This window comes from Neofelis nebulosa, chromosome 3 (genome assembly GCF_028018385.1).
Source record: "Neofelis nebulosa isolate mNeoNeb1 chromosome 3, mNeoNeb1.pri, whole genome shotgun sequence".
Taxonomy (NCBI): Eukaryota; Metazoa; Chordata; class Mammalia; order Carnivora; family Felidae; genus Neofelis; species Neofelis nebulosa.
The window spans coordinates 165,950,434-166,022,253 of NC_080784.1; the positions used below are offsets into that span (position 1 = coordinate 165,950,434).

The following is a 71,820-nucleotide window of genomic DNA, read 5'->3' on the forward strand; positions in this document are numbered from 1 at the left end:
ATGCACAGTAGGATTTGGGGTTTTTGTCTAACAAGCTTTATCATATGAGGTGCAGTTTGCTGATACAAGTTCTGACTGGAGATGCCAATCTTTCCAGAGTCAACGTGCAAAGTAGACAGGCTTGGTTGCTTAGGCAACCAACAAGTCGAGACCGATTAAGTTATAAATTCAACTTGTTGCTAACTTTCAGTCACGAAAGTCTTTTGAATCTTTGTTCCAAGACAACTCATTTGAATGTGCTTTAAATGCTCAGGAAATAGCCCTGAAAAACCTTTATTCAAGGCAGGTAAACAAACACTGTTTCCATGGTATTATTAAAATACCATAGATACTGGGGTGCCTGGGTGGCTCGGTAGGTTAAGCGTCCGACTTCACCTCAGGTCATGATCTCACGGTCTGTGAGTTCGAGCCCCGCGTCGGGCTCTATGCTGACAGCTCGGAGCCTGGAGCCTGTTTCAGATTCTGTGTCTCCCTCTCTCTCTGCCCCTCCCCTGTTCATGCTCTGTCTCTCTCTGTCTCAAAAATAAATAAACATTAAAAAAAATTAAAATAAAATAAAATAAAATACCATAGATACTTTTTAAGATGTTTCCTGCATTCCTCTACTCACCAAATATTCCATGTGCCTACTTTTGCCAGGACCAAGGACACGTTGCAGGTATTCACCAAGGTTCAAAAAAAAGCCTTGTGTCTCAAATAAAGTTAGGTTTGTTCCAAGCCCTCATCCACTCAGGATATTGAATTTCGTGAAATTGGTCAGTACAGGATGAGAAGGTAATTCTTCCCCTGGGGTCGGGAGAGGGGATCTGGGGATCTGGCACAGTCCAGAGCATTTTAGAAGGCTCTCCGATCCCCTCTGGCCACCGTCAAAACGTTCAGTGTCGAAATCCTCATGGTGCCTTGAAAGTAATATTCTGGATGTCTGTTTCATGCTTTATTTATGAACTCTCCTTTTATTTCTGTAACACAAAAGACATGAACAATCCTGAAGGTAAGCCCCCCCACCCCCACCCTTGGTGACTTTCTTGGAACAAGGAAGGGAGAATACCTACTATTTGTTGAGGCTGCTGAATGAGTACAAAACATAAATTAATATCTCAAGATGTCTGTCCAGCCATAAACGTGAAGGTAAGAAAGCAGCCCCTGTCTTCAGGGATCTTACATCTTACAATAGAGGCAAATAAAGAGGTCATTGAAATATAGCACATAGGAGGGATCCCTGCACCAGAGGCTTGCACTGGGGGGGGGGGGGGGGGGGCGGTGCACACTATGCATGACTTGGGGCAAGGGGGATATGGAAAATCTCTGTACCTTCTACTCAATTTTACTATGAATCTACAACTACTCTAAAAAAATAAAGCCTATTTTTGTAAGTAAGTCTTACCCAACCTTTATCAATTAGATTTTCAAGCCTCTCTTCTAGAACAGAATCATGCCCCGCAAGGAGATAATCTGTGTTTGGATTAACACCCTGTTGTGAATACTTTTCACCATAAAATCAGATTGCTTTTCTCCCACCCTGACTCTAGCCAGGTGGGAGGATGCCCTAGGGAGAGGCTTGGGGAAGACACAGGACACAGAGATGACAACACACTTTTGGAATGAGATCAAGTATCTGCCACAAAGGGGGCACCTGGGTGGCTTAGTCGGTTGAGTGTCGGACTTCAGCCCAGGTCATGATCTCACCGTGTAGAGTTCGAGCCCTGCATCAGGCTCTGTGCTGACAGCTCAGAGCCTGGAGCTTGTTTCAGATTCTGTGACTCCCTCTCTCTCTGCCCCTCACCCCCACACACTCTGTCTCTCTCTCTCAAAAATAAACAAACTTGAAAAAAAATTTATACACACACACACACACACACACACACACACACACACACACATATAACTGCCACAAAGTATTACTGGCTTCTGCTCGACCACATAGTCTCTCTGCTATACCAGGAGCATTCTGGCTTTTTGCACTCAAAGGGCTTTGCATGTCATAGGCTATGGAAAGCAGTTCTGGAATATTCAAGCACTACATTTACTTGCAGGATGTCTGTTAGCAGCATTTGTGAGTGAAAGAAAGGATGAGCCAGTCTCAAGGAAGACTGGAGACACAACCAAATCAATGTGCACTCATCTTCATATTTCAGGTTTTCTCCGTTTGGGGAAAATCGTGATCTCCAGGGACGCTCTTGCTCTTGCTGAGTCTGGCAGTCTCAACATCAAATGCAGATGAACCTAACGCGGCCAGGACTCTGGGTTGATGGCCCAAAAGCTCAAGCAGAGACCTTGGTGACATGCCTCTCCTGACAGGAGTGTCAGCTCATAAAGGGAAGCAGAACCCGTGCTCAATCTTTGTGTGACACCTCATAGAAACCCGACCGTTCTGTGCTTTTGTAAGACTTGACGTTATTTATTCCTCAGAGAACGAATGAGTGACTCACAGGATCTTGTGATTCACAGAGCCTCTCACAGAACTAGGCAGATGGCAAGTGGAGGGCTGGGGCAGGAAAAAAGATGACAGGCAGATGAGGGCTGCTCTGGTGCCTCTGATGTCATCCAACATGCCCCTCCCCCAAACCCCCTACACACACATACACACACACACACACACACACACACACACACACACACACACACACACACCAGGAAACTTCCCCACCAGGAAGCCAGCCACAGCCCCTTTTACCCAGCAGGGAAGAAGAGGTGGTTGTGAATGAGCCCGGACCTCCCTGTGGGGCTGATCTAGAGTCCCGCCTGCATTAAAATCTATCCCCACCCCTCCCACCCTCAGGAGGGCCAGCCACATGGCATTGTGCTTTCTCCCACCTGCTGTCTGCTTGCTGGGTCCCTCCCCCACCCCCCCCCCAGCTCCTGCCCAAGCTTCTGTCTGTAACTATCTCCTGTTCTGTATCAGTTTATGCATCTCTTCTGCCCAGTGAGGCTACTGGGGACATAGATAATTACAAAGGTTAAGAGCATGAGTCTGGAGCTAAGCCACTAAAGGTCTGAACCCTGGATGTACCAATTCCCAGCTATGACCCTGGCCATGTTAGTTACCTTCTCTGGGCCGGATTTTTCTTGCATGTAAAGTCAGAATGAGAATACCTATTTCTCAGGTTGTTTAAAAGGCCCTGCAGGAATCTCACATTTTATGTGAATCTGATTACACATGTCATCAAATTTTATTTCCTCCTATTAACTAACTAATTAATTAACTTAAAGGCCCTGCAGCCATTTTGTGAAGGAAGAAAGGAAAAAAGGAGAAAAAGAATTGTGGGCCCCTTGAAATAAAGGAGCAGGTATTACTCATTTTTTTCATTCTGTGCCCCAATGAAATCATTTATTTGTTCCCGAGTCCACACAATGTCCCAGTTACTGAACAAAATCAGTCCCTGCCCTCAAGTAGCCCATAGTCAAGAGGTGGCAATGAATGACATCAGTAGTTGTAACACAGTGTGATGACAGTTGAGGGACAGCGGGGTGGCATCGCTCTGAAAGCACATGGTTCTAGAGCCGGGGTTCAGATTCTGGTGCTCTCACTTCCTGGCTATGTGACTGAGTATGTTCCTAGCACCTCTCTTGCCTAAGGACAGTGCAGGGCTATGGAAAGAGTTCAAGCTGGAACCTGCTGTGAACATTTTGGCACTTTCTAAATCAGCCCCATTTTTCACAGCATTAGCCAACAATAATCATCTTTGTGGTCATGATCCTGAAGTTCTGTAGGATGCTGAAGCAAAGCCTAAAAAAGGACTCTGTTCAATGTTATATTCTTCTAGGGCCAAAACGATTTTATTTTATTCTAATTTTTCGGGAAATGACAAATTCTTTGTGGGAAGGATCCACATCTTTTCTCTTTTGTCTCTGAAAGTGTCTAAAACAATATGTGGGCACACCAGATTTGTCCAACAAATACTAAGTGAGGAATTTCTATAATTCCTGCACATTGCATATAGGTAATTTCTAGTTATTTAAAGCAATTAACTGAATGTTCTGATGGAGAGTAGAAATGAAGATTGGGACATGGACATTATTTTAGCAAGATGCTAAAAGCCCCTAGGGTATTTGTTGGATGTTAGACTTTGGTGTAATGGGAGGCTGTTCGGGTTTTTTGTTGTTGTTTGTTTTTTTGTTTTTTGTTTTTTGTTTTTTTTTTAACAAAATCAGTTAGAAAGCTGTTCCTTTCAGATCAGAAAATGGCAGAGGGTTATTTCTGACTTCTGGTACTACAATGTAAAAGTAACAATAGAATGCTATGCCCTTGGGGTGCCTGGCTAGTTCAGTTGGTAGAGCAGGTGACTCTTGATCCCAGGGTTGTGGGTTCAAGCCCTGTGTTGGATGTAGAGATTACTTAATAAAGTCTTAAAAAAAAAAAAAAAGAATGATATCCCCTTCCATCTGGAAAGGAAAAAAGGAATGGAAAGAAACTGGTAAATTGCAAAGAGTAATGTGGTCTGGGGGAATTCTACTAGGGAGCACTGATCCTTCAAAACAACAGCATCTTGACAGACAGCCTTTGAACCCAGGCTCCTTCATTCATTCACTCGACAGCCATTTCTGAGCCCCTTCGATATCTGAGGTGCTAAATATCCAACAATGAACAAAACAGATATCATCTTCTTCGGTAGCTCGTGAAGATTACACTGAGGCAGAGCAAACAGGTTTTTTTTTTTTAAAAAAGAAGCTCACTGGTAAGTATATAATAACAGAGGTGCCTGGGTAGCTTAGCTGGTTAAGTGACCGACTCAATTTCAGCTCAAGTCGTGATGTCACAGTCATGAGATCAAGTCCCGTGGTAGGTTCTTTCTGGAAGTGAGGAGACTGCTTGAAATTCTCTCTCTGTCTCTCTCTGTCTCTCCCCCACTCTCTCTCTCTCTCAGAATAAATAAATACACTTTTTAAAAAGTATATAATAACAATTCATGATAAGCGCTATGGAAGAAAACAACGGGGCATCCCGCTTTGAAAGAGAAGGGAGACCTACTTTTGTCTGATGGGGGGTCAAGTCAGGCTTTCTGAGGAAAAGTCAGAGAAGGATGAGCATGAACGAACCAGGACAGGATTGATGGAGTGGGGACTCCAGTTAGGGAGAGGCTCCATGCCAGGCCTCAGGTGGGCAGAGCTGCGTCAACTTGAAGAAAGAAGAATAGAAAGCAGGCAGGGGTGGCTGATAGAGGAGCTAGAGAGGGGGTGAGGACTGTGGAGAGCCAGAGGCATTAGAGACCAATCAGGATGGTAGGAAACAGTGAGAAATGATGGGGGCCTTCTACTTGACTTACAACCTGACTTCTAAGTCAACACACTCTCTGAGCCCCAGTGCTGGGCATCCCAGGGGAAGATGCTCAGCTTACAAGGATGAGGAGGTTGGGGTGAGTGATAAAGATGACAAAGGCACCTGGTAGCTTTCCCTCAGTGTCAGTGTCAGCCGTTGGGAGTGGCAGGCAGCCAGAGCACAGGGACAGAGAATAATAGAAAGAGAAGGCTTGGGAGCCAGGCTGACCTGGCTTTGACTCCAAAGTCCCAGGCCTTTCACGACACCCGCCTACTCTATACAATGAAGATGACAGTACTCGCTCTAAAGGTGGTAAAAAGGATTCCACCTGGATGGGTGAAATGAGCGAAAGGGGTCAAAAAGTACAAACTTCAGTTATAAAATAAGTAAATCATGGGCGTGTAATGTACAGCACGGTGACTACAGTTAATAATACTGCATTGCCTATTTGAAAGTTGCCGAGAGAGTAGACCTTAAAAGTTTTCATCCCAAGGGGGAAAAATGAATTGGTTTTGGTTACTGTATAGTGAGCCACGTCAACTAGACTTAGTGTGATCATTTCACAATGTACGCAAATATCTAATCATGAGGTTTTACATCTGAAATATAATGGTATATGTCAATTATATCCCCCCCCCCCAAAAAAAAAAAAGGAAGGAAGGAAGGAAGGCTCGCCTGTAAGTGCATATGAACACCTGGCCTAGGGAGAGTGTTCGGTAGATGGTACTTGCAGTTCTTGTTGGGATGAAAGAAGTTCTCTGAACGTCGAGGAGGTAGAACCTACCAGGTGTCCAGACTCGGGAGGGGGTGGGAGCCTCCGAGAGCAGCGTTTCAGCCCGAGCACTGGCGAGCGGGCGCTGACGTCACCGCGGAGAGAGGCGGGGGTTGGATGCACTCGCCGTGCGAGCCGAGGGGCGGAGCAAGAGGAGGAAGGAGCGGCGCGGGCTGCTCGGGGAGGAGGCGGGGGCCCGGCGGCGGGGAGGCGGCCGAGGCGCGGGGACGGCGCCGGGAGGCGGGAGCAGTCCCGCTGCAGCTGCGACCGCGGAAGGAGGCGGTCTGGGCTCGGCTCCGCGGGCCCCCAGGCGCGGCCAGCGACGGGTCCCTACCTACGCAGGTGAGCCCGCCCCGGGTGACCGCGGGCGACAGCGGGAGGGACTGCGAGGAGCGGGAAGGGGTGGGGGGGCGCTCCTCTGCCGCTTTACCGCCGGGGTCCTCAGGGGTGGGACATCTAGAGTCGCCCCTTCCAGCCCCTCCTCTCCTGGCTCGGGCTCCGGCCGACATCGGGCAAACGTAGGACGCTTGGGGTTGTGCAGGTGGCCTCAGGGTGTAGATCGAGGCAGAGTCCTGCGGGCTGTTTCCGGCTTCCCTCCCCCGTCGCCAGAAAGTGCGGCGACCCCCTCCGCTGTCCGTCTGAGCTAGCACCCCTCCTCGTGCTGCTGCGGGCCTCTCTCCCACTGCCCAGCTGCCAGCACCCCTGCAACCCCAAGCACTGGGGAAGCAGAGGGACCCCAAACCAGCCCCGGGCACGGTGGCGGGAGCTGCACCTGGAAGGCAGCACGCTCCCGGGAGGTTTGCTCAGATGTGGACTGATGATTCACTGGGTTTGAGGCGACCCCCAAAGCTGAGATGTGGTGTCCTTGCTTCCGGATTTGAGGCAGCGGCCCAATGCCTAAGCAAAGACTATCTAATTTGGCCTTAGGTCAGCAAAGGCTTCCTGAAGATCCTCAAGAAATAGAGTGCCCAGGGCCACTCTGACAGCTTGCCCTTTACTGCTCATCCGCCCGCGGTGGGCAGGGTCCTGAGCTGGGGTTTATGGACTCATCCCTCGTCTTCCTTCCTTATCCTTGCAATAGCCCCTCAAGCCCCTTGCTGTATCCATCACCCCCATGTAACAGGTGAGAATGCTGAGGCACAGACACATTCAATCACTTGCCTCAAAGCACAAGGCTAGTGAGGAGTAGAGTCGGGATCTGAACTCAGGTCTCTGATTTCAAGACTTTTCACTGTAGGGTATCATCATGCTGCCTCTATAATAACATTAGATATCTGAGGTGAAGCCTGGTACAACTAAGGGTCCCCTTGGCTCATATGCCTGGCATTTTAGTAGGAAACTGAAATGTGTATGATATTTACTTTGCAGGGAAATAGAATCCAGGGCTATTGAGTGTAGTGGCCATTGTTGGGGTGAGGAGTGGGGTGGGGTCCCCCTGGACTATGCCCAACATTGCCAAATCACTTTTCTGAGCCATGTGATACTGATAATTCATTCTCTCCTTTAGAAATTCCTACCCCTCTGTGTCAACTATTCCTTCTCAGTCATTTCCTTGGCCGGTTTTGTTTTGTTTTTCTTCTCTTGTTGGTATTCCCTTGGCCTCAAAGCTCACATCTTCCAATACTCTTTGTAGGTCATTTTATTCATGTTTCTTGCTTTACCTATCATCTTTACGATGACACCTCCCAAATTCATCTTTTCAGCCTATGCCTAATCTGTAACTCCAGACCCAAATTATCAAATATTCTAATTCCTGCTGGCTAGTTCCAATGTATGCACCCACAGGCACCCATATCCAACATTTCCAAACTCAGATTTATCATCTCTGTCCTTCCATGTGGTCTTGGTTCAGGTCTTTTCAGTTCCTTGGCTGGACAATATATTACCTTCCAAACTGGTCTTCCTGCCTCTGGAGCCCATCCACCCCTTGAAAGCTCAAAAATCTTAGCCTTTGGTGTCTTCAGAACTGACTGGAGAGAATAGACCTTTCTTTCTCCTTCCTTAGCACCCTGTACGTACCTGTAACGGAGCCCTTTGCCTATTGTGTAACTGCTGACTTGTCTTTCTTCGCCTTTAGACCCGGAGCTCCTTCAACACTGATTTGTCTTATCCATCTTTGTATTCCCTGGTCTGGCACATAGTAGGCACTCCATAAATATTTGTCGTACCTAGTGACCTTGTAATGAATTGAAACTTTTTTTAGGACACAATTTCTAAAAAAATTTTTTTTTTTAACGTTTATTTATTTTTGAGACAGAGAGAGACAGAGCATGAACAGGGGAGGGTCAGCGAGAGGGAGACACAGAATCTGAAACAGGCTCCAGGCTCTGAGCTGTCAGCACAGAGCCCAATGCGGGGCTTGAACTCACGGACCGCGAGATCATGACCTGAGCCGAAGTCGGCTGCTTAACTGACTGAGCCACCCAGGCGCCCCTAGGACACAATTTCTAAGTAGTAGCACTGTGCATAGTGCCATTTCACTACATTCTAAATCTAATCTGTCACTAGGTGAGTTAATTTGTGTGCGTTGGTGGGGAAGAAGCATTAGAATGTGAGTTTCGCAGGTGGCTGGAGATGAAGACTAATGATAAAATGAAAATAAGTTTTCCAAATTGGTGAGTTGATACTAAGGGTGTTTTTAAGGTTGATTTAAACATTCAGCCACGGCATAGTGACTCCCTTCTACTTTCCTTAGACTTCGCGTCAACGAATAAGCTGAGTACGCTCACCTAGAAGAGAAGCAGAGACAAAGTCATCATGGCTTCAGTGTCTACTCATGGAAATCAAGATAAAGGCCCCCATTTGCCACCACCAAGCAAGCAGGTATATTTTTTAATTTGGACGTCTGCCAACTGAAGAGGAACATCATCCAGAACCTTCCTTAGACCTCATCCTTGGCCAGTCATCTTTTTGCAGTCTGGCACTTTGTTGGATGGGCGCAGAGACAATGGAGTGGGGCAGGAAACTATTTTTCTAGCTTCCTTGAAAAGGAGCCTTTTCAGTTTTTACTTATAAAATCCTTTCTTTATTCTTCCCTGTTTAGAATCTAGCCTGACTCTTACGTAGGCTGTCAAGGACTGAAGAGGTTTCCTTTAGCAGAGCAAAAGTCTTAACTGAATCTAACAGAATGATACATCATGCCTGCTTTTACATTTTTGTTACCAGGGCTAATCATACTGATCTATGCTGCTGACAGGTGTTCCTTAACCACTAAATTAGTGATCAGATTGAGAACCCTAGTGTTAACACGGGCACAATATTTCAAATTGTTCAGAAGGAATAGTATACGTTTCGGGGACACGTAAATGAAGCAAAGAGAAAGTATTGTGATGGGAAAATGGAGTTCCTGTTCTCCAGCATCAACTTTCCCAGCTAAAATGAGTTTATGAAGGGGGGTGATGTTGAAGGAGCAAAGTTTAGGAGAGGTTAACAGACAAATGACACGCAGTCACAAGGAAAAGAATTTAGACACCCGAGTTGCCTCTGTGAAATAGAGAACCAGGAAACATTTATGGCTCTACAGGAAAGGGTCACCAGAACTCCTCTGTGGAGACTGTGCGGGAGCACCGGTCTTGACTGCAGGACTCACAGCAAGTGTGGTAGTCAGGGTCCCTGAGTCTGGATGCATATATATGTGTGTGTTTGGGACAAAGGAGGGAGGGAGATGTGCCCCACCCCTGCTGCAGCCATAGGCAGGACCAAGGGGAGATATTTACACTGCGATAAGGAGTGCTTGCTGAGGAACTAAGGTAAGTGGAGGGTGAGAAGAGCTCCCTCTCTCACCCCGTGACTCACTCACCCTGACCACCGTCAGCCGGGCGCTGTGCTGTGGGGAGTTGTAGAGAAAGAAGACAGAGGTCACCTGCTTGAGTTGTTTATAGAACTCTGAAGGCATAGGGGCCGTGAGGTCTTCCCACCTGTCATCATGCATGTAAAGTGCTTGGCACAGTGCCTGGCCCGTGGAAAAGTACTCAAGAAACGGTGGCAGTCATCCACATTGTTATCTACTACAAAGAGTCCAAAAATGAATATTGGCAAAATCAGCAAGGCAAAACTCAAAAGTGAAAGAATTGCACCTCAAGAAAAACATGAAAAATCCAAGAGGTAAACGGCAGAGGTCCTACATAAATAATTCACAAACAAGGAGATACAAGTGTGACTAATATAGTAAGGAACAAATTAAATAAAATTTGTTTTTAAAAAATGAATGAAGGGCACCTGGGTGGCTCAGTTAGTTAAGCCTCTGACTTCGGCTCAGGTCATGATCTCGCGGTCTGTGAGTTCAAGCCCCACGTTGGGCTCTGTGCTGACAGCTTAGAGCCTGGAGCCTGCTTCGGATTCTGTGTCTCCCTCTCTCTCTGCCTACCCCCCGCTCACGCTGTCTCTTTTTCTGTCTTTCAAAAATAAACATTAAAAAAAAATTTTTTTTTAAACGAATGAACCACCCAGAGGATGGAAAAAATTATTTTCAAATGCATATTTGGCAAGGGTCTATTATCCACAATATACAAAGAGCTTTTACAGCTCAACATCAAAGAGAAAAACAGCCCAATTAGAAAAATGGGCGAAGGACTTAAATAGGTATTTCTCCAAGGAATATATGTGAATGGCCAACAAGCAAATGACCAGATGACCAATGTCATTGGTCATTAGGGAAACGCAAATCAAAACCACAATGAGGTACCATTCACAATCACTAGCATGACCATAATTTAAAACAGAAACAGTTTAGCTTATTTAGCTTAAATTAATGAAATAATTCATATTGAGAATTTTAACGTGCTAATTTGAAAAGAACAAACAAAAGAGAAAATGAGAAGTGTTGGCAAGGATGTGGAAAGGTGGGGACTCTCATACTTTGTTGGTGGGAAAACAGTTTGGCAGCTTCTCAGTAAGTTAAACATGGAATTACTGTGTGGGTCAGAAGAATTGAAAACAGGTGTTCAAACAGTTCGTAGCAGCTCTATTCACAACAGCCGAAAGGTAGAAATGACCCAAATATCTATCAGTAGATGACTGGAGAAACAAAATGTGGTATATCCATACAGTGGGATGTTATTGAGCCACAAAAGGGAATGAATTATTGACACGTGCTAGAACATGGATGAACGATAAAAACATCATGCAAAGGGAGAAAAGAGCCACAAAAAGAAACATACTGTATGACACCGCTTACATAAAACTACCCCAAATGGACAAATTTGTACAGCCAGAAAGCAGATTAGTGATCGCCAGGGAGCCAAGGGTTGGAGGGAGCAGGAAATGAGGAGAGGCTCCTTAATGAGTATGGAATTTCCTTTGGGGGTGATGAAAAAGTTCTGGAACTAGACAGTGGTTGTGGCTGCCCAACATTGTGGATGGACTCAGTGCCATAGATTGTCTACTTTAAAATGGTTGAAATGGTAAGTATTATGTTATGTGTGTGTTACCACAATCAAAAAGCATTGAATTACCATATAACAAAAGAGCACAGCCCAGGTTCAGTTGAGGGATTGCCCCAACATTCGAGGAGAAGGGTGTTGTGGCTGAAGAATATGTAGATTCTCAAACACATTAGTTATCAGAGAAGTGCAGATAAGAATAAAATATTAACATTTATACCTATTGGACTGTCAACATTTAGAAAACTGGATAATGCCAAATATCCCAAGCTTTTCTTTAACCTGCTTACAGTCCAGCTTCACTGGCCCCTAGGTGGGGTCTGTAGGCATAGAGGAATGTTCAAGACTGCTGGTGTGGGTAAGTACGATGCAGCCATTGGGGAGAGAACTCTAGCAAGACTTTGTCAAATCGGGAATACACATGCCCTGTATTTTACTTCTAGGGGTATATCTGAGAAATATTCTCACAGGGGACTGTAAGGAGACATGCCCTGGTGAGGAAACATCCTCCAGGAAGCATCCTGGAGAATTAGCCAGCAGCTGGAACAGTGAACTAGATATGTAAGCAACATGGATGGATCTTAAAAGCATAGAGCTGAGTTGAAAACATTTTAAGGGGCGCTTGGGTGGCTCAGTCAGTTAAGCTTCCAACTTTGGCTCAGGTCACGATCCACGGTTCATGGGTTCGAGCCCCGCATCGGGCTCTGTGCTGACAGCTCAGAGCCTGGAGCCTGCTTAAGATTCTGTGTCTCCCTCTCTCTCTCTGCCCCTCCCCTGCACACCCTCTGTCTCTCTCAAAAATAAATAATAAGCATTAAAAATATTTTTTAACATTTAAAGTACAATTAAATATACAAAACTTCCATTTGCATAAAAAAAGATGCATGCACCCATAACAGTGAACATTTTGCAGCAATGCATACCAACAAATGATCGGCATTAAGCCCCCAGAATGGCAGTGATAGAGGAGAATATGAGAATAAAGAATGGAAGTAAGAGTGAGTGAGTAATATATACCCACAAAAGGGGAAGGGTGGTATATGATGGGAGTTAGTCCAGATTATAGCATATCAACACAATAAAAAGAATAGATCTAGTAAAAGTGATCATTTCAACTATGTTGGTCATCCCATCAGAAATTACGTGCAGACCACTTATGAATGTGTAAAAAAGAAACCTGTTAAGATAGAGTATGATGACAAAAAGTCGTTTGTTGGCGAGTTCTTAGCCTAAAAATGCATACAGAAGTATAAACAGATGAATTGGAATAGCTAACTTGTAGTACACTGCCATGAATGGGATCCCAGAGATGGAAACATTGTGCTTTGGGGGAAATCTCTTCTTCACCCAGGAGGCAACTGGGTCTCAAGGACACCAGGCAGGCAAAGGGAGTGAGGAGCATTGCAGGCAGGATGAGCTGCATGGACGGAAGCTGGGGGTAAGAAAGAAAATGTGGCCTCGACAGTGATTCGTTGTGACCAGATATCTGCTCCATACTCGCGAGTCCATGAGTCACTCTGCTTCTGCAGCTGGGATGCTTTACTTGCCTAAACCCACCCAGCGTTCCCAGTTGGAAGGCACTGGCTGAGACTGGTCATTACTCTGCTGGCAGCCACACAGGACACACGCTGTGTGACCTGAGTGAAGAGACCTCCCTGCCCTCCTCTAGAGAAAACAGCAGATGCTTTTCTAATGATTTCAGTCAACTCACCACATAACTTTCCTTGCAGAGTCTATTATTTTGTCCAAAATCAAAACTGCACATCCACAGAGGAGAGATTTCAAAGATTATCCGAGAGTGTCAAGAAGAAAGCTTCTGGAAGAGAGGTAATTGAACCCCTCTTAATCTTTGCTAACACCATATTTGCTGCAATAAATTGCCCAAATATCACAGTAGAATTATGGTAATGAGTCCCTTTTGAGCAGAGACTGCATAATTCCCTGAAGAACTTTAAATATCAGTGGCTGTTTCGATTCTAAATCCATATTGAAGCCCTTTTAAGTGCAGAGGTCATACCTGATGTAGGAACACCTTCCCTCACTTAGCAAGAAGTGATACACACTTTCCTCCATGTGACCAAGGGCGTGTGCCAAGAGTGTTATTTAGAATTTCTGGAAAGATTTGACCCTCCTACATTTCGCTAGACTAACTTTCATTGAGTTCGGAAATAATGTCAGGTTCATTGCTTCATCCCAGAGCCAAGCACAGCACTACACATATAGAAATTGCCTAGTAAATATTTGTGGAATAAGAATAAATAAACATTAAAATTTTTGTGATATGAGTAAAAAGTGGCAACATTCCATTAATAATAATTCTCTTACAATATCTCTGAAATAACCTTTTCTGCTGATTCACTTCCTCTTGCTGGGCCTGTCTTATATAAGGCGAGGGTGTGAATTCATGCTGTGCATTAAGGTCTCTTCCAATTTAAAAAATTCATGATTTGTCATTTGAAAATGTCATAATAGAGCCCATAGATTTAGTCCCAGTGTTTTGCAGCATTGGGATAATTTATACTTTGAAATGCACATTTTTTAATTTCTCAAATCATTCAAGTTCAATATCAATTGTTTTGGAATTGGAAGCAACACTTTAGAACTTGATATTTATTATATTTTATGATTCTTGATCGTGCTCCTAGAAATTCACGAGTTTGTTTTTTGGTGTGTGTTTTTTTTTTTTTTTTACAACCTATGAATAAGTAATTTAAGTAAGCACTAGTAGATTAACATTTCAATATGACCCATTTGTCTCCCATCAGGTAGATATGAGTGGAAACATTGGTTGCTATTTGATTTTTCTCTTGCTGGGAGGAGCTGGATGTTGTTAAGTGCTCTCTGCTCTTGGAAGAAGTGTTGCGTTTTGATAGAACTAGATACTGCCTTTGCCAAACTAACTTGCCTGTTTTAAAAATCATAGCTCAGCACCGCCCATGTTTAACATGAATGTGATAATCTCATAATCTTCAGAAAATAGACATATCCAAATTGTGACATATCCAAAATATCCTCTGAGACAAAAGCTGGGAACGGTCCTAGATCAGGTATGCCAGAGTTTAGTGTATTGTTTTTTAACTTTTCTGTAGGATTGAAATTTTCAAAAGACAGCTAAAGGCGACTCCCAGATTCAACGGCTAAGTGTGCACTCTCACTAAGATACCTTTGTCGTCTGTGGCGCTCAGCATCTGGTGCGTGGTGGGCGGTCCCTAAAGGCGGGTGTCAGAGCTGGAGTGGCACGGGGCTAGGTTTTGTCATGGTAATGCTGTGCCTCCCGGCTGAGTGACTGGGACAGATCTCAAGAAAATTCTTCATGCGGTGCTTAATAAATACTTGTTGAATAAGTAAAATAACAAATGACTAACACCTCGTTGCCAAGGTAGATAAGAGAAGAAAACACAGGCTAATTTCCCCTGACTTCTGGGTGAGGTGCCACGTTTTAAACTAGCGATATTGAACCGGATCTTTCTTTTGCAGCTCTGCCTTTTTCTCTTGTGAGCATGCTCGCCACCCAAGGACTAGTCCACCACGGTAAGATTCAGAATCAGTTATTGTTCGACTTGAGAGCCCAGGTTTCAGTGATGCTCCTGGCAGCTTTTTGGCACTTGGCATTTGTTTTTTGGTGGAAGATTTATGTATGCAGGTTTTTGCTTATTTTCAGCCTAAGCACCCCCTCTCCTGAAGATGTCCTAATCTCCAGAAAGAGTGGCTATATTAAGTTGCGTGGCAAAGGGAAATTAAAGTTGCAGACGAATTAAAGCTGTTCATCAGCTGACCTTAAAATAGAGAGATTATTGGGGCGCCTGGGTGGCTCAGTGCGTTAAGCATCCGACTTCGGCTCAGGTCATGATCTCGTGGTTTGTTGGTTTGAGCTCCGCGTCGGACTCTGTGCTGACAGCTCAGACCTGGAGCTGCTTCATATTCTGTGTCTCCCTCTCTCTCTCTCAAAAATAAATAAACATTAAAAAAATTTTTTTAAATAGGTTTTTCTGGATTATCTAGATGGGCCCAGTGTAATCAAAGGGTCATTAAAAATGCAAGGGTGGATGAAGAAGACGGAACCAGGGGGATGGCAGCACCAGAAAGGCTCAGTTCCACACTGTTGGCTATGAAGACGGAGGAGGGGCCCAGGAGTCTGGGATGTGGCTGGCCTCTGGAAGCTGGAAACGAGAGAAACTCTAGAACTTCCAGAAAGGAATGCGGCCCTACTACTATCTTGATTTTAGCCCAGTGCTATGGTCTGAATATATGTGTCTCCCCAAATTCACTTGTTGAACTCCTAAGGCCCAGTGTGATGGTATTAGGAAGGGGGCCTTGGGCAGGGGTGGAGCCATCGTGAAGGGATTAGTGCCCTTGTAAAAGAGATCCCACAGAGCTCCCCAGCCCCTTTCATCACATAATGATGCAACAGGAAGTCTGCAACCCCGAAGAGGGCCCTCACCCAACCATGCTGGCACCTGATCTTGGACTTCAGCCTCCAGAACTGTGAGAAATAAATTTCTTTTGTTGCTAAGCCACCCAGCCTGCCGTATTTTGGTGTAGCTGCCCAAATGGTCTGTCACCCAGTGAGACCCATTTTGAGCCTCTGAGCTCCAGAACTATAAGGTAGCAAATTTGTGTTGCTTTAAACCACTGAGTTTGTGGTGAGTTGTTACAGCAGCCACAGGATACTGAGGCAGTGACTTTCTCTGTGCCAGAGTCCCTGTGTCTCCCAGGGGCTCCAGGTATGGTTAGACAGATTGTTTCCCACCCAGCTGTGCTCCAAGGAGGTAAGTCACACTGAAATCCACCCGAACTCTGTCCATCACACCATTCCTTATGACAAGAGGCTGCATGCAAGAGGCTACATCTGCCTAAGGAAGGGACCCTGTCTAATCTGAGCAACAGATCGAGAGAACTAGCAGCCGCCCAGCACCTCCCCACATAACCTCTTCCTGTCTCTTAGAGGTTTCCACTTTTCCTGTCTGTTCTCCCTTTCTTGCTCTCTTCTTTCTTCTCTCTCCATCTCACCAGAGCCTCCGTAGACATTACTTGGTCCCCAGATAACAAGAAGGTACCTGACCTTGTTGAAGACCACTATACTAACACTGCTGATTACCAGGATTTTTTTTTTTTTTTTTAAAGTAGGCTCCATGCCCAGCACAGAGTGCAATGCGGGCTTGAACTCATAAGCCTGAGATCAAGACCTGAGCTGAGATCAAGTTGGATGCCTAATCGACTGAGCCGCTCAGGTGCCCCAATTACCAGGATTTTTAAAAGAATATTTGTACCCAGCAAACATGAGGGAAAATGTTCTAGTTCCTTTTGGGGTGTCAGAGACCACATATGTCACATATCCAGGAGAATCCCATTTCACTCAATATTATTCTTGTCTTTAAAGGTGATTTGTTAAATATAATTTCATTTTTATAACTTCAAGGTAGCCTTTTTATAGAAATAAATTCATCAATCAGTAACAAGCCTTCATCAGACCACTTCTGACAACAAAAAAATATGGCCATGACATCTATAGGGGTTAATGTTTTATAAATATTAAACTGCTTAAAACCTACAGTTTTCTGCATATGTACAGATATACCTTTCCAGGTTTGTATATTAGTTTTCCATGGCTGCTATAATAAATTAGCACAAATATGGTGGCTTAATACAAATTGCTTATCTCAGGGTTTCAGAGGTCAAAAGTCTAAAATGGGTCTCACTGGGCTGAAATCAAAGTGTTGGCAATGCTGCATTCCTTGGGGGGGGTGAGGGGGGATATGGGGCTTCCTTTCCCTTTCCAGCTTCTAGAGACCACCTACATTCTCTGGCTCATGGCCCCTTCCTCTGTCTGTGAAGCCAGCAACACTGAGGCAAGATCTTCTCATACTGCCATGATATGTCTCTGAATCTCTCTTCCATATTCAAGGTGATTACATCTTTTTTTTTTTTAATGTTTTTAATGTTTATTTCATTTTTGAGAGACAGAGCATAAGCAGGGGAGGGGCAGGGAAAGAGGAAGACACAGAATCTGAAGCAGGCCCCAGGCTCTGAGCTGTCAGCACAGAACCCAATGCGGGGCTCGAACTCACAAACCATGAGATCATGACCTGAGCCAAAGTCACCACTTAACTGACTGAGCCACCCAGGTGGCCCTCAAGATGATTGCATCTTGATTACATTGGGTCCACCCAGATAATCCAGGATGATCTTCCTATTTTAAAATTACTTGGTTAGCAACCTTAATCCCATTTTCTTCATAGTTTCCAGGGATTGGGATGTGGACATCTTTAGGAGACCATTACTCTGCCTTCCACAGGTTTTATTGTTTTCATTTTAAAATTATGATATATATACTGTGAATCTCTAAACTGAGACTTCGTGTTGAGTTACTTAAAAAGGGGAGGGGACTATGCCTAATTGCTTGGAACTAGATTGTTAGCCCCCTCTTTGCGTTGATACCATTTTTTTTTAAATTTTATTAAGTAATCTCTACACCCCATGTGGGGGTTGAACGTAGAATGCCAAGATCTAGAGTTACATTCTCTACGGATTGTGCCAGCCAGGTGCCCCCCCCTTAATATATTTAAATTAGTCTTAAATGGTCTGTTTCATGTTCTTTTTCTGTACATTAAAGCTACTAATACTTTGCTACTTGCTAAAAATGGTTGAGAGTTAAGTTCAATTAAGAATTGACTTATAACTTTTAACAAATCATCTCTTTAAGAATCTGTGTATATCAAGATTTACTTTAATGGTTTATTTATATTTTATAAATTTAAATAAGGTATAAAATGTAATAATAACGTATTTATATATTACTTCTTAGGTTATTTAGCATCTAATCCAAGATTTGGATCATTGCCCAAAGTTGCACGTAAGTTATAGAAGTTAAAAAAACAAACCCTAAAAAGATTCATTTTTTTTTTTTTTAAACAAGATATTTATAGCAACTGGAGATATGAATGTCAGGTTAACAAACTGCCTGCGTTGACTCTCTGAAAAATCAGTCTGTTTCTTGTCACTTTGAAGTTCTTAGTTCATTCAACACTTTCTGATATAAGACTGAGCAGTAGGGACTCCACCTTAGGCCTCGTTAAAGCCTGGACTCAGAGGCATGGGCACAACATACAAGAGGAGACCAAGCAGAGCCTCTGGATGATAGAGCCATTAGGGCCTGTCATTCTCTTCTTTTGGCTAGTTAGCTGGGTTTTTTCTAAATATTTTCTTTTTTTTTTAATTTTTTAATGTTTATTTATTTTTGAGAGACAGAAACAGAGCATGAGTGGGGGAGGGGCAGAGAGAGAGGGAGACACAAATCCAAAGCGGGTTCCAGGCTCTGGGCTGTCAAACTCGCAAACCGCGAGATCATGACTGAGCCACCCAGGCACCCCCAGGATATTTTCTATAATGGACCTACCAAATGAATAATTTTTAAAAATCAGAGACTTTCTAGTAATACGTTTCCCACAAACTTGGGGTTTCATCTTCTTCCACTCATACGCAGACCCGTTATGTACAAAGAGGACGTGTTGCAGTTCAGGGTCTGAAACCTCATTCCCAGCAAGAAGAGCAGGTTGGACATTTCTCCCATAGGAGATTCCCTGTGCCTCGTGAGCTCTCTTCCCTGTAGGCAAGATGGAGTGCTGCTGCCCCTACTGTAACCCATCAAGAGAATTAAGGGCCTTTCGTGCCCCCGTGCCCCATGATTTGGAATCCACCTATGGCCACCACCCAAAGCCCACCCCTCCCTGCCCTGGGGCCTCAGGCATTTGTTTGCCACCTGGGCCTCCCACTGGCTGCCTGCCTCCTTTGCTGGCTCTATCCTGGCCCTTCCACCACCAGCTCAAAACTGAGGAGCTCAGAAAGCCTCCATTTCCCAATCCTGCTCTTTAACAGGGAGACTCATTCTCAGAGGTTTTGTTCGTTGATTTACCACGGTACTTTTCATGTAAGAATTACTACTGTTAATGTAGAAAGTTCTAGAAGATAATTAATAGAGGCGATGCTGAGCTTTTAAATTATCTTTCCTCACCTGCTTTTACAGTTGCGGGTATCTTGGGATTTGCCCTTGGAAAGGCATCATACATACGAGTGTGCCAGAGTAAATTCCATTCCGTCGAAGATCAGCTCCGTGGGGCTGGTTTTGGTCCAGGGCATAACAGGTTTGTAACTGTTTAAAAATTGTTATTAAGTTCTTAAATTTTAATTCCAGAGTAATTAATGCACAGTGTTATATTAGTTTCAGGGGTACAATACAGTGATTCAACAGCTCCATGTATTAGCCAGTGCTCATCATGTCAAGTGTACTCTTAATCCCCTTCACCTGCTTCCCCCAGCCCCCCCACCCGGCTCCCCCCTGGTAACCATCGGACTGTTCTCTATAGTTAAGAGTCTGTTTCTTAATTTGTCTCTCTCTCTCTCTCTTTCTCTTAATTTGTTCCCATTTGCTCACTTGTTTTGTTTCTAAAATTCCACATATGAATGAAATCATACGGCATTTGTCTTTCTGACTTATTTCACTTAGCATAATACTCTCTAGATCCATCCATGTCATTGCAACAGGTTTGTAATCTTTTTGGCTGAGGGACTGTTTTTATTTATTCATTTATTTATTATTTTTATTGGAGAAAATAAAAGAGAGCAAGCACGCGTGCACTCAAGCTGTGGAGAGGGGCAGAGAGAGATAAAGAGAGAATCTCAAGCAGGCTCCATGCTTAGCATGGAACCCAATGCGGAGCTTGATCCCACGACTGTGGGGCTCAAACTCAACAACCAGGAGATCATGACCTGAGGCAAAATCAAGAGTCAGATGTTTAACCGACTGAGCCACCCAGACACCCCTTTGACTGAGGGATTGTAATGAAGATAATTATAAAAAGTTAAATAAGGCCTTTTCACCACTGACAATATTAGACAATTTTTAAAACATCTCTATGTTGAAAAAAACCTCTTTAACTCTCAATTTTTGAGCTGTTGCTATTCAATAATAATTACCTGTTTCATTTGCTCAACATTGAGCACTTACTGTGTTCGAGACATCGTGCAGGTCTCTAACGAATACCTTCATCAGCAGACATGGCTTCTACGATCACGGGGTCACACCAGATTTGAACAGGTTTCTTTACGGCGGGACTTCTCAGAACCCTTCTAGGTTGGCGTGTATTGCGATTCTCATTCAGAGGTGTCAGCCTCGGGACTCTGGAGTTAAGGACATTACCCCAGTGGTTAGAGTACCCAGGTGAAAACCAGTTCTACCGCTTACAAAGCTGTGTAACCTTGGACAAGTGTCTTACCCTCTCTGATTTTCAGTTTCCTCCTCTGTAGAAAATGGTGATCAGAATTGTTTTCGTGGCATGTTACAAGGAATAGGAGTGATTATTTATGACAGTGAGGGCCCAGTAAATAGTACTTATTTCTATGATAGTATTGATAGGTTTGGTGTTAGGAACACATTTCTTTCAAGACCTTCACTTGTCACAGTGGGTTCTATTTGAAAGGCAGCATGAAACCTGTGAAAACAACATCAGACGTGAAGATCATTATTGACCTTTGTGGGGGGGATGACATTCGGCGGGGGGGGGGGGGGGTCTCAAACCAAGAAACAACTCCTGTTTTTCCTTTAAGTATTAGAACTTGTGAGGGGCACCTGGGTGGCTCAGTCAGTTAAGCATCCAACTCTTTTTTGGCTCAAGTCATGATCCCAGGGTCATAGGATGGAGCCCCATGTCAGGCTCCATGCTGAGCATGGAACCTGCTTAAGATTCTCCCTCTCTGCCCCACTTTTGCACGCACACTCTCTCTCTCTCAAAATAAATTAAAAAAAAAAAAATTAGGCTAGTGAACCTCCACATAGAAGACGCCTCTCAGTCACACTGTGTTAAGACTAGATAGACCAACCAGTGACAAAGCACAGACTTCTGTTTTTGCTTCCATTCTAGGCACTGCCTTCTTACCTGTGAGGAGTGCAAAATCAAGCACGGATTACACGAGAAGGGAAGCTCTCAGCCTTCAGCTTCTTAAACTTGTCTCTATGGCTTTGGAAGTTCCTTAAACCTCTCTCTGAATTTGTACACATGTAGAATTTCAAGTGTACTTTAAAATAACATATGTATAGTGGAACAGAAACATTGTGCTTCTCTCTTTTTGACATGCTTTCTGGGGAAGATCCTCAATTGAAGTGAGCAGTATATGTTTGTCTGCGATTTGAGAACTTGTCGGGGGCATTCACACACCAAAAAAGAAATTACATTGCATTCCTTAACTTGCTTACAGCTGAGTAAAAGCGCTTCAAGTCTTCGCTGATTTGGGCCATCCATTCTTTCACTCTGCTTTTGTCCAGGGTTTTAAGATCACGGATACAGGATGGGAGTGAATATTCAGGAACATGGGAAGCCATGCCCCAAAGAAAACCAATGTGTATAGAGGTAGAAACACAGGACAAGAAAGACTGTGTCTTATAGGTTTGAGAAGTACTTTCTAAAATATAGGAACCAAGATGTTTAAGTTGATAAAAAATATTTCCCTTGAAAGAGTCAGAATTTGAACCCACTGCCCTTTCAGTGACATAGATGACTTTGTGCCTCATTGGTGTGGTGAAGTTTTGGAAGAACCCATCATCTTTAGGTTACTTGTTTAGCATGCACATGGTCAGCACTAAAGAACTGGGTTCTTAAACTTGACTTTCCAAACTGCCCCTCCTTCTCCCAAGGAACAATTTGTTTATGGGAACGATCACTTGAAGAATTAATTCACGGAATGATAAACTTTTGGGGCTATAAGGAGCTCAGAAGCAGCCAATCCAACCCCAGGAGCTGGATTCCTATACTCCTACCAGGTTTTCTGCATGAAAAAACCAACCAACCAACCAGCCAGCTAACCTCTTCCACTGGAGACCTTGCATTTTATGGCGAGTTGTCTGAGACCTTCATAAACATTTAATTTGCATCTTCGCATTTTCTCAGGAAAATGCTTTATGTATGTGTCGCCATTTATTTACTGGTTTGTGTGTGTGTGTGTGCACGCTTGTGCATACGTGTACCTGTTTGTATTAATACATCTTGAAACCATGTATAAAAAGGAAAATCTCATCAGAAGTTAATAATTGATCTGAAATATCTCATTTTAAATATCAAAAATATTTGGGAAGTTTTCTTTTTACATGAACATTAAGTATATGACATGGAGGGTTGTTTTTTTTTTTTTTTTTCATTTATTTTTGAGAGAGAGACAGAGTACAAGTGTTGGGAGGGGCAGAGACAGTAAGAGAGACAGAGAATCTGTTAGCACAGAGGCTGACGTGGGACTTGATCTCACGAAGCTTGAGATCATGACCTGAGCTGAAATCAACAATTGAACGCTTACCTGACTGAACCACCCAGGCGTACCTGAAATGGTGTGGTTTTGACTTCATCTCCTACATAGTACATATCCTGGTCTTTCAGTTGATTAAGTTCTATTTCTGTAAATCAGAAGCCAACAATCCTAGCTTCGTGGATGCAGTTGAACTCCTGACTCTGGCAACGAACTAGTGGTGACTCTGTTCTCTGGGTGATTGGCAACAATTCAGAATTAGGCACATTTATTTCCTACAAGCCAGAAAATGATTTCCCAGGGATCAGAACATCTTCAGATTGCCAAGCACAGCAAGTCAGTGTTGAAATCAGTCTTGGGGTACTGGGAAAAGTTGAATCTATTGTTGAAAAGGCCCATTGTTTTTATAGCTGATGTCTTCATATTTTCTCCTGAGTCAAATTGGATTTATTGTTTGGGCTCTCTGCTTTTCCTAAGCAGGTAAGTTATTCATTGAAACAGTTCATCACAGTGATCTTTCCTTTCACGGGGTGAAAGGAAATCAATAAAGAAAAAACTGGAAGGTCATCCAAGAAATCTCAAATATTTTGCTGCTTTCTCTATTGCGTATATTAGGAAGCATGGATCGTGGGGAGAATGTTTCTTGCAGGAAGATGTGTCAAAAGAGTAGCATTTGTCTTGCAGCATTTAGAGATTACCAACACTCGTCACCAAGCTGGTCATAAGCTTATGAAAGCATTGCCTTCATGATAAAAACAGACAAAAAAGATGTACTGTATATAATGCTTATATATTTTAAAAATTCTCACTTAAGGGGCTCAGTTAAGCATGTGACTTTGGCTCAGGTAATGACCTCACGGTTCATGAGTTTGAGCCCTGCATCTGCTCTCTGCTGTCAGTGCTGAGCCCACCTTGGATCTTCTCTCTCTCTCACTGTCACTCTCTGCCCCTCACCTGTTCATGTGAGCGTGTGCGTGCACATGCACACTCTCTCTCTCTCAAAAATAAACATTAAAAAAATATGTCTCACTTAAGCAAAGATATTCTCTTCCCTTGCTGTCAGAATAAATGACTTATCTATTGTCTGTTAATGTCATGAAAGTAATAACAGTTATCTTGAATGACTTGATTAAGCAATGAAAAGGCCATACAGATCATTTTCTTGATGTTCAACTAATGCAATCTGGTAATCAACAAAACTTTTCCACGTTAGAGCTCAACTATAGAATTTGATTTCACAGACATTTGAGGTTTGCACAGGGGCACCTGCGTGACTCAGTGGGTTGAGCGCCTGACTCTTGATTTCGGCTCAGATCATGATCTCATGGTCATGAGATCGAGCCCTGCCTCAAGATTCTCTGTCCCTCTCCCTCAACCCCTTCCCTGCTCCCTCTCTCTCTCTCTCTCTCACTCTGTCAAAAGACAAACAAAACAAAAGTTTGCAGAGATTTCAGTGATTAACCCAGAGGCAGCAAAGTCCAGGACCAGATAATCGAGTGAAGCTGAACTAGTGTAGTGGCATGTTAAACCCAGTCTTCTTCCACAACACACACAAATAGGTGGGCCCACTGTTGCCACATCTTCCAGCTTTTCAAAACAAATAACACAGGTTTTTATGTGAGGATTCTGGTTTTTATATGTTCATTCTTTCATATATTCAATTACTGAGCACCCAGTCTGTGCCTAGGCAGAGTCCTAGATCCTGGAAATGCAACAGTGAACACAACTGACAGAATTCTATGTCTTTCTGGAGTTGGTATTCTTTTTTTTAAAATTTTTTGGGGTGCCTGGGTGGCTCAGCCGGTTGAGCGTCTGACTTCAGCTCAGGTCATGATCTCATGGTCTGTGAGTTCAAGCCCCGCATCGGGCTCTGTGCTGATGGCTCAGAGCCTGGAGCCTGCTTCAAATTCTGTGTCCGTCTCTCGCTCTGCTCCTCCCCTGCTCATGCTCTGTCTCTCAAGAATAAATAAAACATTAAAAAAAATTTTTTTTAAATCTTTATTTATTCTTGAGAAAGAGAGAGAGACAGAGTGAGAGCAGGGGAGGGGCAGAGAGAGAGGGACCCAGAGAATCTGAAGCAGGTTCCGGGCTCCGGGTTGTCAGCACAGAGCCTGATGCACGCGGCTCGAACTCACAAAACGTGAGTTCATGACCTGAGTCGAAGTCAGACGCTTAAACCGACTGAGCCACCCAGGTGCCCCAGGAGTTTCTATTATTGCTAGTTTGCGGCGTGAAATCCAGTCCAATCACCCACCGCTGTGAGAATCCTCTCCACTCTCTGGGCAGGTGAGATTCCAGGACGCACATATGTACTTCTTGGGGAAGGACACCTGCTGATCTACGGTGCCACGCTTTATACCGCCCAGCTGTGCAAAAGTGTTCGGAAAGGTCTTATGGGAGCCCAGGTTCGCCTCCCTCTCCCCTAGACGAAGCTCTTCCAGGATGACAAGTATGTCTTCTTTTACTGATGTCTGAGTCTCCAGCCCCAACCCGAGTTCTTGGTCAGATATAGGGACTTCGTTTATGTTTGTCAGCCTACACCCGTAATTCCTCTGTGGCTACAAATAGGATTCTTATTCTTCTTTCCCAGAGCGGCCTTTAAACACTGGAACACATGTTCCTCTCAGTTTCTTCAACCATTGGAGTGGGTTTCCAGCCCTGTCACATCCTGGTCTTGGGACACCTTTGGTACGTGTTGTCCTTTCTTACACCAAGACCCCAGACATGGATTGACCGGTTCAGAAAAGACCGCAATCATGGAGCTTTTCATTTCAGGCACATGCACGGACAAGAGTGACCCTGCATGACGCTCCGTGCTCATATCCAGGCTCCGCCGCTGACTGAGTCAGCTCTGTGCCTCCATTTCTCATCTGTAAAATGGAAACATTTTATTTTTTATTTTTTTTTTCAACGTTTTTTATTTATTTTTGGGACAGAGAGAGACAGAGCATGAACGGGGGAGGGGCAGAGAGAGAGGGAGACACAGAATCGGAAACAGGCTCCAGGCTCTGAGCCATCAGCCCAGAGCCTGACGCGGGGCTCGAACTCACGGACCGCGAGATCGTGACCTGGCTGAAGTCGGACGCTTAACCGACTGCGCCACCCAGGCGCCCCTAAAATGGAAACATTTTAGACTGTCCTGACAGGTTGTTCATGAGGATTAAACGAGCAACTACTTATTTTTTTCAAGTAATTCTATGCCCAATGTGGGGCTCGAACTCACGACCCCAAGATCAAGAGTGGCATCCTCTACCCACCGAGCCAGACACACACCCCTTAAATGAGTTAATACTTACAAAATGCTTCCAATAAATAGTGCATGGCTCAGAGTAACCACCAAGGGATGTCAGCTATTACTACGACTACCACGACTTTTAATTGGAGTCCAAAAGTACGTGTCACACTTTTTTGGCCTGTGCTAAGCTTTTCACATGACCTACCTTTAAGTCAAGTCTCCCCATTTTACTCTTAGGCAGCTGGTCATCCTGAACTCCAGTGTAACGCATGATATCTTTAGTTCTTTTTGATTTCATGATGCTATTATCCGTCCTTTTGAGTTTCAAATTTGTAATTCAACAGGTGAGTGTTGTGTCAGCTGCCCTGGAAAATATTCAGTTAACCCCTTTGGTTTCTTAATGTATAGTGTTCATGGTAAGTGCTCAATCTTTGTTGGCTGAATGATCGTCTTGAAGAATGTATTACAACCTTGAAGAGTAGTTTGGTTTATTAGAGAGAAGAGACGTCTCTAGATATGGTGGGACAGGAATGAGGCTAGGAAGGGAAGGTGACAAAAGGGGAAGGGTGGGAGGGAGGAATTAATAACGGTGGGGAAACAAATATCAAAAAGGAACTTCCCTTAATACCTCCCTGGTTTTGAAAATCAGGGCTGTTACCACAGGCCTGATGATTTGGAAGCCCAGAAGTGGCTTCCTTCATTAATTCGACAATAATTTTTCAGTACCTACAATATGCAAGGCAATGTGCCAGAAGAAAGGGGGGTATTTTCATACACAAGAAGTAGAGAAAAGATATGTAAATAAACGGCTGTAATACAATGTGGGGTAGTGTCTGTATGAGACAGATACAAATGAAAGGCCGACTGGAATTCAGGGCAGCAATAGTTACCTTTGCTGCCCTCATAGATTGTATTACCAGCCTAATTCTTCACCTCTCCTTACATCCTTGCCTTCGGACATGGAATTTTCCATTTCTTCCCACTGCGAGTGGGGCACAGTACCTAGCTCTTGACCTTAGGTTTTGTCCACATGACTTGCTTTAGGCAGAATTGGGGCAGAAATGAAGGTGTGCCAGTTCCAGACTTAAGCCTTACAAGCCCTGTGTGTTTCTATTTGCGTCTCTTTTTTTTTCTTTTTAACTTTTTTTTAATGTTTATTTATTTTTGACAGAGAGACAGCGCATGAGCCGGGGAGGGGCAGAGAGAGAGGGAGACACAGAATCCGAAGCAGGCTCCAGGCTCCGAGCTGTCAGCAGAGCCTGACGCGGGGCTCGAACTCACGGACTGTGAGATCGTGACCTGAGCCGAAGTTGGACGCTCAACCGACTGAGCCACCCAGGTACCCCTCTACTTGCGTCTCTGTCTTAAGGACAGGCCCGACACTAGATAGAGAGGCACAAGGCTGCACACTGATCTCCAGCTCCACAATTGCCAAAGACCCAGTCGTTATAATAACCCCCTTACTCTGTATCAGAGCAATTCGGCTTTTCTATCAAACTCTAATACAGAAACTTGGTAGCTGTAAGTGGGGTGCTGCCATAACACAAACCTAAAACGCGACATTGGTCTGGGGGACAAGAGGCAGACCATGTACTGACAGGACTTTGGGGACATGGTTAGCGAAAACTAAAAAGCCTGGATGAGGGTCCTCACAGAAGCCTAAAGAGCTCTCAAGGTGACTGTCAAGGATCGCAGGAGAGGGAAACATTATTGGAAGCTGGAAGAGATTTTGAGTATGAGTCACAGAGTTTAGCAAAACTCTTATCCGTGGCGACGCGGAAAATTGAAAATGTACCTAAAACTTGATCTAGCTGAGACTTCTGGGCAATGTTGAGGGTGACACTTGGCTTCTTCTAGCTGTCTAAAATGAGAGAAGAGATGTAATTAATATAAAGAACAATTTATTCCATGGGCGCCTGGGTGGTTCAGTCGGTTAAGTGTCCAACTTGGGCTCAGGTCACGATCTCGTAGTTCGTGAGTTTGAGCCATGCTTTGGGCTCCGTACTGACAACTCAGAGCCTGGAGCCTGCTTTGGATTCTGTGTCTCCCCCTCTCCCGCCCTCTTTATAAACATTAAAAAATAATACTAATAAAGAATATATTCCACTTCCAAATATGATTTGTAGAAAATATAAAGGTTCATTAAGTCTCTTAAGCCTGCAAGTTTCTCATACTGAGAAATGGCTTCCAGGCAAAGACCAAATCCAGAGTGGGACAAAAGGTTTTGTTCAACAACACATGACAGTGCCTCATAGGACATTGCACACACAAATGGCCCTTTAGAAGTCTTATAGGTGTAACTTGTAGACCCTGTCCAAGGTTTCTAATCGCAGGGAGCCGCCCAGCATAGAAAAAGGAGTCTCCCAACAGACTTATGGATGGCTTTTGTGTAATGGAATGGATCATAAACGGATACTTCAGAACTGCACAGATTTAAAAAACTTATCAGTTTGGACAGGGATAGTATAGAGGTCTTGGAATGCTGGATTTCTATGGGGAGGAAGGCTGAAAAAATTACTCTGCTGCCAACGTGAACTACATTGCAGGGAAAGGCAGGACTGAGCTACGGTGAACCCCTGGGTGGGAACGCCTAAGCCCTAACAAAGAACTGGCATCGTGAGCCTGCTGGACTTGTGGGAATCGCCATGGACAAGTGACTGGCATTGAGCCTCTCGCTTCCCCCTTCTGAGTAGGTGTGGTGACGTGATACCCAACGGCTATTTGGGATGAACAGGGCAGGTGGCTTCTCTTCAGTTCACAGGTCTGAAGACTGAGAAAGGGTACTTCAGACACTCACCTTAGTGCCTCTTCCGCAACTGGACCTGATGAGATGCGCTTCCAGACTCTGAGCTGTTATAATGGATGTGAACTGGAGGTCCTGGGAAAGTAGTTAATTTTGCATGAGAGGGATGTCAATTGCTGTGGCCAAAGGGTGAAGAGTTGCAACACCTTCCACCCCACTGTTCTTTTAAAAATGTGACTAAGTGGGAGTCTTATGTTCCTGCCCTTTGATAGGAAGGCTTGTGAAGAAATGATGCTACAGGCCTGAGGCCAAACCAGAAATAAAAGGCAAGGCAGCTGCTGACATTCTTGCTGCACCATTCACATCAGAGCTTTAAGAGGTCACAGTCTGTCCCGAAAACACCATGTTGTGAGACGTCCACAAACCCACCCACGGGATGTGACCAGGTCCTGAACCCAGACGAAAGGAGAGATGCCACGCGGCATCTGAGACACAGCCAAATCACTCCGCCGAAACCTTCCTGAATTCTGGACTCACAGAGAAAATGGAGATAATAAATGACATTTTAAAGCCACTGAGTTTGGGGACTTACAACAGCTAATTGAACATTCTGTTTCTGGTAGAACTGCAATGAGAAAGCAGAATTTAGAGACCGTAATTTCATTTTCCATTCACCTGAACCAGAAACAAATATTAAGTCAATAACGAAGTATACCAATTTTTATTCCTGTGGAGTTTGCAAATATTTCAAACACAGCCACTACTCTAAGGTGTTCTGCTCTTTACCGTCATGAGTCACAGTCACTGTATCGTTATTATTCAGAAATAGATGACTCTATTTCCTATCCCCATGAAACACCACTTACTTTAAGAGATTACAAACAATAACACCATGAAATCAATGAAGATGCATGTTCCTTTATATTTTATTTACCATACACATTAATAAGTAAATACAGCAAACACCGGAGAAAGGCTTTTTAATAATTTTTTGGATGTAAAGCTTAACACTTAAAATTATGCTTGCTCCCCCCCGCCACCCACCCCAAATCAACATGCAGCTATCATTTATTTTCATATATGCTGATCCTAGAGAATTACAGACTCTTTACAGTTTTAGAAGAGTATCCTTATCCTGTCACTTAAAACAATTTCACAAACTGCATGTGACCACGGTATAACACCATCATTCATACAGTTCCTCAAGGTGAATATAGCCATACAACATTCACATTAAAATCTGTGTTTTAAACATCATTTTAATAAGCCAAACCACAAGAACCCAGGTTCTAGTTTTAAATGTGTTTATGAAGACTGCTGCTGAGCTCAAAGCATGCAGATATTCATGACCACCTAGATGAGGCTGGATATTGAAAACTCCTTCAGTAGGTCCAATGATGCAATTTTTCACTCATCCCAAGTATCTCCATATTTGTTTACTTTGACTAGGAAAAAAGCACAAATAATTGATGATTCCAAACAGTAATAAGTAAAAGATACTATTTAAGTTTGCTATTATACTAAAAAGTGTTTCTCATTTTGAATAAATGCACATGACAGAAAGGGGCTAGCCAGACTTTTGCAAATTGAAGTTCAGACACAAATAATGGTGCACTCTATCAAGAACTTGACATAAATATTTGATTCTCATAACAACCTTATTATAAACACAGCCCCCATTTTAAGGGCGAGAAAACAGATTAGTAACTTGCCCAAGGTACAAGCCTAATAAAGCAAATAGAACAGAAATCAGAACACAAGTCTGTTTAGGTCCAAAGCATGCGTGCCTTTACAAGTTTGCCACACTAAGTGTGGTGTATATTATAGCACACACCAAAAAGTTACCAGGAAATAAAATATAGTAACAAACATTTGAATTTTGTTTTTCACAAAAAATATAGAAACAGAAATGATCAAGTCTTCAGGTTGTGGTTAATTCATTCTTTTCTCCCATGAGCTGTAATACTATACAAGAAGGAAAAAGTTTCCCCAGTCCTACATCTTACGTGAAATTACATTTTGAAACAAGCTCCTCTGTCTTCTCTTACTTTTAGCCTCTCTTCTATGTAGGGTTCATCGATGGATTACAGCTCTTCTAGTATTCATAACAATGTAAAGGAGACGTTGTCAAAGTATGGACTAGGGACCATTTCCCCAAGATTCTTTTGGGGAGTCTGTTTAAAACTATTTCATTATTATAAGAAGATATGATAGGGTTTTCCCCCCTAATATTTTGACTTTTCCCCTAAGCTTCATATCCTCATTGAGTATAAGGTAGTCTTCTAGAAGCTATATGATAATGTGATGCTATCACTGCCCTGACAACTGATTGATAATAAGCTTCTGTTTCTGAAATTTCTCAGTCTTAATTTCTGATTTAGGTGAATGTCAACAAACATATTTTAGGTGACATTTTCTGACCAGTGATGTCTCGGTCAATGTCAAATTTTCTGTCTAGACTCTAAAACAGAACATTCTATAAAAATCACCCAAACTATTTCAAAACTGTTTTGTTTTAAATTCTGTATATAAAGCATACAAACACACACACACACAGCTTTCTTTTTACAAAGAAAAAAATTGTTCCATATTAGTGTCATGTGACAGAACTTCACGACCATTCAGTCAAAACCACAAATGTCAGAATCCAGCAAATGCCAAAGATCTATTTTGTTAACCTTTATTACTAAGCCCCAACCACAACACTCCATATCTGAAACATCAGGACATGGTACTATGTTGTGCAGAAAAAGATTACAGAAATGAGAGAAATGCTACTGCCTGCCCTCGTGGAGCTTACAGTCTAAATCCTCAAATTAAAGTACCAATAAGTCTTTACATATTACAGAGTAATGGCCACTTGAATGCATAATGTTTATGCTAAAGCTTCTTTAATGATAAACATCAACAAGTATTTCTTATTACAAATATATTTGAAAGCTGGGTTTTTTTACACTAATAACATGACAGTAATATTATCCAACATTGTTAGGAAAACAGAATTCTAAATGAAGCGACTGCTACTAATTGGAAATAAAATTGGTTCTAAGGGGCGCCTGGGTGGCTCAGTCCGTTAAACATCCAACTTTGGCTCAGGTCATGATCTCACAGCTGGTGAGTTTGAGCCCCGCGTCGGGCTCTGTGCTGACAGCTCAGAGCCTGGAGCTTGCTTCGGATTCTGTGTCTCCCTCTCTCTCTGCCCCTTCCCCACTCATGCTCTCTCTCTCAAAAATAATAAACAATTTAAAAAATTTTTAAAAATTGGTTCTAAAAGATCATAGTAAAAAATACAAAAGATTTTTATGTATTTTTGCGTTCTTTGTGGTGTATGACTCTCAAGAAGGTACCAGGGACCTCCTTCCTTCCTTCCTTCCCTTTTTTACAGTAGTAAATAGAAAACCTTGAAACAACGGACATACCCTCTAAAACTCCTCAAGAAAGACATCATGAAACTCTAACATTGAAACAGGTACAAACCCCAATTCAAAATGCCTTCTTCCATTAGGGGTAAACTTCTGTGCCAGAAAATTTACTTTGGGTAATGTACAGCAGTTCCAAAAGGAATTAAAACAAACTGTGATCTTTAAATTTGTAATTATAAAGTAAAAGTACTATTGGAAACAAAAGGTCAAACTCCTCTTTTGGAAGTGCCCTAAAAGCCGGTTTGTAAGGCAAATAACTCTTATTCCAATTTCACAAAACATATAAGAAAATCAATTTCACTACTCAATCATGATTCTCCACTTCTGCTAAAAGTGGCATTACAGCCCATTATCAACTTCAAGTCACCAGATACGGTTTTATGCAACAGATGCATCATTTAAGAAACATTATCAAGCCCCAAGGTGACTTCCGATAAGAGAAAACATTCAAATGGATTTATACTTTCTACAATGTGTTAAAACTAGTCTCATTGTCTTAAGTCATACTACCATCTGGACTTCATTATTTTCTAACACAAATGGTCTCTGGAACACCTTAGAAAAGGAAAAATTGTTAACTGATAGCTATCCTTTTTTTTAAAAAAAGGTTATTTTGTTAATTGCTTGAGGAGTTAAATCACATATTCGTATAATTAATATTTTAAACTAATGCTATAGTTTCCAATCCTAAAGAGTAAAGTGATTCATACTAAACTATCATACCTTCTTTTTTTGGCATTCTTTCCTGCATAGGCCTGACTGAGGGGTCAGTCTTATGTGTTAAAGTTACTTCATATGACTCTCTGTTCTTATTCCTTAATTCCTCATATGTAATATTTTTTCTTTTAGGACTTTCTTCAGGGTTGGGATCAGGTCCTAAAACAACAAAGAGTTAATAAATGGCGATAAAAGGATTTGAATAAATCCAAAGCAACTACACTTTAGAAATGCTTCTTACCTACAATAAAAACAGAATAAAGTAAAATAAAGGCTCAAATTATTACCACCATCCCAAATTTTTCCCAAGATCATTACAAAACTAAAATTGACTTTCTCGTACACTGTTAAGCTTTTATTTCTAAACTTTAAAATCCACATAAAAAAATTAAAAAGTAACCAGGGCCAGAAGAATGGATATCATAATATATGCCAGCAAAATTCATATTCACGAAAATGCTACTTTTTAAACTAGAAAATTATTCACACTTTTTATATAATTAAAAAGAAATATAGCGTACCAGTGACAAATGAACAAAACCTGACATAGTACACATTTTACTTGGTATAGTTAAATGTTCCTATAACCAGAGCCTATATGCAAATAACTATAACTATTAAAAAAAAAAAAAAAAATTTACCATCTTTATACTTAAACAGAAACACTTGAAAATACATACTGAGAAGTATAAAATACAGACTTTAATGACAGCACGGATCATTTTTCTCAGATCTAACGGATGCAATACTATGGCAGAAAAAAGCGGCAGTGATAATTTTGGCCGGGGAACCAGCATTTATTCTTTCTCCCAAGGAGAGTCAAGGTAGGAATACATATCATTAAAGAGTCAAAAACTGACCCAAAAATCAGGAAGTGGTTACTCCTAATATTAGATGACAGGAACAAATATTAAACATAGTTTACAAAATGTATAACCGGCAAGGAAAGCCATATAAACACTTTAAAAGAAATTAACCAATGCCAACATGACATTCAGTCAACAACTACTTAACTTACAAAAGTCTTACACACCACCCCAAAAATAGTATCTTTCAAAATTTTACACACAAATTGGGTATATCATTTTATTAACATAATCATATTAATTAAAATAATTTTTTAAAAAGAAGTTTTTATCTAAGTGGAATTTTAGAACTCCACAGGAAGATCCCAGTAAATAATCAGAATTTTCAAATCAACATAACTATACATTAAATGTTTTCAACCATAACCTTTTATTTTGCTACAAAGTATACTGCATTGATACAAAGCAAAAAGGCTTTAAATTTCTAACTAGTCTTAATACTATATACCATTCTTGAAAACTAAATTTTTGCTAAAAAAGAATGCAAAGAAAAATATTATAAACTTATATTGGATTTTAAAAGCACTTACATTTCATTGGTAATGAGTAGTTATTAAATTAATTTCCCTTCACCGTAAGTGATATTTTTTAAATTGTGAAGAAAACTGTGTACTAGATTATTAGTTAGGAACCCACAATTCTCATTCCCACTTAGCTGACAAGCACTGAATGTCCTTGGGCAAATCACTAAGCTTCTCTGAATCTTAGTTTTTCTCAATTGTGAAATATGCAAGTTTGACTAGATGATCTATCTCTAAAGTTCCTTCCAGGTCTAATACTTTTTCTCACCAAAAAGAAAATATTTCTTTGTTCTGAAATTGTGGCAAATGATGGAACATAAATCAGAAGATTAGGGAGAATTTTTTCCACTTACAAAAGCCCAATGAAAATATTCTGCATTGTGTAGCGACCACGATTTACTACTCTGGGAAGGTTATAAAGAGCTGGAAGGAATAAAATATAAAATAGCACTGATTTAAATCTAACTGTAATAAACTTCCTATGATAAGTCTCCTTACAGCTACGAAGGAGTGCTTTCTACTTTGAAAGATTAATAATTCTCAATTTCTGGTAAGAGAAAGCAGAACGAAATAGGGCAGGCAGGACTCAAACAAAAGGGGAGAGTGTCCTGGTAAGGGAGGACAGCACCTGGGGCAAAGCAGGAGGCCACGACTGGCCCCTGTGGAGAGAAGTCGAAGAGTGGCAATCCTGATTTAGAGAAGGGGCTGAGAAAGCAGAGCAGTGGATGGAGAGATGGCTGTTCTGGAGGACATAAAATATACTGAAATATGGGCTTTGCTGTAGTCCTTAGGCAGATACCAAAGGGCATTTTGTCTGTTTGCTTTTATTTGGAAAAGGAATTATGTAACATGGAATGGAATTTTCTAATGCAAATGGAAGGAAAGATGAAAATCATTACAAAGGAAGAGGTGATGCACGGCTAGAATCCAAGTAGAATGGATTCGGACTTGAGAGTCTGGCAAAATGAGAGATGCAGTAAGAAATAGAACAGCTGCCTCTGAAGATAAACTAATAACTAACCACTCTCTCCTAATCTGCCAGCCTTCTTCCCTTTCTAATTGGGAGGTCTTTGTTTCCAACCATTCAGGAAAAAAAAAAAAAGAAAGTCAAGGCTCTCGACAACTTCCACCCACTTACGAATGTCTTTAATTACTGTAACTTCCATTCTCTCCGGTCTCTTCTTTTCCGAAAGGTTAATTAATACTCACCACCCCCACCCCATCCTGCTCTAAAGCAATGCTGGCCAATGTAATTCTCTGAAATGATCAGAATGTTCTGTATCTGCACATTCCAACAAAGCAGCCACTAGCACGTGTGGCTACTGAACTGAAATGCTTACAAAGCAACTGAGGAATTGAATTTGCATTTTGATTTAATTTTATTTAATAGCTACATGTATTTAGTGGCTACTTTATATTCTGACCTACCTAGAACCCCTTCTACAACTTCTGGAACCTTGACTTATAATCAACTTCTCCCTTCCCACTGTTTCCCCTCTCTCCCTTTAACTTAAAACATGGACCCAAATCTGTCCCAGCTTAAACAACAAAAGCTCAAATGTTCCTTTAACCTCATTTGTTCCTTACAGTTACTGGCTTATGGTATTTGCATCAAAGGAAGCGTTTTCAAAGAACATTCTATCCACAATCCCTTATCCAAACCTTCATAGTCAGAAACTTTTCAAAATTCAGTTTCTCAGATTTTAGAAAAAAGTCATAGTATATGGCCCTTATATTGCTTACTATCCATCCATTCAGTGATTTGAAGCAGCAATGCATAAACAAACATTTATATTTCTACAACAAAATGCAGGAAAATCACATTTAAGATAAAGATTACAAATAGACTTATGTCAGTGTAGGTCAGTGTCTGAAACGAATTAAGTCAGATTTTATCATCAGTTTAATTACTAAAAAAGCTTTGTAGGGGCGCCTGACTGGCTCAGTTCATAGAACATGTTACTCTTGATCTCAAGCCCCGTGTTAGAAAAATAAATAAACAACAAAAATTTTTAAAAATAAAGCTTTGTGGTTGTTAGAATTTTTTGGATTTTAGGATTTTAGATAAGGAATTGCAAACCTGTACTTTCTAATTCTTTACTCTTCACCGCAAACTAGATTGAAAGAACGAAGGAAGGAAATGATGTCTGCTGAGAGCCCATTACTTGCCAGGCATTACCTCTGATTATTTCATCTGATTCCAAAAGCTCTTTAAGAGAGGTATTATTATCTCCATTCGGGAGATCAAGAAACTGAAGGAATCACAAATTAGTTACTTGCCTAAAGTCACATAGCTAGCCAATGTCAATCATTCAAATCCAGGCCTTAATCCAAAGTTGATGGTGTTTCACTTACATTCTGTGATCTTCAAAGCTAGTATTTACACAAACTTCACAAAGCATTTTCACATGGATTTTCTCACTTGACAACAGTTCTGTAAGGCAGGTAATTATTATTTTTCTCACATTATAGACAAAAAAGCTGAAAGCCTTTAAGACCAGCCTAACAAGTGTAACTTCTTTGAAGCCTCCCTGAGGTCCAATTTAGCACTTCTTCTTTGCTAGATCACTCAAGTTGGTTAGTATTTTCAATTAATGGGACACATTAGTAATTTTTCCTTATATTTCTGTATCTTCTAACAGTCTAAGAGAATTTCTCAGGGACAAGGACCACGTCTTATTCATCTATACTTCTTCCATACCTAGCTGAGCGCCTGACATCTACTGGACATCACGAAACGTAGAATGAAGGAAGAAACAAATGCACAACAAACATGCTGAGTTTAGGGTGGTGGTGGAACATACAGGTGATATCCAGCAGAAAAGGTGATCAAATAAAGTTTATACATACGTTGGACCATAAAATGTTGAAATTCATTTCAAGAGAAGTTTCTACCTTGGGCAATATGATCAGTAATACCAGTGGGAGTAGATTCATTCATAGAAGCACTGAATGGAATTGGCTCATAATGAGGAAGCATGTCTTTTTCTATGTTGTCTGCTGCTGGAGATGTCACAAAAGATGAATGACCACTGACATTTGAGTCATATTTTGACTTCTGAGAATAGTGCCTGTAATTCATATTGTATAAGAAACACAAGTTACTGTCTACACCCTAAGAAGTGTGTCAACATATAAAAACTAGTTATCTTATTTTCTAAAGGAATCGTCTAATTTTAACATGGTCATTTATGATAGCAAAATGAAGTCTTTCTCTCCACCACAAAAACCTTAAAAATATGTTCTGACCCATTTATACAACTTAAAAATGTCACTCTTAATATAGAAGAAAAGTGTATTAGCCAATTTTCTAATCCCTAAGCTTCAGAGATCATTTTTAATGTGTTTAAAGTTCTTAGAAAAAAAGTACTTCAAATCAGAAATATGTCCAGTATGTCCAGTTCCCACATTAATTGGGAAGTTACTTCCATAGCTAGCAGGCCATAAACACTATTTAGCTAAGGCAGATACGTAAGGATTACTAGCATTCATGGACTTTATCATTTATAACAATTTATCTATTAAATCTACTTAATTACATTATTGATCTACCTATCCAGATGGACAGGATTCATTTATTTATACTAACATAATTAAAACAAAAATTTGGAGAACGTACATACATAACAACAGAAGGATTAAGAGATGAGACTGATGAAATTTGGGAATTCAAAAGAAAAGTCCAAAATATAGTAATCAAAAGTGTTTGCCAAATGAAAATCCTTTATTCTGGGATTAGCATTCCCGATAGGATGCAACTCTCTATTTAAAACAAAGGTAGGGGTGCCTGGCTGGCTTAGTTGGTAAAGCCATGAGACTCTTGATCTTGGGGTCATAAGTTCAAGCCCCATGTTGAGTGTAGAGTTTACTCAAATAAATAAATAAAATTTAAAAAAACACAAATAAAAACAAAAGCAGACAAATTTTACTCCAAGTAAAACAGAAATAGTTTTAGCTTGCTGGAAAATGGCAAGTTTCCAATGGTCCTTCAGGTTAGGCAATGTTTCATGCCCTCAATTATGGCAATATCCAATTACAATTTTTTTTAGCTAAAATTAAAAACCTTTGATAAAAATCAGAGTTTGGCCTACCCAGATGGTGAAGATCGCCGTGCTTGTCCTGAGCGTAAAGCTTCTCCAAGAGGGGAATTCTCAAGATTCTTGAACTTCTCTTGGCAAGTTTTCACGTAAGAAAGCTTTCCAGCAAAATATCCCATGATACAAGCAACTTATTTGTAAAAACAAACAAAAAATGTGACTCAATGTGTCCATTTAGATAAAAATCTTTCCTAAAAGGAAACTTGTTAAGAAATGTGATCCTGAATAGAGGTCGTTGGTACGGGAAGACTGAGATTTCTTGAAATAATGGTACAAGTACCATTATATCAGCCTTAGAGCAAACAGAATCTGTATAGATATAATTCACTTTCACAAAATAATCCAAAATAAAGTTGCTTTAAGATATATAAATTCTACTTTACTAATTATTAATATAGACAGGAAAGACGTGGTAAAAGTATAACGGAAATGTGGAATTAAAGCAGAGTTCTAGCCTAATCAGAAGGATTTTAGGCCATTTCTTTTCCTGTAAAATGGGAATGCTACCATTTGACCTGCTAATTTCATAAGACTGTTTTTAAAATTAGGTGCAACAAACCCCTTAAAATAATGAATTATGAAGTGATACCTAAACATGGCTAGTGTTGCCATCATTATGTGTTTATTTCCAATATAAAAGAGAGGCTACCCTGGGAAGAGTCATAGAAAAGCCACAGGTGCTCTTTTTTAAAGCAATTTATTAGCTTTCCTATAAACCATACTATAGTATGTAAGTAAATTATGCTTGCTTACGCTTTAAAATGTAAAGAGATTTTTAAAAGTTGGACTTAATTTTAAGACACTTTACTTTGGTTCATCACTACTTGACAACTTTCTTTCCTCATAAACCAAGAGAATTTATTTTAAAATACTGTCTCCTTACACATCACTTAAGAGGAATAGTTTTATTATATTATAAAGAAAAAAATTCCTCCTATTAGTAACTTGTGATTCTTAATGCCCAGGTAGTCAGTCTGTTTAATGAAAAGCTTACACAAACTAGTCAAAACAAATACACCAAACAATGGCTAGGAGTTAGATGAGACAAAACATTTGGTAAAAACTACTTATTTTACTTAGAAAGGAAAACTAGGGTTGTTCATACTTACATAGAAGTTTAGGGATGGACCCATATCTGGGGTGACTTGAAAGGATTCCTGAAGATAAAAGGGTAGATATTCCTGAGTAACACTATTGGAGATAGACACATTTACATAATTAGAATATTTCACTTTCTATTAAAATAAAAAGGTTTATGCCAATGTTTATGCTAAATGTAAGAAAATGACACAAATAAGCAAACTATTTCTGTGAATCATAATCTTCATCTCTTCTAATGTGAGACAAAATAATAAATTTGGAATTACAGTATAAAGACAGATCTATTTCTCAGCAGCTTTGGGCAACCCACAAAGATAAAAGGAAAGATCAGTATGGACTACCTTTAAATACTACCTGACAACATTAGCTCTCTCCATAACCCCAGAGAGGTCTAAGACTATAACTACCGGGTGCCTGGGTGGCTCAGTCGGTTTAGCGGCCGACTTCGGCTCAGGTCATGATCTCGCGGTCCGTGAGTTCGAGCCCCACGTCGGGCTCTGTGTTGACAGCATAGAGCCTGGAGCCTGTTTCAGATTCTGTGTCTCCCTCTCTCTGACCCTCCCCTGTTCATGCTCTGACTCTCTTCTGTCTCAAAAATAAATAAACGTTAAAAAAAAAAACAAAACTATAACTACTTAAAACAGAAAACCAAAGCGCCTGGGTGCTCAGTCGGTTAAGCGCTGGTCTCATTCAGCCCAGATCAGGATCTCAGTTTTTGAGTTCAAGCCCTGCATCTGGCTCTGCATTGACAGTGCAGACAGAGCCTGCCTGGGATTCTGTCTCCTCACTCTGCCTCTCCCCCACTAGTTCTCGCTCTCAAAATTAAATAAACCTTTTTTTAAAAGAGAGAGAAAACCAAGTAAATCCAACATTAAGAGAAAAATGAAATCCAAATGACTCTATAATCTATTAGCACAGGTGAATTTATTAGCAAGATCACTTGAAACAAAGTCAATACACAAAAAAATATATGTATCATTTCTATATACTAAAGACAAACAAACCACACTTTTTGAAAGATACAAAAACAATCAAAGATCCAGGAGTAATCTCATGAAAATTTCAAAGATTTGTACCCTGCAAACTACAAAACTTACGGACAGAAATGAAAGCTACAGGGAGGAACATACCATGTCCATGAAATGAAAGACTAAATATTGTAAATATGGCAATTCTCCATAAATTCAATGCAATCCCGATTAAAAATCAAAGACAGTGTTCCCAGAAGTTGAAAAACTTATTCTAAAAATCATGTGCAAATACAAGAACAAGGCAATATTGAAAAACAACAAAAAACTGGAAAACGGACTACCAACAAATATCGAGATCTATGATAAAGCTAGTAATTAAGACTGTCCCAAGCACAAGAACAGATAAACTGACCAAAACCAGAAGAGAGTCCAGAAACAGGCCACACATAGTCACTTATGAAAAAGGCAACACTGCACGCAGTGAAAAAGACAGTTCTTTCAAAATATGGTGCTGAGTCACCTTCATATACATAAGGGGGTAAAATGTACCTTGATCCCACCTCATACAACATGGGCATACCTCAGAAATACTGAAGGTTCAGTTCAAGAGCACCATGATAAAGCGAGAAAAGCAAAAAAGCAAGTCAAATGATTTTTTTTTTTTTGTTTCCCAGTGCATATAAAAACATTTATGCTTTACTGTAATCTTTTTTTTAATGTTTTATTTATTTTTGAGAGAGACAGCATGAATAGGGGAGGGGCAGAAAGAGGGGGAGACACAGACTCTGAAACAGGCTCTAGGCTCTCAGCTGTCAGCACAGAGCCCAACGCGGAGCTCGAACTCAAAAAACCGAGAGATCATGACCTGACCTGAAGTCAAAAACTCAACCAACTGAGACACCCAGGCACCCCTGTAATCGTTAAGTGTACAACAGCATTACGTCTAAAAAATAAAATACTTTATTGCTAAGAAATGCTAACCATCGTCTGAGCTTTTAGAGTTGTAATCACTGATCACAGATCACTACAACAAATACAATAAGGAGAACATCTGAAATATTGTGAGAACTGCCAAATGTCAGAGACACAAAGTGAGCAAATGCTGTTGAAAAAATGGTGCTAAGACTTGCTCAGAGCAGGGTTGCCACAAACCTTAGAGATTTGTAAAGAGTGTAAAATCTGTGAAGTGCCATAAAGCAAAGCACAATAAAACAAGATATGCCTGTATTCAAAAACAATTCCAGATACTTGAAAATTTAAGTGGGAAAAAAATAAAGCTTATAGAAAAAAAGCATGAGATTCTTCATGTCCTTTTATTTTTTTTTAATTTTTTTTTTAACGTTTATTTATTTTTGAGACAGAGAGAGACAGAGCATGAACAAGGGGAGGAGCAGAGAGAGAGGGAGACACAGAATCTGAAACAGGCTCCAGGCTCTGAGTTGTCAGCACAGAGCCCGACGTGGGGCTCGAACTCACGGACCGTGAGATCATGACCTGAGCCGAAGTCAGACGCTTAACCGACCAAGCCACCCAGGCGGCCCTCTTCATGTCCTTTTAATAGACAAAGATCTCAGAGCACAAAAAACCCTCATCATAAAAAAAATATGATAAATTAGACTCGATCATATTGAGAACTAGTTAATCAGTGGGAAAAAAATAATATCACAATACATGTATCTGACAAAAGACTCACTTTCAGAACATACAGAGAACTCTCACAAAACCAACAGAAAAAGAAAACGCAATGGAAAAATGGACAATAGACTTGAACAGACACTTCACAAAAAAAGAATATATTCAAGTGAGCTATAAACAAAAGAAAAGGTCCTCAACTTCATTTGTCATCAGAGATGCAAATTAAAACCACAATGCAATCAGTATCACTATTCACTCACCACAATGGCCAGAATTCTGGAAATAGGAAGTGTTGGTGGTAATGTGACACAAATAAAACTCTACTAATAAACTGGCCTGAGAGTGTAAATAGGTCTAAACAATCTAGAAAGTTTGGCAGTTATCTACCAAAGCTAAATATATACATAATCTACGACCCAGCAAAATGTCTACCAAGAGATGCTGTCTGTATTCATAAGAGAACTATTTGTAATAGTCAAAACCGTGAACTACCCAACTGCCACTGTACAAGATGGATAAGCTGCTGTGGTGTATTTACACAGCAGAAAACTACATGGCAACAAGAATATATAATCTACAATTACATGCAACAATGTGGGTGAATCTAGCGATGTGCTGGAAAACCAGCTCTCCAAATAACCAGTCCTGATTTGTAATGATCAGCTGCCGTGGAATAAATAGTTGCACCATGACCAATGTCAGCTATCAATAGTTTAAAAATTGGCTTGCCAAGTTCTTGAAAATTTAACAACCAGCTCTCTGGAGGTGGTATAAGCCAGTTCCGATATACCACTGAATGAATCTCATAACACTGAAAAAAAAGTGTACAAAAGAGTACTTGTTTAATTTCACATATACAAAGTATAAAAACAGAACTAAATTATGCTATCAGCCTCAGTTACACAAGTGAGATAAGGAGAAAAAGGAAGATGGTAACAATATCCACTTTCATACAAAAGAGTTGTTCCTTCATTCTGTCACCAAATAGTTACATACCGCTTACAACAGACACTATGTACTAGGAAGTAGGAACAGAACAATGAACAAGATGCTCTCTTTGCCACCTCACAGAGTTTTTACAGTCTAGAGAGAGAATGAAGGCAATACAGCGTGGTCTTATTTACCCACTCAAATATCTGAGTATCTACTATGTGCACCGTGCCCAGTGGTCAATGCCAGAGACAGTCTGTTTCCTAAAGGGAAGTAGCAGGGAATAGAGGCAAATAGACTTGTCGAAGGTTAATTCAACACTCTTGACAACAGATGGTGGCATTAATTATAGCGGCTGTGCAGATGGAGGTGAACAGGTCACAGAGGTATTTAAGAGCTGGACTAGAATGGACATTTATTCCACAAGGCAAATAAGAAGCAGAAGTTAAGGATAATGTCTCAGTGTCCTGAAGAGTGATACCATTCAAACATGGAGAAAATAGAGAAACTGGTTTGGGGGGGGGGGGGGGGGGGAAATGAACTCAGTTTGGGATGCAACATGTCAGCATGAGGAACCTGTGAGGAGGGCCATCTGTGTAAAGATACGCAGAATATGGTTCTGGAGCAGGTGTCTAGGCTAGGGATAATCATGGGGATTTAGAGCAATACATGGTCTCTGAAGCCCAGTTATTACTGGGTTAACAGTGTATATACGGACTGAAGACTGAAAGTCAAAGCAGAATTCTGAAGAACACAGGTGGAGGATGAAAACCCACACTAGAATATTAAGTACAACAGGTCATAGATTTTGGTCTTTTAGTGTTAGCTACTAAAAACAGTGTATAGTATAGATCAAACACCCAAAAACCATGAAAAAATGGAGGAGGTGCCACAGGCAGGAGAAAAATCAGAATATGCGGTCATAGAAGCCTAGGGGAGAGAATGTTTCAAAGACTGGTTAAAGTCATATAACCAACAAGAAGAGAAACTGCCCATGGAATTTAAGTAACAAGGAGGTTGTATTGGTAACGGTTCAAAGTTTTGGTAAATGTCAGGGGCAGCTGGGTGGCTCGGTCGGTTAAGTGTCCAACTCTTGATTTTGGCTCAGGTCATGCATGATCTCTCGGCTCTTGGACTGGGCCTCACGCTGGGCTCTGTGCTGACAGCATGGAGGCAGCTTGGGATTCTCTCTCTCTTCCAAAATAAATAAACTTAAAAGTTTTGGTAAATGTTGGAACATATGCAGAATTTTTTGACACAAATGCAACGGGTTGAAAGAAGTTAAAAGTGAAGTGCTCCTTCATGAAGTCTGGCTTCAAATGCAAGACATCTGGGAAGAGTTGGAAAGGGACAGGAGGAAAGGTTTTTCTTTTTCGTGTTCTCACGTTAAAACAGACCTGGACATGTTTAAATGTTTTCGTAGAAAGAGAATGAGTAGTGATGGAGCAGCTAAGACCACGTAGAGTATGACACTGTGGATGAAAGCATATACAAAACGTTAGGTATTTTGATTAAATGCAAAATGTCTTGATGGATTTTGGATTCTCTTCCTAAAGTCTTTTCCAATTTCTTTCTTTTCTTTTAAATAATTTATTTATTAATGTTTATTTTTGAGAGAGAGCGAGCGCAAGGAGGGGAGGTGCAGACAGACAGGGAGATGAGGATCTGAGGCAAGCTTTGTGCTGACAGCAGAGAGCCCAACATGGGGCTCGAACTCATGAACTGTGAGATCATGACTGGAGTGGAAGTTGGGCACTCAATCGACTGAGCCACCCGGGCACCCTCCAATCTCTTTTTTTGAGACTGACTTTTTTATTAGAATACTGCACCCGAAACAAATCTTTAATACAACAATAATAAAACGTCTTAATCCTGGGAAAGTTACCCGAGTAATATATCATTCAATGTTGTTTTTTATGTTTTTTATTCCAAATTATCAAAACCCTAAGAGTAACAACAAACTGACAGTTATGACATATATTATATAATAAACATTATTCCATAAACTAAGTTAAATCACTTTCAGCAATTCAATCTTTCTAAAAATTGGATAATGGAATTCTACTGTAAGGCTCCAGGCTCAGACATTAAGGACAATTACAGAGGCAGATTCTGGAACAATACTCTTGATTATGGTATGACTTTTGCAAATGAAACCACAGAGGCACAAACTGCCACTGATGACAAGTCAAATAATTAATCACCAAATGGTGACTAAGAATCCAGGAAGATTTTAGCTGTAAGAACAATGTGCCTCCTAAGTTACAGGTTCTAACAGTTTCAGTGGGATTCACCGTACCCAGAAGCAGTTCTATCATGAAATATCTGCAACGAAAACAAGGGAATTGCTGCTTCAGTTAGCTGTATCATTAGTTAAGTGTAGGAGCAAGGCACTTCTAAGTCAAGCAGGGTGCTGGCTTCAGCAGCACATATACCAAGCCAAGCAGGTGCAAACAAAAACAAACAAACGAAACAGCAGGGGTGAGATTTTATTGTTAAAGCTAGAAGGTCTGTCTAAATGAGGAGGTACAATCTGATTCTCCTAACCACTACCACTTCTGCCTTAACCTTCAAGCTCTCCAGTCTCCTACTCTACCGAGGCTCAAAAGCTCCAAGAGTTTCTACCCTGTTCTGGGACACCTCATTCCAAGGATATATAGTTCACAAAATAAATGTAATAACCATTTAACTGAAAGACTTAAAAATTACACTCAAAACCCACACATGAATGCACCATAATATTCACGCCAAGAGAATCTGGGACAAAAAGTGTCCCCCTACCTCTCCATACTATAAGACAAAGCTCTGGTTCAAGGAGCTAGGAAGCCACTGATCTTTAAGACAGTGTAGAAGAATCACCTGAAGTTTGTTAAAACACAGATACCTGGGCCCTACCTTGAGATTCTGATTAAGGAGGTCTGGGATAGGGCCCATGAACTTGCATTTCTTTAAAAAAAATTTTTTTTTTTATGTCTGTTTATTTTTTGAGAGAGAGAGACAGAGCACAAGCAGGGCAGGGGTAGAGGCAGAGGGAGACAAAGAATCTGAAGCAGGCTCCAGGCTCTGAGCTGTCAGCACACAGCCCGATGTGGGGCTCAAACTCACAGACTGAAAGATCATGACCTGAGCTAAAGTTGAACATTCAACTGACTGAGCCACCCAGGCGCCCCTGAATTTGCATTTCTAACAAGATCCTAGGTGACAGTGATGTCGATGGCCTTTCCCAGACCAGGTTTGTCTCTCTAGCTGTTTGCAAACCTTCTTCAGGTTTTTAGTTACTTTTCGCTCTTGTAGATTGTTAATGTTGCTACAGCAAAGGAAGACATCAAATTTTCAAATCAAGACATCTGAGTCTGTGGGTCCACAGAGACATAACTCTCCTGAGAAGTGTATCAGTGATCATGTTTAATACATTACACTTTATCTAAAAATGAGGAAAATTACATTTTAAAAAACATAATGATATCCAAAATGCTAAGTAAATTTGAAGTTTAAATATTTACCTTTACTAATTAATCCTTGAGTGATCAACATACTTGTTGCAGCCAAAGGCACAGCTGGAAGAGAAAAAAGAACTTGTCAACATCAACAAAACAGATTTTGTCTGAGTTCATTAGGAAAAATGTGTATCAGTAAAACCATCTAGGAAGTATGTTGCACAATTAAGATCTTTAAAAAAAGTTTTTCCATTTTTAAAAGTTGTATTATACATAGTCAATAAACAATTTAAGTTTAAAATTAAAACTTAAAATTAAGCTTAAAACTTAAAACTTAAAATTAAGCTTAAAAATAACATTTTAAGTTTAAGAAAATATTACAAAACATTAAACAATATAATTCAAGAACCATCTAGATTTGGCTTTAAAAGAACCTAATTCAAGAACCATTTAGATCTGGCTTTAAAAGAACCATTCATTAGTATCAATTAAGACAACATAGTAAATAGTGACTAAAAACTCTGCATTCGGTAAGGAGGAATACATTAACGAGAGGCAAGAAGTATTATTACAAATAAGAGCCACTACTGAATAATTACTCAACTCCATGGACCGTGCTAAGTGCCTTACATACATTTTCTCACTTACTTTTCACTATCTCCGTAAGGTACAGTACTTTTTATTACCACCTTTTAAAGATATGGAAACTGAAGCTTAGACATGTTAAGTAATTTGCTCAAGGCCATACAGCTACTTCAATGGCAGGTTCCAGATTCTAATAGTCTGTCTCTCATACCAGACCTCAATCTTTCAAGTTCTAAAGTACGCTGCATGAACCAAAACACAAAATGTTATTTGTCTACAATTATACTGTGATTGGGGCAAGAACAAGCATAGATTTTTAAATACTAATATTTTTTCTTCTAAACCAGTGAATTCCTTGAAACTACATGAAATATTATATATTACAAAATATTAGTGTCAACCACATTAAAAGAAAGTATCTATATATGTATATACACACGTATAAATCCAGACTGAAAAATCCAAAGCTCTCCATTAGAATCTCAAAGGAGCTCATAATTTAAAAATCACTGTTTTCAACACCAGCACTACCCAACAGAATTTTCTGTGATGATGGGAATAGCCTGTATCCATGTTTTCCAGTTAGTGTGCGGAGAAGGTTTAAAATAGGAACCCTGAGACTATCCTTTTTCATTTATGTATTTATTAAAAAAATGTTTATGTTTTATTGATTTTTGAGAGAGAGACAGACAGTGTGAGCTGGGGAGGGGCAGCAAGGGAGACATAGAAACTGAAGCAGGCTCCAGGCTCCAAGTGGTCAGCACAGAGCCACATGTGGGGCTGGAACTCATGAACCTCGAGATCATGACGTGAGCAGTCGGACACTTAACCAACGGGAGCCACCCAGGTGCCCTGAGACTGATACTCTTAAGAAGACCTCCTTATAAGGTCCTTGGCTGATACGTGGGAATCTAACTGGTAAACAGTTCCCTGTGAGTGATATAAAACTTTACCTGAATGGTAAGTGGCTCACTGCACCTAAACTGCTAATGCAAATACACTTGCTTTCCTTATGAGACTCTGGAATTTTGGTACCTTCTAGACTGAGGGGGTGTGTGTGTGACCAGCCCTCAGTAAAAACCCCTGGTCTCCTCTGGAGTTCACCCCATATTCCATTCCTTTTGTTGATTTTGCCTTGTATCCTTTCTGTTATTTTAAATTTAAATAGCTACATGTGGCTGCTACCTTGAACAGCACAGTTCCAGATCAGGGGCTGGGAAACATTCTGTAAAGAGCTAGAGGTAAATATTTTAGGTTTTGTGGGCCCCAGGTCTCTCTGTCCCATCTACTCAACTTTTAAAGCAAAAGCACCAAGACAATAGTAAACAAATGAACACAGATGTGGTCCACTAAAACATTATTTATGGATGCAAAAACATAAATTTCATGTAATTTTCACAGGTAACAAAATATTCTTTTCTTTTTTTTCAACTATTTAAAACTAAACACATAAAAACTATTCTCAGCCCAGAGCCATACAAAAACAGATTTGGCCCTTTTAGGCTATGGTTTGTTCAACTCTGATCTGGAATACATGAACAATTTAAGAACTAAGGTAATTAAGATGTTCAAATTATTAGAGATTGCATGATTAAAATCCATAAAGTTAGAAGAGGGCATTAGCTTTGCCATCAAAAACAATCTGCAGGAACCCTAAGGTTTGAATCCCTAGTCTACTACTTACAAATGGATTTCACCTTTCCTAGAAAAATGCTTTAAGATTCATTAAAATACCTTCAGGTATTTTCATTTAAAGTTTTTTGAAAGATAAGTCCGTTTTAATTATAGCATCAGTACAATTTGTAATCATTCTTTTCCTTCAGCTTGATTCAAGAATTGCAACATGAAGGATTCAAGAATCATACAAGAATAAAAAGTGTTGAGTCAGTTGGCCATCTCTACAAAGGACAATGCTATCCCCATTTCACTGTCCTTAGGCCAACATGGTATAATGCAAAGAGTAAGTTTGGTTAAGAAGATTCTAGTACTGGGGCGCCTGGGTGGCTTAGTCGGCTAAGCGTCCAACTTCGGTTCAGGTCATGTTCCCACACTTTGTGAGTTCAAGCCCCGCAATGGACTCTGTGCTAACAGCTCAGAGCCTGGAGCCTGCTTAGGATTGTGTCTCATTCTCTCTCTGCCCCTCCCCATCTTGTGCTCTGTCTCTCTCAAAACTAAATAAACGTTAAAAAAAAACAAAAACAAAAGATTCTAGTACTAGTTTTGCCATTCACCACTATGTCTTTGCATAAATCTCTTAACTTCTTTTCATGTTATAAAGGATAATGGTTTAGAACGAAGGTCTCTCTGGAGCGCCTGTGTGGCTCAGTGGGTTAAGAGTCTGACTCGATTTCACATCATTGATGAGATCAAGCCCCATGTTGGGCTCTGCAATGGCAGCTTGGAAGCTGCTTGGGATTCTCTCTCCCTCTCTCTCTGTCCCTCCCCTGCTAGTGCAAACTCACACTCTCCCTCTCTCAAAATAAATAAACTTATAAAAAAAAAAAAAAAAAAAAAAAAAGAGGGGCACCTAGGGGGCTCAGTTGGTTTAGCGTCCGACTTTGGCCCAGGTCATGATCTTGTGGTTCACAAATTTGAGCCCTACATTGGGCTCTGTGCTGACAGCTCGGAGCCTGGAGCCTGGAGCCTGCTTTGGACTCTATGTCTCACGCTCTCTGCCCCTCCCCCACTCACGCTCAGTGTCTCTCTCTCTCTCAAAAATAATTCAAAAAATTAAAACAAAAAAAAGAATTAAGGTCTAATTCACGTATTCTGTCACAGTAAAAGGGAACGGTAAACTGAAACAGACTTCAGAGATTTCTAGTCTTTAACTGGAGTAAAGGGATACTCAGAAAGAGTAAGTCATGTGCCCAAAGCAACACAGATAGGTAGTTTGTGGTAGAGCTGAAACTAAAACCCAAGTCTCTTGGCTCCCTGGTCCATGGCCTTATTCCACTGCGGTACATGACTCCTATTTCAAGATCTGGCCCTCAGGCTATGGTTCCCTCAACCCCCACAACTCTATTTGCTCTATTTGCTCTATTGTGTCAAGTGGCACCTGGGTGGCTCAGTCAGTTCAAAGTCTTGACTGGCTCAGGTCATGAACTCACAAGGTTTGTGAGCTGGAGCCTCACATCAGGCTTACTGCTGTCAGCTGCCGTCAGCACAGAGCCAGCTTCGGATCCTCTGTCCCCCTTTCTCATCAGGCTCCAAGCTGACAGTGCAGACTGCTTGGGATTCTCCCTCTCTCTCTCTCAAAATAAATAAATAAACTTTAAAAATCTTCCAATGCCATCCCACCTGCCCTAGTCCAAATGACACCACAATCAATGACATCTCCTCACTGACCGTACGTCTGATACAATTTCAAAAGCTCGTAACAGATTTCACAAAGTACAACTTATCCTTCTAACCTGTCCTGCAACCCTGGTACCTAATCTTCCTTTTAAAAATTTACAAACCAGATGAACATAAGGGAAGAGAAGCAAAAATAATATAAAAGCAGGGAGGGGAACAAAACATAAGATGACTCTTAAATATGGAGAACAAACAGAGGGTTACTGGAGGGGTTGTGGGAGGGGGATGGGCTAAATGGGTAAGGGGCATTAAGGAACCTGCTCCTGAAATCATTGTTGCACTGTATGCTAACTAACTTGGATGTAAACTAAAAACATAATTAAATAAAAAAAATAATTAAAAAAAACTTACAAACCAACCTCTTGGCCCTAAAACCGAAAGAATATAATGAACCAAATCTTTAACTTCTTGGTATTATGTTCATTTTCTATCCCCAGCAAAAGATCTCTATTCCAATCAGTTCAACCTCAAGTCTCCAATAGAGATCAAGTTATTGTAGACTCTGCCTTTGTTCACTATTCCTTTCATCTAAATGTTCCTCCAACATTTTTCTTCATTTACCTCAAGTCCTATTAGTTGTTAAGACTCATTTGTTTACTAAGGCCTTTTTTAGTTAAATCAACTCCAATTAATTCATCCCTTTTTAAAATTCCTACAGTCATTTTTCAAAATTCCTACAGTCATCATGTACTTAATCTTTCCCTAAGTGTTTCATGTGCTATCACTGTCTCAATTACAACAAAAAAAACTACTTTAGGACAAAGACTAGGTCTCATAAAATTTAAATGCCAGGCCAACTGGTGAAAATATACATCTTCTTTATTTAAGTTACCTCCCTTTCTAAAATTCCCTTCTACTTTTTTGGTAGAATTACTTTATCTGAAAGGACTTCAGTGACCAGATGAAGCAACTCTAGGATTCTGTTCCAAAGTAAGATTCTGTTTTGTCGCTTTCAACATAATCCCTGTATTTATTTATTATTTTTTTTTAAATGTTTGTATTTGAGAAAGAGACAGAGAGAGTACTGAAGTAGGGGAGGGGCAGAGACGGAGGGAGACAGAACCAGAAGCAGGCTCCAGGCTCTGAGCTGTCAGCACAGAGCCCGACACGGGGCTCAAACCCACAAACCATGACATCATGACCTGAGCCAAAGTCGCCACCCAACGAACTAAGCCACCCAGGCGCCCCGTATAATCCCTGTATTTAAAAAACAAAATCCTCACGTAAAAGGTCTCTAGTGAAAAATCCGCTAGTAGTGTGACAGCATTTCAGAATGATAAAGTGGAAACTGACTAGGTTTTATCATGTAAGTTAGGAATCTTAAGAGTTAAAATCCCAAGCTTCTTTTTTTTTTTAAATTTTTTTTTCAACGTTTTTTATTTATTTTTGGGACAGAGAGAGACAGAGCATGAACGGGGGAGGGGCAGAGAGAGAGGGAGACACAGAATCGGAAACAGGCTCCAGGCTCTGAGCCATCAGCCCAGAGCCTGACGCGGGGCTCGAACTCACGGACCGCGAGATCGTGACCTGGCTGAAGTCGGACGCTTAACCGACTGCGCCACCCAGGCGCCCCTAAAATCCCAAGCTTCTGACTCAGACAGACCTGGCTTCTAGTCCAGACATAACAACTGATCAGCTGTGTAACACTGGGTAATTCATTTAACATCTCTAAATCTTAATTTCTTCATCTGTAAGGTGAGGGTAATAGTTATCAATCTTACTGGGTTGTTTTTATATAATCCGTGTACACTCAGTAAATTATTATTGTCACCAACAGAATTAAGTCATAGTTTTGAATAAACTTTCTAAACATTATTACTTTAAACATACACAATTCATTTTCCTTAATCAACCTCTTTTAGCAATAATCATACCATACCAAAAGCATGCCAATTTTTTCCATATGAAGTCAAAATAATTTCAGGTACTAAAAGTCAAATTTTGGGGTCGCCCAGGTGGCTCAGTTGGTTAAGTGTCCAACTCTTGATTTCGGTTCCAGATTCATGAGATTGAGCCTGGCGCCTGGCTCTACACTGGCAGCACAGAAGGGCTTGGAATTCTCTCTCTGCCCCCTACACTCGTGTGTGCACACGCATTCTCTCTCAAAATAAATAAACATTAATAAAAAGGTCATGGGGCGCCTGGGTGGCTCAGTCAGTTAAGCATCCAACTTCAGCTCAGGTCATGATCTGACGGTTTGTGAGTTTGAGCCCATGTCGGGCTCTGTGCTGACCTCTTGGAGCCTGGAGCCTGCTTTGGATTCTGTGTCTCCCTCTCTCTCTGTTCTTCCCCCACTTGATCGTGCGCGCGCTCTCTCTCTCTCTCTCTCAAAAAAAAATAAAGATTACAAAAAAGGTTTTTTTTTTTTTAAAAAGGTCACATTTTATTGATTAGAAAATTTAACTTACATCTGAACCAGAAGCTTTCATCATTGCACTCTGCGAAGACTCTTCTTTCTTCCTCGGTTGGAATGTAATCAGCCCCTATGTCTTTGTACCAAGGAAAATTGGCAAACGTTAAAGTGCTCATGGAAAAGCTAAGCCTAAAAATTTAATTTAGTCTGGACATTAACAAAACACTCTTTTTTTTAAATTTTTTTTTTTTTTTTCAACGTTTTTTATTTTATTTTTGGGACAGAGAGAGACAGAGCATGAACGGGGGAGGGGCAGAGAGAGGGAGACACAGAATCAGAAACAGGCTCCAGGCTCCGAGCCATCAGCCCAGAGCCTGACGCGGGGCTCGAACTCACGGACCGCGAGATCGTGACCTGGCTGAAGTCGGACGCTTAACCGACTGCGCCACCCAGGCGCCCCTACACTCTTTTTTTTTTAAACGAAGTAATGAAACAACTGGCTTGTAAACTTTTAACAAACTGTGCCTTCAAACAGGAGTTAGTGCTATTATCTACTGATCAGGACTAGCTACATAATGTGGTGGTCCAGTGCAAAATGAAAATATGGAACCACTGTTCAAATTATTAAGAACTTCAAATGGCAACACATCATTCAACCAAGTGTGTGTGACTGCAGTGGTCACACACTCAAGCAGCCAGTCCAGTTGCTATTATTCAAGGCAGGGAGCTTTTCTACATGGAAAGTGCTTCTAAATACAAACATTTAATATTGATAATTACGGGGAATTGGTCTTGGAACTTCTGCATTCGGCTCTCGAAAATCAGCCCTCCCATTCATCTTTCCTGCATCAAAAACAGTTAAGTATTAGAAATGATGAGATATATCAAAATAAATTAAGATAGTAAAATCACTAGTCTCCATGGCAATCAAGAAACAAATATTTACTAAACACTACTACATCTGAAGTACTTGATGTAATAAAAATAGTCACCTAAATAAAAAAGTCACAGACCCATTAACTAATTTGGAACTGATTATTCATCTTAGGTCCCTTAATTGAAAAAAAGAACAATAGGGCCTTTATAAATATTTATCAACAGATTACCTCAAATTAAGATATAAAAGGATATCGATAAAAGACACATTTTTCCTCCTGAAGCTGGTTATTTCACATTATCCTATGTTTTAAACCTTCCAGACATAGAAGAGGAAAAAAATCTCAAAAGTCATTTCTGGGATTCCATTTTTAAAAAATGAAATAGTCATCGGGGAAGATACCACCTCTCCCACAAGGCACTACTCCACAAAAACTGAATAACAAAGACGTCACACCCTTCTCCGTAGGGTTAAAAGCTAACAGAAAATTCTGTATTCTCCAAACTTTTCTCGCTCCCTGGGCAAACATTTCAAGAACATATATATTATTTACTGTTTTGGTTTTTTTTTAACCCATGCCTCAAGACTTAAAAGACAAACAGATTCGACAACTGCGTATTTGATAAAGTGCTCACACAGGATGAATATTCTATCTTAAAAACCATTTACATAAAAATGGGAAATGGCATTTTGATTAGGATAGCAACTGAGGCCCTTGCATATTTCACTCACTCGGTAAACCTACATGTCAATCCCTTGGCTAGGAAAAAAAGGATACATGAAGTCTGCTAAACAGACTACTTCCATCCTGCAACAACAATTAAGTTAAAAGTGAAACCTGATTTCCTGTAACTGCATACTACCTAGAAACCCTAGAGACACGGCTGACAACACAATTTTAACCTCTTAATCCCCCAAAAGACCCCTGAACTGAACCCTCGTCGGCCTAACGTCGGTTCCCGCACTCCATCCCCCACCACCACCATATCGACGTCTGGCACCTGCCAACACCCCAGTACACACGTTCGTCACCACGAATCACTCCCTCGCCTCCCCGGGGCACCCGCACTCCGAAGCCCGAGAGCCAACGCGCGATCTGCCAACCCTCGCAGGCGGGAAAATGGCGGAAGGTGCAGGATAGCGGCTGTCCGCGCGGAGGTGGTGAGTGGGCAGGTTGGGGCGGCATGGGGGCTCTTTGCGTCACCTCACCCACCTCCTGACGACAGCGGCGAGCGACGGCGCGGCGAGTCCGGGCGATCTGGGGCAGAAGGCCTGGAAAGGCCAAGAGAGGGGAAGGCGCGCGGGGCTGCACGGCAGCAGAGTTGGGGGGTGGGGAGCAGACAGCAACTTGGCCTCCAAGAAGTCACCCAAATACGGGATCAAAATGACCGCGACCCGGAAGCACTGGCGACCTGCGGAAGGAAATGACGTCAAGACCCCCCCCCCCCCGCGGCATCCAAAGGCTAGCTGCCTCGGAGTGGACGCCGCCGCGGGCGCCTGTCGGCACCGCCCCCTCTGCCAGTCCCTCCTCCCTTCACCCGCAGGCCGCGGCGGTCGCGAGCTACAGTGCGGCTGCGCGCGCCACCACTGCGGGTCAGGAGTCCCGCCCCGCCCCCTTCCTGCCTGCCGCGGGACGTTGGGCCTCAGGCTCCTGTGACGCACCTGTCATCTTCCGGTGACCGGCTGACGGGAAAGTTCAGGAACACCTTCTTATCCCCTAGTTGAGATAACCGATTTTTCTTGGACTTCTCTGGTTTGGGGCTTTACACAATTTATTTCATTCTTTGAAAGTGGTGGAAAGTAATTACTAAGCATGCGTACTTGGCTATGTGTCTTGGTGTTTTGAGCTCAGCTGCCGACTAGTTCTAGAACCTGGGGCGTGGTACAGTACCTCTTTGAACCTCAGATTTTTCTCATCTGAAAAGTGGAAATTACACTTTCTCATAGGGTTGTTAGGATTAAAGCAACACGTCTGAAAGCAGACAAGCACCCAACGGTTCTCTATTAATGGAAGAGTCTCTGTTTGGGGGGCTCGTGACTTCTGTTCATCGGACAGGCGACATTCATTCATGTATTCATTTTAACAAATATTTACTGGGTGCCTACTGTGAGCCAGATGCTGAAAGTTCCCGGTGACTCGACAGAGAAAATTAACTCTACTTGTTCTTGTTTTATCAACTCCGAACAACCTCTGGTTTCTTACCTCTTTCTGAAACCCTCTGCCACTGTCCTCATTTCACCCTTTCCACTGCCTGTAGAGCTGCCCTATATTTATTCTCCCACAGGAATATTTAAGAGAGACAGCCTACTGTGATCCGTCTAAAACACAAACCTGTGGTTCCTTCTTTAGAACCTTTTGATGGCTCCCATCATGCACAGAGTATAAGGCCCTTCATGACTGGGCCTCTGTCCTCTTGAGCCTCACTTTCTTCTGTTGCAGTGTTCAATAAGAAACAGCCTGGGGCGCCTGGTTGGCTCAGTCCATTAAGCCCGACTTTGGGTCAGGTCATGATCTAAGGGTTCCAGCCCCGCGTGGGGCTCTGTGCTTCCAGTTCAGAACCAGGAGCCTGCTTTGGATTCTGTGCCCTCCTCTCTCTCTGCCCTTCTCCCACTCATGCTCTGTCTCCCTCTTTCTCAAATAAATAAATACACATAAAAAAAGAAAGAAAGAAAGAAAGAAAGAAAGAAAGAAAGAAAGAAAGAAAGAAAGAAAGAAAGAAAAAAAGCGAGCCTGTGGCCTTTTGCACTCACAGTCCCTGTATGCTGTTCCCCCTAACTTAACCCTCTTCCCTGCCCGATCCACCCTGTTGGTATTTCAAAATCCTTCTTTTACATTACTTTCTTTATAAAGCCTTCCCTGAAGCACACCACAGAGAATTAATCACTCCTCCTCCTTAGCACCTCTTTTCTTTGTACATACTTCCATCATTCCAACGTAAATCTGCTTTGTATGGTGATTTTTTGCTTGTCTGTCTCTGTTAACGGAACTCTTTTAGGACAGAGACCTTTACTGATGAATCTATACACTTCCAAGTATATTCCTAAGATATTCAATATTAACAATTAATACTCATTTTGTTTCTGGGACAATGCTAAGTGGAGAGTAGGCCCAGGGGGTTTGTACTTGCTGTTCTCTCTTCTAGAACACTGTTCTTCCAGGTGTTCACATGGCTTCTTAGATCGAAGCTGATGTCACCACATCAAAGACGCTTTCTTTGGTTATTAAAATAGAACCCCAGTCACTCCCTGCTACCATATTTATTTTCATAGCACTCATGATCTAAAACAATTATTTGTTTTTTTATTGCTTTTCTCTCTCCACTTACGAAAATAAAAGATCTATGAAAGTAGGAGCCTGACTGACATCAAAATGATTGGCACATAGTATGAAATCAATAAATATTTCTTTAATGAATTTGTTGAGTACATTTAAAAAATTTTTTTAAATGTTTATTTATTTTTGAGAGACAGAGAGAGACACAGGGTGTGGGCAGAGGAGGGGGAGGGAGAGAGGGAGACACAGAATCTGAAACAGGCTCCAGGCTCTGAGCTGTCAGCACAGAGCCCGACGCGGGGCTCGAACTCGCGAATCATGTGAGATCATGACCTGAGCTGAAGTCGGACGCTCAACCGACTGAGCCACCCAGGCGCCCCTGTTGAGTACATTTTTATAAGAAAAGAAACAAAAAAATTAGAAGACATACTGAATGAGCTTTATGCTAAAGCAAAATCTGATCTTTGCTTTCTGACTAGATTGTAAGATCCCAGAATCCAGTTATATCATTTTCTTTATATTTACTGAGGCAAGCCTAACACATGGCACATGGTATTTTGGTAAGTATATGTCCTATTGCCCACATATTTCTCAGCAATCAAATCAACTGATAAATTGGATTTCTGCTGATGAAAGGTATGGTGCTCTTTCTGTGGTAGCAAATTAAGATTTTAAGTATTCAAGCTAAACTGTCATTTTCCATGCTGGCATTTAGAAGTTATTAGGTCTATTTGTAACAGGTGATGCAACAACCAAAGAATTCAAACATAAATTGGGTAAAATCCAAAGTCGTACTAGAAGTTGACTCACAATTGATAGAGGCTACAGGATTTATTAGCAAATTCAGAACTTTGGTGCTTTAATTTTGAACTGTGAGATCACCAGAAATAAGTTTGTTTGGATTAAATTAAGTCAAGTCACTTCAAAACACCTGCACTGAGGTACGATCTAATGAAATGTCACCGTAAGAATGTTTGCTTGTTACACATAACTTAAAAAAATTAAGGGGGGCCTGGGTGGCTCAGTCGGTTAAGCGTCCAACTTTGGCTTAGGTCATGATCTCACAGTTTGTGAGTTTGAGCCCTGCATCTGGCTCTGTGCTGACAGCTCAGAGCCTGGAGCCTGCTTCTGATTCTGTGTCTCCCTCTCTCTCTGCCCCTGCCCCACTCACCCTCTGTCTCTCTCTCTCAAAAATAAATAAACATTAAAAAAATTAAAAAAATAATTATAAAGGAATTGTTGAGGGTGGTCATTAGTTCATAAAAATGAAATCCATGGGGGCCCCTGGTGGCTCAGTCAGTTAAGCATCCAACTCTTGATTTTGGCTCAAGTTATGATCCCAGTGCCATGGGATCAAGCCCCACATGAGACTCTGCACTCAGCATGGAAATGCTTATTCCCTCTCTCTCTCTCTCTCTCTCTCTCTCTCTCTCTCCTCTGCCCCTCCCCCCCCCACTTGTGTGTGTGCTCTCTCTCTCTCTAAAATAAAAATGAAAAGGGGCGCCTGGGTGGCTCAGTCGGTTGAGCGTCCGCCTTCAGCTCAGGTCATGATCTCACAGTCCGTGAGTTCGAGCCCTGCATCTGGCTCTGTGCTGAGCGTTCAGAGCCTGGAGCCTGCTTCAGATTCTGTGTCTCCCTCTCTCTCTGCCCCTTCCCTGCTCATGCTCTGTCTCTCAAAAATGAATAAACGTTAAAAAAAATAATTAAAATAAAAATGAAAAAATACATGAAACCCATGTAATAAATTCCTCCTTAATTTCAGTGTCAAGAAAAAGTTTGCCTTCTCAGATGAACTCTTGAAATTCCATAATCACAATAATTGTTGAGCATATTTCCATTTTTGCTCCATGAGGGTAGAGATCGTGTCTTATTTGTTCACCATAGACTCTCCAGCGTTCAACACCTATTTATTGCTCAAAATGCAATGTAATAGAAGCCAAAGGAAGAGAATGTTCCAAGAAGGAAGGAATAGTCACTCATGTCAAATGCTGATAAAGACTGAGAACTATCCATTAAGTGCAGCAACAAGGTTATTTATAACTTTTGCAAAAAGCAGTTTCATACCTAGATAGCAGTGGGTTTAGAAAAGAGTGGGAATAATATGGAAAAAAGTGTGACTGTGCTTTCCCAAACCTTAGTTGTTGAGTGAAAGGAAGTCCTAGAGTGGTAGCTAAAGGGAAAATATAGAGTGGATGAAGGTTAGTTTATGTTTTTTCTTTGAATTCCATAGAGACTTAACTATAATTGTTAAAGGGGAAGAGCCAATAAAGAAGAGTTGAAAGAAAATACGGGAGTGAAAAGGGATAATTCATAGCCTAAGGCAGATTTCCCAACTGGTGTTCTGTGAATGTGCTATAGGTATGCCTACAGCTATGATCCATTCAGCCTTCAGGATGAGCTGTGGGCAGAGCCCACAGGCCAGTTGCCTGCAGCCGAGCAACCTTCTTTGAGGTCCTCTGAGGGTAACTGGTATGGACTAAAGCCTAATGGGATGCACAGCTGATGAGCGTGGTGGGCATCTTTCAGCTCTTCTTCACCCTAAATGGCAGAAAATTTAGTCAAAGGGCACATTGCTGCACACTGTGGGCAGTGGCCCTAGATGCTGCCGGAGATATTTATGTTCTTTCGATGCCCAGGGAGCATGGCAGGCATCCTAAGGCGCAACTAGCAGGGGAGAGACCCAAGGAGATAGGACAGGGGCTCCTGGTGGGTGTAGCTCCAAGGAATAGCCCCAAACAGCAGCCCCAAATCTCAGTCTTCAAATTAATTCCACATGTCTGGTGAGTTCTTGACGTCCAGGTGGGCTGCAGGTGGACTGCTCAAATCATGCAAATTAGAGCTCATCGATATTTTGGTATACTTAACGTCTCAAAGTTCATTTGGACTCAAAGTTCACTGGGATTATCACAGGACACTTCCATGCTATGTTTGTTAATAATGAAAGATAAGAAAACTGTTAAAGAGTCATTAGATAAAATTTCAGTAAACACTGAAAGGTTATTACCTTCTAAATTTCTCATTGATGAGAGCTACTAAGAATTCATTACTTACCAATAACCTTTACAAAAAAAGGGGGTATTTGGCGGCTCAGGTGAAAGAGCATGCAACCCTTGATCTTGGGGCCATGAGTTTGAGCCCCGTGTTGGGTGTAGAGAGTACTTAAAAATGAATAAATAAACAAACTCCAAAAAAAAAAATTCAAAGAAATAATCGCTAAATTATTTAGCGGAAATTTGTATGGCCATTTCAAATTTAAACCTAATATTTACATTTAGAGCTGTCTGGGTGGCTCAGTTAGGCATCTGACTCTTTTTTTTTTTAATTTTTTTAATGTTTATTTTTTTTTCTTAAATTTTTTTTTAACGTTTATTTTTGAGACAGAGAGAGACAGAGCATGAACGGGGGAGGGTCAGAGAGAGGGAGACACAGAATCTGAAACAGGCTCCAGGCTCTGAGCTGTCAGCACAGAGCCCGACGCCGGGCTCGAACCCACAGACCGCGAGATCATGACCTGAGCCGACGGCTGCCCAACCCACTGAGCCACCCAGGCACCCCAATGTTTGTTTATTTTTGAGAGACAGAGTGTGAGTGGGGGAGGAGCAGAGAGAGAGACACAGAATCCGAAGCAGGCTCCAGGCTCCGAGCTGTCAGCACAGAGCCCGATGTGGGGCTCAAACCCACCAGCCGTGAGATCATGACCTGAGCTGAAGGCGGACGCTTACCGACTGAGCCACCCAGGCACCCCTTCTGACTCTTGGTTGTGGCTCAGGTCATGATCTCACGGTTCGTGGGTTTGAGCCCCACATCGGGCTCTGTGCTGCCAGCACGGGGCTTGCTTGGGATTCTCTCTCTTCACCTTTCTCTGCCCATCTCCCACTTGTGCTGTCTCTCTCAAAATAAATGAACTTAAAAAAATAAAAAATAAAATTTACATTTAGAGAAGCAAGTTCAAGTTTAAAAGTTATTATTTGGGGATTTTATACGGTTTAATATTTATTCAAATAGAGTCAATATTTTGTTTTGTTCTCTCCCCTTGTATTTTGTATTTTATCGTAATTATGCCATAATAAATATACACCCAAACACATAAATAGATGTGTGTGTATATATTTACCATATATACATATATCTCTCCTGCATAGATGCCTCCATCCCCTCCAGTTTATTCTAGTGAATAGCACAAATATATTGTCATTTTTCTATGTTTTCCATGATGTAAAAAAAGTTGGGACATGTATAGAATTTGTGAGGAGAAAGGGGATAGTAAATAGGTTGATGGATAAGTATAAACGGGAGAAGGAGTGACCCACCCTTTGAAACAAGGAGGAAGAAAGTAATAAAAGGCACAAAATACCTGTTTATATATTTGTGACGGGAAGACAAGGAAGTTGGGGATATTGGCAAGAGAATGTCTGAAATGATAGGCAACGGAATTGTAGTAGGAAAAGAGCGAAGACGGTCAGTAGGCATAAAGTTAGGGTTCTCAAAGAACCCTGGCAGTTGCCACGTTGTGAAAGCACAGTTGTAACATAAAGTTATCTACGTGGGAGAGCAGGAAGAATGTAACATTGACCAGACAGTGCCGTGTAAATATTTCATACTTGGTGGCTTTACATCACCACCACCAAAGACTTTGTCGTCATGAAAATGGAGGTTATGGGAAATGGAAGGAAAGATAACAGAGTTTGGGGTTGCTTCGGGTTCGGAGCTACAGGCTAGTTCCACAGTTTGGTTCCTCCTAGCCATTGGAGTAGGAATCTAAGGGATTTACAAAGAGCAGAAGAAACAACATGTAAGAGTGAAAGGAGGTAACCAGATTGTTCCTTACATTGTCAGAACCCAGTTTAGTTCACAAGCCTCAGGAGTAAAGTCTAGATTTACTCACATATAAAGTCCACTATAGTTTTCAGATTTTTATCACCATAAGGCACTTCTTGAAGGCCCTCCAAAAGGCAGGCTTCCCAGCCGATGTGAATTCACGGGCAGATTTGGCAGGTGACCCCAAATAAGCATAGTTTTTGGCAGAAGTTTCGAGACAATTTACCCCCCAGCTCTTCCTTGCAAACACATTACCATTCCTGAGTCTCTTCTGCAGAGAAATCTTGTATCTGTGACCAGGCGAATTTCTTCTAGAGCTGGTCTGAAGGAACTTCAGGAAACTTGGGATTCTAGAATGCATCTGAAATTATGCTTGGACATATCTTCCTGGCGCACATTTTGTACTTGGTTTCCCTTTTAGCAGAAGAGATGAAGAGAAACATCAATAATTAGGGGTTTATGTTTCTATACTTACATGAATGTAAGAAAAGACAGTATCTCTGAGCTCCTAAGTCATACAAAGTTATAAGAAGCACCTAGCACAGGGTCCAGCATTTAGTTTACATGCAATCAGTGTGAGTTGTTTTTTACTTTTTTAAGGATTTGAGGTACTAGAAAGGAATTTGAAAAAAGAGAGAGGAGTAAGCATACAGATGATGTGACCTAGACTATTAATTCCTGGTTAACAGCCTCACTTTGTCCAGCTCTCTAATTAAAATTTAAAACAAGCACTTTATTTTTAAGGGCACTATAGGGCTTCCAGGGATGAAATACTCCAGTTCTCATCAATGCTGTTTTGGGGCTGATAAAATCCCAATTATACTATTTCTTTGTTCTTTCATTAATCTCAGCTCTATCTCCAGTATCCTGAGTTCTGCGTTCAAACCTGAATTTGTCTACTTTCTTATAACCATGCCAAGAGTCAACTCTTTGTCAAAAGTTAGAGAAGGAGAATTTTTTCCACATCTAAGTAACTCTGTTGCTGAGAATCTTTTCACTACAATGTATATTTGAAGAGAAAGACTTTCTTCCTGGCCATCCCCTGCTTTTCTTTCTTGTATGAAAGTTTCATTTGTAGGCAGAAGCAGGAAGGAGGAGGGGAAAACCCTCCACAAGAGATGACCCTTGCTGTTGTCGCTACTCAGGCTGTCAATCAATCAGAGAACCATCTGCCCCCCGCTTTAGATGGCATCAGCTGTGCCTTTTCTAACGTCACTTACAGAACCCACTAAAAGCTGTTAGACAAATGAGGGGAACCAGAATGCAGCTGCATGTAGCTGATTTTGAATTTTTGCAGCTGAGTCCTACATGCCACTCTGAGTTTTGAAAGTTTTTTTTTTGTTTGTTTGTTTTGTTTTGTTTTTTATGAGATTGGATAAACAAAGAGAACAATTCCCTTTATAATAATGACTCCTAGGGTCTTAAAGTTTTGTTCTCTGCAAGTTTAAAATAATGTATCTCTTTTAAAACTCCCACCGAATGTTTAAAATTTAAGCCACCTGTAAATATGTAATCATTCATGAGTTCCTCTTAAGAAAAAGTGTCACATGGAAAAAAAATGTTTTTAAAACTGATTCAAGGGTTTCTGTGCTCGTGCTGGTCGCAGCAGCAGCAGACGTGCCCTGGACATGCAGAATGAGGCCAACCAGTTGGTGGACCAGTACGTGCCATAGAAATGCTCCCTCAGCAACAGGATCATGGGCGCCGAGGACCACGCATCCATCCAGACGAACGTGGCGGACTTCGAGAAGGTAACAGGCAGGTTCAGCGGCCAGTTTAAAACCTGTGCTATCTGTGGGGCCATTTGCAGGATGGGTGAGTCAGATGACTCCATCCTCCGACTGGCCAAGGCCAACGGCATCATTTCAAAGAACTTCTGACTGGAGAGGATGACGGAGGTGGAATATTTGCCATAAAAAAATAGCAAAAGCCCAGAGAGAGAGAGAAGTGGGGGGAGAGAGAGAAAGGAAGGAAGGAAGGAAGGAAGGAAGGAAGGAAGGAAGGAAGGAAGGAAGGAAAGGAGGGAGAGAGAGGGAGGAAGGAAGGTTGATTCAGGAGCCAAGTACTTTCTGAGATGGAAGCAAGTTTGGTATCTAGATGCCAGAAGTGTGCAGGCTAGAAATCTACAGTATTATCACCTTCAGGCCAGTTCCCTATATCAACTTAAAAATGACCAAAAGACACAGCACTTACTTATTTGTCTGTGTAGGAAATAAGAATTTTCACGTTCTTACAATGTTATATCATAGAATTTAAAAAGCTTGCTGACCCAGAATATGAAACCATAGGAAATCAGTCCTGGCTGCATGCTTATATACTCTGAAAATTCTGTTTACTGTTTTTCTCAGTATTCGTTCCCGCAGCATCTTCATATGCCTTTTTTGATAACACTTACCACACCACGATTATTTACCTGTTTCACCCACAATACTATTCCTTGCAAGAAAAGCCCCCCCCCGCCATGTTTACATGAACAGTGTCATGTATACTAGGCTTTTAAAAAAAATGTTTAGTTATGTAACTAAAGCAATTTGTGTATGTAATAGAAAAGTGTTCTAATATTCCTTAAAAGGGCCTTTAATAGATGGAATTAGAAACTGCAGGCTCATGGAAACATCCGCCTGCTTACCTGCATCGGTGCCCACATATTCTGTCTTTCTTCCTGTTACTACAGATCTTCTGTCTGGATTCCCATACAGGACCAGCCCTACGCTTGTGAAGTAGATCCTATCCTGTCTCATTTACTCAAGGACATCCCCTCAGCAGTTCTACCCGCTCTCTCCCACATCCTTGGTTTGCCTTCACTGTTGAAAAACTTCCCATCAGTTTATAGATGACCTATAATTCTCATACCTTTAACAATAGACTCTACAAAATTTCTCTTCACCCCCTCATCCCCATTTATTGGCTCACTTATGGCAAAACTCCTTAGAAGAATTGTCTAAACTTCTGTCTCCAATTCCTGTTCTCCTAAGCTCTTTCAGACCTACTTCAAACACGCTTTTACCCTTACCTTTCCGTAGTGAATGGTTTTGTAAACCCCCCACGACCTCCATATTACTAAACTGATTTTTCATTTCTCACTCCTTGTGTTAGTTGACCTAAAATATTTGGCACGGTTGATCACTTCTTTTTTAAACTTTCTTCACTTGGTTCCAAAATAGCTCACTTTTACTTTTTTTTCTCTTACTGGCCTCCCTTTCTCAGTCTCTTTTATTGGTTCCTCCTCATCTCTGTGGCTTCTAAATTTTGGGGTGCCTTTGGATTCAGATCTTGGACATCTCAATGGTCACTTCCTTGGTAATCTCATCCGGTTTCTAGGATTTAAATACAATCTCTACTCTGGTAAAGTCCAACTTTAAATTTCTAGTACAGTCCTCTTCTTCTGGCACCCTCGACTCCTATGTCTGTGTACGTATGTCTAATTGGTATCTCAGACTTTACATTCACCAGACCAAATCCTGGCCTCCAACTCTACAGCAGGAAAAAAGAACCTCTTATTTTCAATCTTCTCCATCTCACTTGAAGGCAGTCTCTCTTTCCAGTTTATTAGGCTAAAATCTTTGGAGGCATTTTGGCTCTTTTTCATCTAACAATCTATGCACAATCGCTAGGTAAATCCTATCGGTTCTGTCTTCAAAGCAGATCTGTAATCTTATCCCTTCTCCCCGGACCCACCACTACCACCCTTGTCCACACCACCCATCATCTCTTTCCTAAATTCTTGCATGAGTCTTCTAACTGATCTCCCTACCTTGCTTCATTTTAGTCTTAACTAGCAGCCACAGTGATCTTGTTAAAACCCAATTCAGGTATTTACTCCTCAGAACCCTCCAATGGCTTCTCATTGCTCTCCAACAAAGGACAAAGTCCTTACGATGGCATACAAGACCCTGCGATCTTTCTCAACCTCCCTTCCAGATGTCATATTCTCCTACTGTTTCCCTTACTAACTACATGCCAGCAACACTGCTCCTGCATTGTCTCAAACATGCCAGGAGGAGCCCATCTTTGGGTCTGTGTCATTGTTCCCTCCTCTGGGTGAGAGAGCTGAGTGCCCTTGCATATCTGCCTAATTCAATCTCTCATCTACTTCAGATCTGTGCTGAAATGTCATCTTCTCCATGAGCCTTTTTAAAAATTAAAATCCTATTTAAAAATTGCAACTCTTCTCTGCCTTTTCTCTTATGCTCAACCTCTATCACTAGTATTTCCTATCCCTCCTCCAATCCCCTGCCTGTTTTTCACTTTCCATATTACTTACTGCTTACCTATTGTTTTACTTATTCCTTTTTTGTCTCTGGGTAAGGACTATGAGGATAGAATTTTATATTTTTCACTGATGTATCCCTAACGCCTAGAAAAGTGCCGGACAGGTACTCAACTAAAATTTGTTAAAAGACTTAATGAGTAAAAGAATTATGGTCCTCCATGAGTACCATATGCCAGAGACTGGATTAAAAAAGCACAGAGGTTAAACAACAAAACACAAACACAGCCTCCACTGCTAAAAAGCTAAGTTCATCAGCAGAGATAATAATCATATCTAATGTCTGTCAAGCACTTAATTTTGTGCCAGACACTGTTCTAGAATTTTACCTGTCATAGCATTTAATTCTCAAAATAAGAGGTGAATCTTACAAAAATAATCTCTTTATAAAACGGGAGACACAAGCAAAGAACTTACGTAGCACACTCTATGTCATGGAGCCAGAAACCATTGATACTAGGATTCAGATCTGTACAGTCTGACTCTAAAACCCCTATGCTTAACTAAGTGTGCAATTTATAATGCAAGAAAATTACTACTTTATAGTGAAATATAGTGAAATCTAGGGTATTATAGGAAAACATAGCGAGGCAGGGTTTCTAGAAAAGATGATTCTGAGAGATAATGAGTTAGTGGAAGGAAAATTGCTTAAGTCAGAAAGTGCAATATATTGCACCATAAGGTGAGAGAGTGGGGTGCTTTCTCAACCCCCTCATCCAAAACATGTTATTAATTATAGCTAAAGAAGAAAGTGGTGGACAGAAAGGCATAAGGGTGGTATACAGGGGCCACACCACAAAGGGCCTTGTATGTCATGGGAAGAATTTTACATTTTTATCTTGAAGGCAATAGGAAAGGCATAGATGGATTTTAAACAAGGGAAATAAGATCAGATTTGAATTTCAGAGAAACCACTATCAGCTGTGTAGGTAACAGATTAAATGATAGGCAAGGAGCACAGCTACATTCATTGAAGCTGTTTTGATAGTTTAATGTTTATTTATTTTTGACAGAAAGAGAGAGAGAGAGGAAGGGGCAGAGAGAGAGGGAGACACAGAATCTGAAACAGGCTCCAGGCTCTGAGCTGGCAGCACAGAGCCCGACGTGGGGCTCGAACTCACAGACCGCGAGATCATGACCTGAGCTGAAGTCGGACGCTTAACCGACTGAGCCACCCAGGCGCCCCTGTTTTGATAGTTTAAAGAAGAAAAGATGAAGGCCTGAACTAGGATGGTTGAAGTGGTGACAAAGACAGGAGACAGGATTTCAGAAATAATAAAAAAGTATTCTTAGGGGCACCTGGATGTCTTAGTCGATGAAGCAAGCGTCTGACTCTTGATTTTGGCTCAGGTCATGATCTCAGGGTTGGTGAGACAGAGCCCCACATCAGGCTCTGTGCTGACAGCATGGAGCCTGCTTGGGATTTCTCTCACTCCATCTCTCTCTACCCCTTCCCTGCTCACACTCTTCCTCTCAAAATAAATAAATAAGCAAACAGACATTTTTACAATGTATTTATATTACATTAATTATTTCACTAGACATTCTTTTTTTCTTTTTTTTTTTTTAGTAATTTCTACATCCAATGTGAGGCTTGAACTCACAATCCTGAGATCGAGAGTCATATGATTTACCAACTAAGCCAGCTAGCTAGGCACCCCCTAGTTAGGCATTATGAACTAAGTAGGAAAGTTAAAGAGGAAGAGGACAAGAATGACCCCCAGGTTTCTGGGCTTGGTAACAGTATCAAATGGTGGAACCATTGACCAACAAGAGAAAATGGCGGAGGGGGAAAAACGGGATGGAGGGCTGAGTTGTGGACATGGGGATTTGACACTGTCTATAGGATACCCAAGTTGGGGGTGGCTGAATACGCCGGTGTGAAGCTTGGCAGTCTGGGCTAGAGTCATCAGCCCGTTGATGGCATTTATGTCATAGCAATGAATTAGTAGGATGTCCACATTTAAATGCACCAATATTTAAAGCAGTGATTTCCAACCCAAAGATTTGGAACATTGGATCACCTCAGGAGGCTTTAAAAATATAGATTCTGTGGAGCCCCTCGCTAAACCTACTGCATCAGAATCTTCAGAAACGAGACTGAGGGAGCCATAACATTTTTTAAATCTTCCGGTTGATTCTGCTGGGACTAGCCTGCAGCATGCCAGAGAGGCAACTGAGAACCATTGATTAAAATGATAGATAGAGGAGATTAAGAAGTATTACTTAAAAAGAAAAGATGATTAATAATACCTAACATTTGTTGTGCACTTACTATGAGTCAGGCACTGTTCTAAACAGTTTAATGCAGTATCGTAGGAAATCCTCACAACTCTATAGGTGGTAGGTACTATTATTATCCTCACTTTACTATTATTCTTCTGCATTTATTATTCCAAATGAGAAATTTGAGGCACAAAGAAATTGAGTAATTTATTCAAGGTCACATAACTAATACATGATAGAGCTAGGATTTGAATCTAACCCATGTTTTAATGCCTCTCAAGCTTTAATGTGCATAAGAATCACCTGGGGATTTGTTTTTAAAAGTAGATTCTGACTGGGGCATCTGGGTGGCTCAGTCAAGCATCTGACTCTTAATTTCAGCTCTGGTCATGATCTCACGGTTCATGAGATCAAGCCCTGCAGCGGGCTCTATGCTGACAGCGCGGGTGTGGGGTGAGGGGCATGCTCTCTCAAAATAAAAAAAAGTAACTCAAGGAAGGATGAAAAATAGCCAAGTGTAAAGTTCAAAGTTGACAATGTTCTAATCAAAGCAATAAAAATTGATTACTTTCAAATATTTTTTCCAAATTTAAATGACAAATGCCAAAGCTAAACATTAAACTGTGAATGAATAAAATGTGAGTGGTTCCAATTTTATTTTTTTTTATTTAAAAAAAAAAATTTTTTTTAACGTTTATTTATTTTTGAGACAGAGAGAGACATAGCATGAACGGGGGAGGGGCAGAGAGAGAGGGAGACACAGAATCGGAAGCAGGCTCCAGGCTCTGAGCCATCAGCCCAGAGCCCGACATGGGGCTCAAACTCACGGACCGTGAGATCGTGACCTGAGCTGAAGTCGGACGCTTAACTGACTGAGCCACCCAGGCGCCCCAGAGTGGTTCCAATTTTAGAAGACAAGGATATTGTCTTTCCCAGAGATCATTAGTCTATAAAACCAGCATAATCCACATACCCATGTAAAAAAAAACCTAAAATTTCTCACCACTTCACTTTAAATGACGTAATTTTCTTCTACATAACTGCAAACTAAACAGACATGGATATACAGACAAACTTGGATAAAAGAAACAAGGAAGATTTCTGATAAATCTTATAGCTGTTGCTTTTCAAATCTATCCAAAATAAGTCCTACTGTGAGCCATACAAGGATTCCAATTGTTTACCTTGCCTATCTGTTGCTAATCATGCTGAAAAGATACGTTTCCTGGTATTCTGTGGTGGAGTCCGTGTACAGTGAGTTCTCAACCCTGGCTACACATACGTGTTTGTATTTCACATTGACATAAATTTGGGTTGTTGTTGTTTCCAAAATCCATCCATGTTGCTTGTGTATCTATAACCCGTTGTTTCTAATTTTTGTCAATCTTTTAGATATGAAGGAACAATCTCTTTGTTGTTTCTATTTGCATTTCACTGACATTTTGAAGTAGAGTCCTCCAAGAGAGGTAAGCATGATGTGTTCATTTCCTAAGGATGCCATAAAAGAGTACCAAAAATTGGGTGGCTTAAAACCAGACATTTATTGTTTCACAGTTCTGGAGGCTAGAAGTGTGAGATCAAGGTGTCAGCAGGGTCCCTGCCGACTTCTGGTGTTTGGAGCAATCCAAGGTGTTTTTTGGCTTCTAGATGCATCGCTCCAGTCACATGGCTGTCTTGTCTCGGTGTCTCCACATGACCTCCCTCTGTGCGTCTGTCTCTGTGTCCAAATTTCCCCTTTCTCCGAGGACACCAGTCAGACTGGACTAAGGTCCACCCTAATGACCTCATTTTATCTTGATTTTCACTGTAAAGCCCCTATTTCCAAATAAAGGCACTATCTGGGGTGCTGGGGGTTGAGACTTGCACATATTTTGGGGGGGAGGCAAATCAGGCCATAACACATATTACATTCATTTCCATGTATGTAAGGAAAGTAAGGAGAGGGCAGTGATACATTATGTACCAAATATGAAATCAGTTGAGTACTAAAGGTACTTAAAATTTAAAAATCAGACAATGTAAGTATAAAATGGACTATTTGATAAGAATAGAACTGCTCGGGTGCACCTAGGTGGCTCAGTCAGTTAAGCGTCTGACTTCGGCTAAGGTCATGATCTCACAGCTCGTGAGTTCAAGCCCCACGCCGGGCTCTGTGCTGACAGCTTGGAGCCTGGAGACTGCTTTAGATTCTGTGTCTCCCTCTCGCTCTGCCCCTCCCTTGCTCATGCTCTGTCTCTGTCTCTTTCAAAAATAAATAAACATTTAAAAAAAATTTTTTTTGATGAAATAAAATAAGAAAAACAATCAGAAAGAAAGAAAGAAAGAGAAAAAGAAAACAATCCTGGAAGAATATATACAAAGGTGTTAGAAGTGATTATCTCAAAAAAACAAAACGAACATAAAAGAAAGAGGGGTGGAGTTTCTCTTTGCAGAATGGCACACAGGTATCTTTACCTTCTACATGATATATCTCTTTATGTAACAGAATTTTGGATACTAAGCATACATTTATCACTTAAAATTAATATGAGATAGTGAAAAATTGGAAATAACATAAGTATCCCACAATGGGGGAGATAAATAAATAATGACTTATCCAAATAACAAAAGTTTATTAAAAATCGTGCTTTTAACAAATGTGTAATAACATAGGATGATGGTCACTATTTTACAGTGAATTAAAAAAGTGTCACACAAATGACACAGTAGAATCATAGTGTTGCAGAGAGAATAACTTATGCTTCACCATAAGTTATATGGCATTCAGCCAGATTATCTCCCTGAACTGATTTTTCATCTGTGAAATGTAGAAGTTTCTCATAAGGTGGTTATGAAGAATAAATTAGACAATTCAAGTAAAACATCTGCCACATAGCAAATATTCCCATAAAGGTTATAGGTATGCAGGAGCGCCTGGGTGGCTCAGTTGGTTAAGTGTCTGACTTCAGCTCAGGTCATGATCTCACAGTTTGTGAGTTCAAGCGTCCTACCGGGCTCTCTGCTGTCAGCCCAGAGTCTGCTTTGGATCCTGTCTCCCTCTGTTTCTGCCCTTCCCCCACTAGTGCTCTCTCTCTCTCTCTCTCTCTCTCTCTCTCTCCTTCAAAACTAAATAAATAAATAAACATTTAAAAAGTTCAAAAAAAAAGTTATATGTATGCATTAGAAAAACTTTTGAGAAAAGTACACCAAAATTTTATTTATTTTTATTTATTTTATTTATTTTAATTTTTTTAAAAATGTTTATTCATTTTGAGGGGCGCCTGGGTGGCTCAGTCGGTTAAGCGGCCGACTTTGGCTCAGGTCATGATCTCACGGTCAGTGAGTTCGAGCCCCGTGTCGGGCTCTGTGCTGACAGCTCAGAGCCTGGAGCCTGTTTCAGATTCTGTGTCTCCCTCTCTCTGACCCTCCCCCATTCATGCTCTGTCTCTCTCTGTCTCAAAAATAAATAAATGTTAAAAAAATTTAAAAAAAATTTAAAAAAATTAAAAAATGTTTATTCATTTTGAGAGAGAGACAGAGCCTGAGCAGCGGAGGGGCAGAGAGAGAAAGGAGACACAGAATCTGAAGCAGGCTCCAGGCTCTGAGCTGTCAGCAGGGAGCCCCACACCAGGCTCCAACCCACAAATCGCGAGATCATGACCTGAGCTGAAGTCAGAGGCTTAACCAACTGAGCCACCCAGGCGCCCTAT

At 41.2% G+C, this 71,820-nt stretch overlaps 2 protein-coding genes and 1 pseudogene across 8 annotated transcripts; 2 read left to right on the forward strand and 1 right to left on the reverse strand.

Moving 5' to 3' along the window:
• The first annotated feature begins 6,220 nt into the window (after positions 1 to 6,220).
• OCIAD2 (OCIA domain containing 2) lies at positions 6,221 to 21,691 on the forward strand. Of its 2 annotated transcripts, XM_058722630.1 has the most exons (8): positions 6,221 to 6,371; positions 8,725 to 8,852; positions 12,762 to 12,848; positions 13,141 to 13,237; positions 14,888 to 14,941; positions 18,216 to 18,263; positions 19,434 to 19,551; positions 21,328 to 21,691. In XM_058722630.1, the coding sequence occupies exons 2-8, from the start codon at positions 8,787 to 8,789 to the stop codon at positions 21,407 to 21,409; spliced, it is 552 nt and encodes a 183-aa protein (XP_058578613.1). In that variant the 5' UTR covers positions 6,221 to 6,371; positions 8,725 to 8,786; the 3' UTR covers positions 21,410 to 21,691. The 2 variants fall into 2 exon arrangements, with proteins under 2 accessions (XP_058578613.1, XP_058578614.1); XM_058722631.1 differs by lacking the exon at positions 12,762 to 12,848 and having other exon boundaries at positions 6,224 to 6,371.
• Positions 21,692 to 29,585: 7,894 nt separating this feature from the next.
• OCIAD1 (OCIA domain containing 1) lies at positions 29,586 to 54,955 on the reverse strand. Of its 6 annotated transcripts, none has more exons than XM_058722634.1 (9): positions 54,757 to 54,955; positions 53,447 to 53,509; positions 52,722 to 52,802; positions 46,441 to 46,494; positions 39,410 to 39,457; positions 38,295 to 38,430; positions 37,099 to 37,274; positions 32,823 to 32,975; positions 29,586 to 30,122 (listed from the first exon to the last, which is right to left on the reverse strand). In XM_058722634.1, exons 2-9 carry the CDS (start codon positions 53,502 to 53,504, stop codon positions 30,085 to 30,087), a joined length of 744 nt encoding a protein of 247 aa, XP_058578617.1. In that variant the 5' UTR covers positions 53,505 to 53,509; positions 54,757 to 54,955; the 3' UTR covers positions 29,586 to 30,084. The 6 variants fall into 6 exon arrangements, with proteins under 6 accessions (XP_058578617.1, XP_058578615.1, XP_058578618.1 ...); XM_058722632.1 differs by lacking the exon at positions 54,757 to 54,955 and adding an exon at positions 54,567 to 54,701; XM_058722635.1 differs by lacking the exon at positions 54,757 to 54,955 and adding an exon at positions 54,545 to 54,657.
• Positions 54,956 to 63,051: 8,096 nt separating this feature from the next.
• LOC131506210 (small ribosomal subunit protein eS21-like) lies at positions 63,052 to 63,575 on the forward strand (annotated as a pseudogene).
• The last annotated feature ends 8,245 nt before the right edge of the window (positions 63,576 to 71,820 follow it).

Bases quoted from the DNA above. Each gene is read 5' to 3' on its own strand.
- OCIAD1 (XM_058722634.1), bottom strand. From the start codon at position 53,504: ATGAATGGGAGGGCTGATTTTCGAGAGCCGAATGCAGAAGTTCCAAGA. The intron at 32,976-37,098 runs GTAGAAACTTCT...TTGTTGTTTTAG, and splicing joins TACTGATCATATTGCCCAAG to GACCTGATCCCAACCCTGAA. The intron at 30,123-32,822 runs GTATGATAGTTT...CTTTTTTCCTAG, and splicing joins AAGAATGCCAAAAAAAGAAG to TCAAAGTAAACAAATATGGA.
- OCIAD2 (XM_058722630.1), top strand. From the start codon at position 8,787: ATGGCTTCAGTGTCTACTCATGGAAATCAAGATAAAGGCCCCCATTTG. The intron at 8,853-12,761 runs GTATATTTTTTA...TTCTTCACCCAG, and splicing joins TGCCACCACCAAGCAAGCAG to GAGGCAACTGGGTCTCAAGG. The intron at 14,942-18,215 runs GTAAGATTCAGA...ATTACTTCTTAG, and splicing joins CCAAGGACTAGTCCACCACG to GTTATTTAGCATCTAATCCA.